The sequence below is a fragment of the Brachycentrus maculatus genome, unplaced genomic scaffold (assembly GCF_059751285.1).
Source record: "Brachycentrus maculatus isolate JH-2025_06_01 unplaced genomic scaffold, ASM5975128v1 h1tg000166l, whole genome shotgun sequence".
Classification (NCBI taxonomy): domain Eukaryota; kingdom Metazoa; phylum Arthropoda; class Insecta; order Trichoptera; family Brachycentridae; genus Brachycentrus; species Brachycentrus maculatus.
The window spans coordinates 204,565-261,189 of NW_028280919.1; the positions used below are offsets into that span (position 1 = coordinate 204,565).

A 56,625-nucleotide genomic window follows, 5' to 3' on the forward strand; every position below is an offset into this window, starting at 1 on the left:
CTTTTGACCATTCCCCCTTGAATTTATTTTCATTTCTGAAAATTCATAAGTAATTCAATATTATGCAGAGGAAAATCTCGCTGGGGTTTTTTTGTGAAAATATCATAATGGGGTCCGCAGAAAATCTGGCAACCCTAATCAAGAACCGTCATATTTTATTTTCCATAAAACTATATTAGATTTTGTGATTGAGATTTTTTTAAAATAAAATTTCCACAATAATTATAAAACTACTATAGATTCTGATTTTGTGTTGTTTATGGCATTTCTCTTCACAATTTAATACCCATTTCTTTATTCAATGATTTATGCAATATAATAAATATTATTTTTTTCAGAACACTATTACTAGATATTTTATACAATGTATCAATTAAAAATATTAAGTATTTTTTCAATTCATAGATTGATTTTCTCTCTTCTTGTTTTATATATTTTTGTGCCAAAATGATGTTTTACTGAAGTGTATTATCGATATTGTCCTTAAAAGACTTTAAAATGTGGAGAAAATTTTGTAAAATATGAAATGATAAATGTAATAAATTTGTATAATTTTACTTGTGTTTGCTTTTATTCCTTTGTTTGTTAAAATACTCAATGTATTTATTTACAAATGATATGTATGAATTCATAATTACCTAATAGTCACCTAATTAGGTGTCCTATTATAAAGCTATGTTGAATATTCTTTCTTATAGTTTCTGTTATATTTATATTGACAAGCAATATGTAATTTGTTAATTTTAAATTATGCAATATTAAATTAATTATATAAATATATTTTTTTAAATATATACTATACAGATGTTGAACTATATTCAGGAGAACAAAATATTGAATTTTAAGTACCTTTCTAGACTACATAGAAACAAAAGATTATATATATTTAAATATATATTTTTTATTGAAAACCTTGTTTTATTTTTACTTATTTTATTTAAAAACAATATTTCAGCATTGAAAAATATATTACGATAGTAGTCGAAATTGTTTCCACAATGACAATAATAATTACGTATGTATAAATAATTTTTCCCCAATACTGATAAGGTGCATTTACGAACTTGAATATACCATTAGAATAAAGAATAAACAATTTGGTTTTATTTGATCAAATTTTGACTCCGTTACATACCATCACTCAAAAATAAAACAAAACACATGTCACATATGAGTAGAGATGCCAGAAGCAATATTATTGTGAAGTGTGTGAAATGTACAGTATCAAGTATACTTGAACAAACACACGAACAAAATTTTTATATAAATTTAAAATAGGATTATCACTTCGAATGGTGAAAGTCATGGAATTCGGGATTCTGCGGGAATGACAAGTGGTATCCGGAGTGGTCTTCATATATCCCACAATTACCAGAGAAAACCACAGCCAAGCCGTGGTGACATGGCACATGAGTGATGAAGATTCCGACAACCAAGGAAAGTATATTGGAGACTGCATGCTGTATCGGGTGAGAGTATTCAGCAATCACCGCTAGTAGAGCAGTCCATTCATGATGCTTCTTGTAAATGTGCTTGTAGAAGTATCTGTGATAAAGAAGCCTAGAAGACAATATTTCCTGATATATTTATCTTATTACTAAGCATGTTTTATTGAAATGAATCGGGTTGTGGTCCTGTGGTTAGTGTCGTTGACTCTGAGTCAATGTGTTTTAGGTAGGTACCCAATTATAGAAAAAAAGGAATCCTTCGATACAGTAAGACTCCGTGTTGGAGATATGTATCGGCAGGTTCCAGCGCTTAACGAAACTACATCAAATGAGGTAATCTTAAAACAAATGTATCGTAGTCATACAGGAGAAAGTGACCAAGTGCATTTTTTACAAAAACGTGATTATTGACTATTTGATATCTTAATAGCTCAATATTGTCCTGTAAAAACCCCAAAGTGATTTCAAACTTGGAAGTACAATATATTCACTTGTTGAAAATGACTAACTGCGTCGATGTTTATTTTCTTGCCAAGCAAAGGTGACTTAAATGGCCCTCCTGAACATTTTATGTTTTGTTGGTCACTTTCTCCTGTATGACTACGATATATATATATATATATATATATATATATATATATATATATATATATATATATATATAATTATATATATAATTATATATATATATATATATATATATATATATATATATATATATATATATATATTATATATATATATATATATATATATATATATATATATATATATATATATATATATATATATATATTTCTTTATTCATATTTTAATGATATAAAATGAGCGCGAGACTACACGTGAGTTTCGAAGCAACAAAAATGTGCTTAAATCATTTTGGAGAAAACTAATACGGGTGCGAATTTGGGAAATCCCAACACTACCACTTAATATGGAAACAGTAATTACCAAAGTCTTACTGTATTTTATCCTTGCTAGAAACTTAATAAATTGTTGTTTTGTTATTTTTTATTTCGGCATTCACTTTATGGTAAGACATGATGAAATTATAAATAAAACATTTGATTTTTACCACTTAAGTGTTAAATAGTATTCTCAATATTATTAATATTTAAAGCATTTACTTTGTGGTTAGTCATTTTTACTTATTTATTTTTTTTACAAAAATGTTAACAAAATTAGTATATAACCACTCACCGAGATTTTTACGTCTACCGGTTTCGAGTTTCGGTTTAAATAATAAAGATAAAAATAATATCCTAGACAATTCTGGTATATACCAATTAACTTGTGATTCTTGTCCTTCGAAATATATTGGTAGAACGTCGCGTAATTTTAATACCAGAATAAAAGAACACATACGATGTCTAAACAATAATAACTTCTCCGAATTTGCCAATCACCTCATAGAATCAAATCACGTCTTCAAAAAAGACACGGGAGTAAAAATATTAAACACTAATAATAAAGGGTTAAAACTAAATAATATGGAGATTTTTTATATTAGGAAAGCACTTAAAAATAATATTCCTCTAATTAACAACCAAATAAATTTTACATATAGTCCATTGTTTGATTCGACATCGATTAAACACGATTCGTCAATATCCAATTCGAACCCCCCCCACTCCTCTCATCCTACAAGTATATAAATAGATTCGATTCCTAGTCTAATTCTAATATACGTTTAACCTCGGCTCGTAACGCATGTCTGTATTGAAAACTATAGTGCATGTTGGTCTTCGGGTCGACCAAAAATCGCATGTGTTAGACATTTTGTGTAGTTTTGAGTGTGTAAATGGTGCTATGGTGGTGAAGGGTAGTATTGTTTGCATGCTGTGTTAGTGATTGTCCTGACGAAGAGACGGGTACGTCTCGAAACCGGTAGACGTAAAAATCTCGGTGAGTGGTTATATACTAATTTTATTAACATTTTTGTAAAAAAATAAATAAGTGTTAAATAGTATTTTAATGACTAGTTTTGGAAGCTACAGATGTTTCTATCTACGGGTTTGAATATGAACGTTTTTTTGTTGTTGTAATATAAACTGAGCACTTAATCACACCCATATTAAAAACTGAGCAATAATCCACCTAAAGTTTCACAAGTAACAACAATTTTTTTGTTTCATAAAATAACCCCTTTTAACTTAAAATATACAGTTGTAAAATTCATAGGTTTAATGAAATAAATAGTATAATTTGTTTTTTTTAATCATTTATTTTATCAAAAATAAAATATACAAATATGAAGTTTGATTAAATAATATTGCTTATTATATTAACCCTTTTTGGTTTGGACTACTTATTATATAACTGTTCTACAGTTGCCCTCATACATAAGTTGATTTGGAAAAAAATGGTACATATTCATACACTAAACCATCCAAAAAACTGGTAGGAATGTATAACCCACCCAATCCCAACAATTTATGAGAATTTTAGTAGTCAATAACCAAGACTAGATAAGAAGTAATGAAACAAAATTATGTATCACAAGAATCGGGTTGTGGTCCCATGGGTAGACTCACTAATTGAGTTTTTAGGTTCTGGCTAACTCTACCACAACTTAATTGTAATTTTTGATAATGGGCTAGCTCGGCCTAGAAAAATATACATAAATTTGTATGTAATATAATAATTGCAAATAAAAAACATAGTAATATGAGAAAAAAGCATAATAATTGACCAATTCTCTCTGCAAAATCACAAATAATAAGTCCTATATTCGCAATCAATATAGTTATGATTTTCACTTTAATTTTTATTTCAAAAACAATAATGTATAAACAGAAACTAAATTTTCGTTTAATTCAGCTAATATTTTAGAAATATAATAGATTAACACATTTACCCGTGAAATCTACAAAAATTTTAAGCGCATTGATATTTCCGTCAATCACCCTTCACTGGTATTTGAACCATTGGACTGATCACTTTGATTAAGGGTTTATTGTTTACTCTGAGGTTCACACTATTCTAGCTTTTGGATGGAATAGAGCATATCAAATAACCTGTCATGTTTCATACAATATACCTATAACTAGTATCACAATCAACACTCAAATGACTATCACTCATAACATTTGTTTATATTTTTTCATTTACCCAACAAGAAACCATGGCGGCATAGTAAAATTATCATAAAAACATACATTTTTTTTACTAGGGATTGCAAACCTACGACATGAAAAAATTTTTTTATACCAATAATTTCTTAAATTATTTATTTTTGAATAATATGTAAAAGTGCAATTTGTTTTTCATTTAAGAAATAATGTGTATTATTTCCAATTTCCCTATTCAAAATTACTTAACAATACCATTTCCAATATGTTATAGCACTTACACATAAAAATCATTGCCACCAAATAATATGATATTGTCTTTAACCCGTTTTAAAATTATATATACAGGGATTTTTTATTTCATGTAATGCGGTGGTTCTTTGTTCCAGACAAGGTTACACTGCGTCGATGCGATGCTGTGCCTTATTCGCCGCTAGTTGCAGATGAGGTTACAAGAAAAATAATGTTATACTCAACCAAATTTCATTGTGTGGCATATAACAAGGCAAATTAGTCTCTAATATTTTTATAGTTTCCAGCCTTTGTTGATATTGTACCTTTATAATTATGTTTTTATAGTTAAAACAACATTGGCATTATGTGTTATGTCTCCACGAATTTATGATTTTTCTTCATCTGGGAAGATTTCCCTGGCCGAGGTTAATCCAACTAACCGGATGTTTCTATTAGAGGCTTTAGATCTGCGGAATAAATCATCCGTACTGTGTAGCCTGTCTAGGAATCCGAGAGTCCCGTAGCACTGAGTGAACCTAAAAAAAATAATGAGAATATTGGTACACTAAAAGCTTATCAATTCAAAAATAGTTTAAATTTTGCCATAGTTTTAAAAGTATTTTGAAATTCCAGTCCAATTTAAAAAAACAAACGCAAGAAAATTTGAATGCAAATTCTTCCAAAAATTTTAATAAATTTACCTTTTTATAATAAAAAAGTAAAAATACATGGAACATTTCTTAACCTGTCGAGGAGCGAGTTTTTTTTAAAATATTTTTTTTCTTTTTATAATTTATATCATAGTCGATGCTATGAGCAACATATTTTCTTGAATATGTTGCTTATAGAATCGACTTTAATAATAAAAAAAAAACATTTACACCAGTAAACATGATTTATCGCATCATTGGCAATTTTGATATAAATCATGTTTTGTATTGGTCGTATATATACGACCATACTCCTGGAAAGGTTAACAATGCCGATTACAGGTGCTGCTTTTTGTCAAATACTATGAAAACATTGTCGTGCATCAGTAGATATGGCCCATATGAAAAAACAGTATTTTTTTCAAATTATAAAGCTGGTCGTCTATTTCAATTAAACAAGCTTTTACCGTAGTAGTAACTATTTTTTCAGTGTATTTTGAGACAAGTGTGCTAGCACAAATGCTATCTATCAAAACTTCAAATCATAAAAAAAAAATTAATACAAAAATATTAGCTAAAATAACATTAGGCTAGGTGTAAAAAAAGTCCTAAAAAGGAAAAAAGTAAGGATATAATAAGAATAAACAATATGGCTTTATAATATCTGATTTTCATGTTTTATCTGACTTGCTTATGTTACATGTTATTTTTCCATGGATAAAGTCATATGTTATCAATAAGTAAATAAAAAGATAACTATCACATTGAGGTATGCAGTAAACATACTAGAGTTATTATTGTAATGTATTTACAACATTTTGAGTGTGTCCAAATACTTGTTCACAAATCTGAATTATCTCCAATTGTAGGAGTTATTTTTCATATTATAATATGAAAAATGACTCCTATAATTGGAGATAATCCAGATTTGTGAACACTCAAAATGTTGTAAATAAATTATCTGGTCAAATTATAAGCTTAAATAATAAAAGTGAAAATGATATTTTCTGGCGTTTCTTATGTGTGTGATTATAATCCAGGATTTGGACCTAACATACTAATAAAAGAGTTTCTGCTCGATACAAATCTTCTTTTCATCTCACCAATAGATGTCTCTAGTGAAGTTCTAGCGATTCAAGAACAATGTTTCAAAATTGGTTCATATATATATATATAACTTCCAAAAATTTGAGTAGTGTGGTTGTCAATAATGGGTAGAAATGGTGAATGTTACACGTATGTAAAGTGATCACTTAAACCAGCCTATGACGGTTGTCAGCCCCGTAAATGCCGAGACATCCATATTCTTCTTCATTTTTGATGAGGTGTCAAAAAATAAATTGTAATGTATCGTGTATTGGACCATGAACACGGCTGCTTTGCTTTTTTCATGAATTTTTTGCTAAAAATTTAAAATAGGATACTCACTTCAAATGGTGGAAGTCGTGGAATTCGGGGCTCTGCAGGAATGGCAAGTGGTATCCGGAGTGATCGTTAAGGGTTCCCACTATAACCATAGAAAACCACAGCCAAGCCGTGGTGACATGGCACTGGGTGATGTAGATTCCGGCAACCAAGGGAAGTATGTTGGAGACTGCATGCTCTATCGGGTGACAGTATTCGGCAATCACAGCTATTGGTGCGGTCCATTCGTGATGCTTCTTGTGAATGTGTTTGTAGAAGAATTTATGGTGAAGGAGCCTAGAAGAAAAAGATTTTAATATTTATAAAAATTCAAACAAATGATGCATCTTCAGTCATTTTCAAAATGACAGAATAATTAGAATCTTACAAAATGTTAGTTACATTAGTAAACAGTATGTATGTTAAGGTTTCGAGATCAGTACCATCTCTTCTGAAGCACAATCACTACACCATGATGCTTATATGGTGATGATATTTTTCACCACTTCTATAGCCCTATTCACACACTTAAAACAAACAAATATTCATCACATGAGGTATTGGTCATACATTTTTCATAGAAATTTCTTTTGACAAAAACTGTTTACATACAAATGATATATTCATAAAATAAGATCAGAAAAGTAGATTACCATAAAAAATATTATGTTGTTTTTTTTTCAATGTTATACAAATAAATATCTATATATATTTTTTAATTTCACTTACCGGTGTGAATAATAAAAGCCGGTTTCTTGACATAAAATCAAAATAACAAGATGAACGAGAACACGGGGGAATGAAGGGAGTGTTCGAGTTGGAGGGAATCCATCAAGTGTCATTCCATAATATGTCAACAAACTGAATCCAATCCCAACCACAAATTGATTATAAAGCACAACCTTTACAGCCTGAAAACAATCAATAATATAATAAACCGACTAATTTCATTATTTATTATGCATTACAAGACCATTTAAAGGCATTTCAAGTGGGTTTATTAGATATGAAACACAAAATTAGTAATTTTTGTCACAAAATACAAATAATATTACTACAGAGTTAAATATTGTACTACAAGTTTGATTATTTCATCTTCTTCTTCTTCAAACCCTTATCTGCACCCTAATGGTGCATAAGGCACTGCATCATATAAACGCAGTGTTATCTTAATCGTTAACACATTAAGGAAATGTGATCAGTCCTCCGCTTCAGTTACCAGTCCAGAGTAATATTGAATAAATATTAGAGTAAAAAAATCACTCATATCATAGTCGTACAGGAGAAAGTGACCAACTAACAAAACGTAAAATGTTCAGGAGGGCCATTTAAGTCGCTTTTGCTTTGCAAGTAAATAAACATCTATGCAGTTAGTCATTTTGAACAAGTCAATATATTATACTTCTTTGGGATTTTTTCAAGGCAATATTAAGCTAGTAAGATATCAAATAGTCAATGATCACATAAAAAAATGCAATTGGTCACTTTCTCCTGTATAACTACGATATTTATTTAACCCCCCCCCCCTGGGAATCCAATCTGGGACCTCCAGGCGGAGGCGGACAAGTAGGTTGATTAGATATAAAACACATACTTAGTATTTTTTGTCACAAAATACAAATAATATTACTGCAGAATTTCATATTGTAATAGAAGTTTGCTTATTTAGTAATGCAAATTTTGAATTCATACAATAGAAAAAGGTGCAACTTTACATTATAAAATTTGGCTCTCTCAAGTGGTTCATTCATTCCTGGTTGAATTTTGTACTTTCTCATGAAAACAGGTCTATTTTCTATATCCATATAGGCATAAAGTAACCCAAGTCCCCAGTATAGACCAATGGTAAGTGCGTTTGGAATAACGACCCATAACACCAATTTAGAATCCGCTAAAAAGAAAAAAAAGAAATTTAATACATAAGATAATATTTTTTATTTTATATTTGAAAGTACTTTAAGTATACATTCAAAATAAATTTACTCTACCAATTAAAAAGATACTTACTGATATTATCTAAGAAATAATCCCATTGCGATTGCCAGAAGTCACCTGATGCACCCCAAAATCTCTGAAGATGCCTGAAATTGATAAATTAAGTAATTTTTTTGTTATATAGATTATTAGGTACCTTTAAAAACACAGTTGTAAAACCTGTAAAAAATTACTTTGTATGAAGTCCATACGAAAAAATGAAAAGGCAAAACTGACTTCCTGTTTTCTACCCTTGCCTAATTAATATGCACATATATTGTTTCCCATCCCATATTCTTATGAAATCCACTTAAATGCACCCCGCTACGTTATGGTAAAAAAAGTTTTCAACAATAATAGGTAGAAATTTGTATATATCCATTATTTGTGTTCTTTCTCTATGCTTTCGTTCCTTCAAGAGACGTCGCTGGTTTTGTTATTAATGCATATCGTAGTCGTACAGGAGAAAGTGACCAACTACCAAAACGTAAAATGTTCAGGAGGGTCATTTAAGTCACTTTTGCTTGGCAAGGAAATAAACAAAAATGCAGTTAGTCATTTTTAACAAGTCAATATATTATACTTCTAAGTTTAAAATCCTTTGGGATTTTTTCAGGGCAATATTAAGCTAGTAAGATATCAAATAGTCAATGATTACGTTTTTGTAAACAAATGCACTTGGTCACTTTCTCCTGTATGACTACGATATAATTTTAATTTTTCGATTCCTGACCAATATTAGCTTAAAAGTATCGTTATACTTTCTGAGAATGTCAAACACACGCCATTCGTATGCTAAAAATTGCGAAAATTAATGGCATAATGATAGATCCGAGTTGAGTGACATAACACAGTTTTGTTTTTTTACAGTATTTTTTTATGATAAAATAATCGTTTACCACTTTCATAAAATAGCCCCAATATGCAATAAACAGTGTCTTTTTAAAGGTCCGTAAGGTAGAATTGTTATATTTTATTTATTGATGAATTGAATCGTAAAGGAAAATAAGAGATTCTACAGGTGGCGCAAAATCAATCACCCTATCGGAAGATGTTATAATTTTTGCAAATGGCGACGAACGTCAATTGTATTTGACACTTGTAAACAAGACAGCTGCAGTATACAAATAAATTAATAAAACGGTCACAAATGTGTATCAACACTGGCGGCGGCCACTTAACAGACGTCATCTTTTCCACATAACAGAAAAAATGTAAAGGTCCAAATAAATATTTCCACCACTCAAAATCTTTTTTCTATTATTTAAAAAGTTATTCAAAAACAAAATTAGATGATTAATTTTACCAACCCTAAATACATTTGTAAACTGCAGCTGTCTAGTTGATTGTATAATAAACATCAAATATGATTGACGTAGTTCTGACGAGAACTGCCGACGAATTGTCAGCATGGTCGTCCTGGGCGGCGCGAACCTGATGCCTTGTAAAAAAGGCAAGCTTGATTAAGGCTCTCAGGAGGCATGCGGAGTACATGGCCAAGCCAACTGAATCGCCTTTTCTTGACGACAGTTGTGACCAATATTTGCTGCGTCCTACGCCTCATCTCTTCATTCCTCACAAAGTCAAACCACCGCACGCCTAAAATTCTCCGCAAACACCTATTCTCAAAGCTTAGTACGCGGATCTGACTTGGGAGGATGCAAGGGAGCTGGCAGCCGACAGAAAAGCCTGGAGACAGTTTGTGGACTCCATATGCTCCACCTAGGGAGCGGATATGGTTTATTATTAATTTTTTATTATGATTGACGTAAAAATTATAACGTCTTCCGATAGGGTGATTAAGTTTGCGCCACTCTATAGCAACCATATTGCCTAATGTTAATCATAGTTGTGTATTTTTTTCCATCATAATTTTGTTTTTTTATAGATCCGATTTCTGAAAACAAAATTTGTGAATACAGATAATAGTGACGTTAATCAATATGTCAAATTTTAGAATTAATATCCGCAGATTATTTAACTATTTAAAGATAATTGTTATCGTGTGATTAATTTGATAAATTATGTGATTTAACATTGTTTTAGAACATAAACATATTTAACAATCAATCACAAATTTCAATAATTAAAATTTTCTTTGTTACCATGTATCATCTATCTTTTAATATTATATATTAGAATAAATATGTACATAATATAAGTAAAAAGTTGTAAGGTCATATAATTAAAAAAAACCTACTTATCGAATTTAATCAATACTATTCATTATTTCAGATGATCATTAATTCATAGCTTATTTTTGGGTTATTATGCCATATATCTATTGTGTCCACCTCCGTGGTATAATGGTTAGCGTGCTTAGCTACCATGCTGGAGGTCCCAGGTTCGATTTCCTGGGGGTGTGAAAATAAATATTAGTGATTTTACCCTGAACTGGTCCCTGAAACGCTGGAGTGATCATCTTGCCTTCATGTAATTAACGATCAAGATAACACTGCGTCAATATGATGCAGTGCCTTATGCACCATTGGATGCAGATACGGGTCGGAAGAAGAAGATAAGTATAAATATATTGTACTTTTGCAGACGTTTCTGCATTCTCGGGGGTCACAAAGAGTACAAGTCAGGAAATTAACCTAATTTCATATTAACCTGTTGTTATCACCTTGTGTGCATGATAAGCATGGTAAATAATAAATTCAACTTCCATCTAAAAAAAAACTTGTTTTCTGTGATAGGTAAAAGCATTATTTATTTCAAACAGATTTTTTATGATAATGGCTTCGCCATCTTTTAAACGTAACAGCAACGAGAGAAATACCAAACATTGCTCATGGCAGACATCGTGCTTCTTGACAGCTGCAATATTAGAAGCGCGCTGTCTGTCATGAGAAATGTTAAGTATTATGTGTGTTGATGCTACCTTCAACAGATGGCACTATCATTGTGGTAAAAAAATCATGTTACATTTTAATTTATTTATAGATAAAAACAAGCGCGTACTCAAATCCAACGTTGTTTAAAAAATTCAAAGCAATCGGTGAATAATTTTAGGAGTTTTAAGATTTTGAACGTACAAATATTAACATTTTTTTATAAAGAATCATTTACTTATATATTTGTGAAAACATGTTTTTATATATTTGTGATTTTTTTTAACTGTTACAGGTAAAAACATTGTCGTAGGAATTTTAAGATTTTTATCAAACGAACATTCTCATTTTTATTTATATAAAAATACACAGATAAAAATACGCGCGTTTTCGAATGTATATGAAAACAATTGAAAAACTTTATTTCCATAGATTGTTTTTTCAAATTTCGATTTCAGTTTAGTTTTTTTTATTGCCATAGATTTCAACAAATTACGAATAGGTAGGTACCTACCCGTTGAAAGTGATTGAACCTGTACTTGAACGTTTACTTCTAGGTCAACGGCCCACTGCATATTGAATAAAACAGTCGCAAGACGATATGGCTTAATATCAATGTAAAGCAAAGGCCTTCAATCCGTAAATTTACGATGCGGTGCGGCATGTATTGCGACTGGATCTTTGTCAGACGGGAGGAATATCTAATTTAACATACTCAACTTATAAAGAATTGTATTAGACTCGTTTTGTGTTTATAACAGCCGATATATTAATATTTTCACTCACCATTTTATTTTGTAAAATTCGCCATCGAAAAAACCTTATTTTCGTAAGTTGGCAATGAATGAGGTCACAGAAACGATGGAGTTATTTTAATATTGGTAACATTGCTAAATTATTGGCGGCTCTATTTGTTGATGTCTATGGTCCACCCTCCCACCCCCTCCCCTCATATTTGTATTACACAAATGGTAGTATAGTATAGTGGTAAACAAACAATCCACACTACATTGCAGCTCCTATTACAGCTATTACTACTATTACAGCTTTATAAACCATAGACAATAAACCATATGACGTCATTAAACGTTTCATGACGGAAATTTGATTACGTATGCGAACGCACGTTTTTCGTTTTATAAAAATATCTACAATTTAAACCTTCATATATCCCTTATTTCTCTACATATTTCAACAAGAATTCTACCTATAGATGATTTTTCAAATTAATTTATTAGCCAATAATCACACATCGTGATATTTATCCATTATCCGAACCTGTTCTAAACTACATATATAGAAGTATTACTTTTGAAGCAACTGCGATTAGACTAGGGCCTAATCACTATGTTAGGGTTGCCATAATAGTCGAGGTACTGACCGGGACATAAATTAAAACTCATGAAAAGTATGTTGTGTATAAAGAGTATGTTAGAAAAGAGAGTATTGAGTGAGAATGCTGTCCATAGTATTTGGTTGGTACCTAAGTACCTACCTACCTAAAAAGGAAAACATAAGTATAACAAACGAGTACTTTTTGTTGCCTTAGTTTTTTTTATTAATAATAATAAGACGTAGAACACGTGCTATACATATTGACAGGCGCCGTGGCGAAGTTGGGTAGACGCTCGACTACGAAACTGGCGTCGCCGGTTTGATTCCTGACAGTTACAAAATGAATTCAAGAAAGATTTATTTTCAATTGGTCTGGGTGTTTCTGATGTATTTTTCACATTAACCTTCCCTATCCTTACTATCCTACCTGCAGACAAGCATCTAAAATAGACGCTTTGCGGGTTATTCTTTTAATTGCCCTTCACATACGAACGTACGTGATACGCGTGGCTTTTCTCCACCATTCCGCGCTAATCCGTATGACATACGCGCACGAGAAAAGATATCTGTTGTAAATGCAAGGCCGTAATCACTGGGATGCTCAGACTTGCATCTTCTTTCATTAAACAGGAAAGAATGATACATGTTTCATATCGAGTTAAGACACCTTTAAAATTGACATCTTATTTGAAGGGCGAATAATCCAGTGTCCGATATAATAAATAATATTAATATTGAAAAAAAAACTTAACCTTTCTTATATTTTTCTGTCTGTTTGACCAGGTTTAGAAGCTCCGGTCTCCCCATAATATGTTTGTGAAATTCAGAACAAGCCATGTTGAAATTGATTACGATTTTTAAAAAATCCACCGCTCATTTGTTGAGCCAACCGGGGTGACAGGTATAGAGTTTCTAAGCCGGAGACATGTCCCAGTATACCGAGACGCATGGCAACCCTACACTAGGCGCTCGTTTAGGGGTCATCCATGCGTATATTTCCGCATAAGTTGAATACGTACATTAATTTTATATTAATAATTCCTAAACGAAGGTCAAAGTGATGTAAAAATGAATTTTGTCTTTAATATTTTTATGCTATTAAATAACTTCTTTATTTATATATTATATAATAAAAATTAAAATAATAATAACATTTTATTACGGCTTGAATAAGCGGTGGGTGTAATACTCAGTCAGGCATAATAGTCATAATTTTCTCTCTATATATGAAAATGGGTATGAATAATTTCAGGATTGATTTCACATTAATTTATGAATTTAATGTGATCCTTAAGCCGAGGAAGAGAAATAACGTTATAAAAAATTGGACTGATTCTGATATATTTAAAAACTGAAGGGGTTTTATCTTTTGCCCCAGTTACTCTAATTCTATGACTTCTTTATACTCTGTTTACAGAATATATAAATTGTTTTGATGTGTACCAAATACGTTAAAACATGTTTAATCTGAAAACAGCTTATCAAAATCCATAATAAAAAACGCTTTTTTTTTTCTTTCCATCCCTGATTTTAATATGTATACAGACATTGTTTGTTTTAAAATTGGCAGTTATTCAAATTTGTTCTCTTATTTTTTGCGCGTAACTTGTGAAAATAACATTGTTTGTGGTGTGTAATGCGTAATTTTGTTTTTTCAATAATTATGCATTGTTAGAAACATAATCAAATAGCGACATATCAATAGATTATAGGTTATTGAAATATAAAAATTACAATTGAATAATATACCACATTCGACCTGTCTTTTTAAACTTTTGATGAAAACATCTGAAGTTCTCGAAACTAGTCGTGTTTATATTAATAAAATCAAAAGTGGTTTTATACGGGTGTTTTATTTGTATACTTAAATGATCATGTTATTCCACATGCCAAATCAATTTATATTATAAGATCAGGGGTAGTACGAATAATATTGTGAATCCATAGACGTTTCATTATACATATATATAACATAGCACTCTAATACATTTTCTAATTCTTTATTATAAGGATAATAGTTTATAATTTTGTAGATATTATTTAAGAGAATTTTGCAAGAATAACTAAATGTTTTCTTATTATTTTTTGACATCCCATCAGAGATGAAGAAGAATATGGAAGTCTGGAGGGGCATTTACGGGGCTGACGACCGTCATAGGCTGGTTTAAGTGATCACTTTACACACGTGTAACATTCACCAATTCTAATCATTACCACAGTACTCAAATTCTTGGAAGTTTTATATATACTATGTCTATAGTGAAGTTCTAGTGATTCAAGAATAATGTTTCAAAATTGGTTCATATATATAGAACTTCCAAGAATTTGAGTAGTGTGGTTGTCAATAATGGGTAGAATTGGTGAATGTTACACGTGTGTAAAGTGATCACTTAAACCAGCCTATGACGGTTGTCAGCCCCGTAAATGCCCAGATTTTTATATTCTTCTTCATCTTTGATGAGATGTCAAAAATAAATAAATAAATATAATGAAAAACAATCAAATAAAATAAAAACCCTGTAATGTCACGCGATTTCAATTCTCCATTGTGCCAACAACATTCGCACATTAAGCATAGGAATGGCGTAGGTATATTTGACATTTTCAGTCAAGAAAACATTTTTTTTCTTCTAGTAAAGAATCATAAAAAGTCGAGTAAACACCAATTATTTGATCTAAAAACAAATCTATCACAAAGTAAAACCATAGAAAAAGTGCAGATATTATAGAGTTTTCTAAATTTGAACTTATTGGCGTTGGAAATTTCGTCCAACATAACGAAATTAGTTGCGTTTATATCACTTTTCAGTACTTGTAGTACAGAACGACAATAATTTTACGATTTAAAAAGAATGAGGCAAGAATCTGGTAAGTATATTTTTTTTTGTTGATTTTTCGTTTCAATATCAGCAAAAACTTTCAACAAAAACACTAAATACCGCCATTAAGCAAATAAATATATTTTTAAAAAATTATATTGAAAAAAAAACAAATCCATCATCAAGTGAAAGCATAGACATGCATACATAGCATGTGCAGTAATCAAAGAGTTTTCCAAAATTGAACTCTTTGTCGTTGGAAATTTCGATAAACAACGAAATAAGTTGCGTTTATATCACGTTTCGGCACATGAGTATAGAGCGATGATAATTTTCTGATTTTAAATGAAGTGAGGAGAATCAGAAACCAGATGGTTAGGATATTTTTGTGTTTATATTTTTTGTTTCAATATCAACTGTTCAACAAGAAGACTGAATACCGCCATTTTGCAGATAAGCATATTTTTAAAATTATCATATTGTGTTATTTTACTTATCTTGCGAAAAACAAAGAGCAAAGTCTTAAGAATTTGCTCTTTGTAACTTATAACCTTAAAAGGTTATCTTCTTTTACGCAAACTTAATGTAATCATAAATGTATGTGCTATAATTTTACGCTTTTTTATATATTTTAAATTATCATTCGATTTTAACTACGAGTGTAAGAGGAAACTCTCGCGTTTTGTTGTTATTGCCTTTTTTTGTTTACTTAGAATTTCCAATTACAGAGAGAATTTTATAGAAAACAAACGAACAAAAAATATGTATTATTTACCATAAAGTTATTGATTCACATTATTTTTTGACATCTCATCAAAGACGAAGAAGAATATGGAAGTTTACACACGTGTAACATTCACCGATTCTACCCATTATTGACAACCACACTACTTAAATTCTTGGATGTATGTATATGATCCAATTTCGAAACATTGTTCTTGAATCACTAGAACTTCACTAGAGACATCTATTGGTGAGATGAAAATAACTATTTAATTAAGCAGAAACTCTTTTATTAGTATGTGAGGTCCGAATCCAGGATTATAATCACATACATGAGAAACGCCAGAAAATATCTCATTTTCAGACTTCCATATTCTTCTTCATCTTTGATGAGATGTCAAAAAATAATATGAAAAATAAGTGCTATAATTGGAGATCATCCAGATTATTGAACAAGTTACATTACAATTTTTGTCTCTTAAGTTTGATCCCAAAATTAAGTTCTATTCGATGTCCATAAACTACTACTATTCAAATATCGCTATATTTTCCATGTACGATACTTGATCTTCTGACTATGTTACATGTTTTTGTAAATCAGGTTTGGCCGTAAATAAATAAATAATGACCAAAATAAAATACTGAACCCAGCATGTAGAATACGGTTCAATTGAAGCATAAATAAAAATCCTGAAAATTGACTAGTGTGGTCGTCAATCATGGGTAAAATAAAATAGTGAATGCAATACGCGTGTAAAGAGATATCAATAGAATTGAGAAATTCCAAACGTAATACTTTGATACTATGAAAATATAAATAATTTATAAATGGGGCCAAAGTATGAAAAAAATCTAGTCATAAAAATTCAAAATATAATTTTATACCAAACGTAATGGACCAAAAATGGAATAATCTTCGGTGACTGTTTTATCCAGTTGGGAATTTATTTAGCTTAACAACATATTTACATATATCTTCAAGTTGATAGTGAGCAATATAGCTCATCAACATTTTAATAACATAAATTAAAGAGGATAATTTTTTGACATAGTTAAAATTGGTCAAAAAAGCACTTTGAAACGGTTAGAGGTATTCGAAATGTGTTTACATCGTAAAATGCTACGGATTCCATGGACCGATATGGTTAGCAGCGCAAATGCGCTCCAATGAGCAAGAGTAGAAAGACAGTCGCTGACTGATATCGAAGTCCGGAAGGTGTCCTATCTGGGGCATGTGCTTAGACGAGGAAGATGAGCTATTGCGCCTAATAGAGGGTTGATGAGGTGTGGGCAGAAGGCAGATCTCCTGGCTCCGGAATATGCGAGATTGGACGGGGATCAGAACAGGCGCTGTTTACAGCTTCCCAAGACAGGGACACATACTCTAAAGTAACAGTCGACGTCGGGGGGACCTTTATAATTATACTGTTTTTGGGTATATTATTAGATTAAAACCAATATTTTTGGCTTTTCCACTTTATTTTTATTTGACCAGCGACCGGGTTTCGTCGTTACCGACATCATCAGACTGGTGTCGGTAACGACGAAACCCGGTCGCTGGTCAAATAAAAATAAAGTGGAAAACCTAAAAATATTGGTTTTAATCTAATAATATATTAAAAATGCAATTCCATCACGAAGTGTCAGTGGATAATATAAATCTGTTTTTGGGTAATTTCATTAGTTGTTATTTGGGGTTGCTGCGCGATGCGTAATAAAAATAACATTTAGGATTTTTTACGGAGTGTGTAGAAGTTTTTGGTAAGGGAATGTAATTAATTATGAGTATTTTAATGTTTTAGAATTTAATAAACCCTGATGATGACAAGGCTGTTGTCGAAACCGGTAGGTTAAAGTGTAGTAATAATAAAAAAGTGGTTGAAACAAAGTTGTTTACTTTTATAACCTTTATAATTCATCAACATTTTTTTTATCGAAACTTCTTTATATGTTTTTAATAAAAGGTACACGTCAGTACAAAAAAAACTTTGACGTAGGTTTAAGATTTATATTAAATTTATTAAAATGTATACAAGGTACCTTTTTTTGTTACTTTTGACGTGTGAATAAATAAATCCATTATTTTGCTGGCTATAATTTAGCTTGAATATTAATATAAGAATGTTATTTTCTCATTAAAATTGGTAACGAGCATTCAAAAAATGACTATTGTGATTATTTTAATCATTGCTGACGCAAATTAGTCATCAGTATCTCTACTATTTAATTATGCTGTTTTTTAATGATATTTTTGGAATTTTTTGTTGGAAAACTGAAATAAGTTATTTTCAGAGGAAAATGAGAAAAATGCATGGGTAAAGATTTTTAAAAATATAAATATGTTGTGAAAATTAGAAAACAACGATATAAGCTTTCTGGGGTTGACGATACGCTTGTAGAAAAGGGTCGGTTTCATAGTGACAATGCATTAAATTAAGTTGTTTGAACGGAGATAAACCGATAAATTGGAATAAATTCATAATTACGGTGTATTTTTCATATACAAAAATATATATTAAAAAATATTCACTACACTAGCAGTAATAATGCGTATGAATTATTTGTTAATTTTAATTTAGAATTTGTTTTTAAATATAACATCCTGATCTGAAATTTCAGAGTCTTGAATTAATTGTTAAGCACGCTAAGAAAGAATATTATATTTTATAATTACAGTGTTATATGAAAAAAATCTTGAACATGTAAAAAATGTTAAAAAAAATATGAAAAAAAACTTTTTATGACGCATTTTTAAAAAAATGCGTCATTTTAAAAATGCTCAAAAAGTTGAGATTTTTAAAAATATAATACTCTTTCTTAGCATGCGTAGCAATTAATTCAAGACTTGAGAATTTCAGATAAGGATGCTGTATTTAAAAACAAATTCTAAATGCAAATGAACATAATGCATATGTATTATTACTGCTAGTGTAGTGAATATATTTTAATACATATATATTTTTGTATGAGAAATTTAAAGAAAAATATAAGTGGTTTAAATCACTAACGAGTTGTTATTATGGCCATTAAATACAAAATTGTTTTGTGTTTTTAGCTTACCATGTGAGAGAATTCCTTGCTGCAGTAAATCCGATAACTGCAGAAGCTATTACTATCAACACGCTGTAGAGTGACGATATCCACGCAGATTGTGGCTTTCCCTTTTCATTAAACATTGCATCTAAAAAAATAAGAAAGTAAATTGTAAAACCAATTAAAAATATATATGTACATATATGAATTCACATGTAATATTAGCGCCTTTACTGCGTCGCATGTTTTACAATAATTATTTTTAGCCATTCGTTGCGTCGCAAAGTGTATCAATTGACAGAATAATAATAACAACCACAGTGCCGAGTTTCGCGTGATGAATTAATGTCTATTAAACTGACTAAGTTACTTGATTCAATTTATTGAAAATCTTGCCTGAAAACTGGGAGGACGCCGTCTTCTTTTTGCTCCGAACTCTGTCTGCTGTCATTATTTGTACGAATGTTTTATTCACTAATGTTCACATAAACCAATATCGCGTGCGAACGCACTGAACTGAACTGAACAGATGCGAATGCAATGCGGAACGACCCGTGCGAGGTTATGCCTCGAACTGGCTGTGTTTAGTACTCGCCTTTGCATATTATATGAAAGTATATCGCGGATACGATTAAAATCTACGTATCATTTCTTGATTACGCGAATAAAGGTACGATAAACACGCGCCTTGGAAATCATTACTAAAAAATGGAAAAAAATAAAATATATACTATTTAATGATTGATGTATTTTCGGCGTCATATAAGAGAATCTCCCGCTACTAATTTGCCAACTTGACCGAAATAAAATGCGAATAGGAATCCGACTGGAATCGCATTGGTTTTAAAAATAACTTTATAACTGTATTATGGGCGCTTGTAAGTATTGAAAATACATATGTATGTGCATAATATGCGCACAATAGACTGGAATAATCGGGATGTTTACAACTATTATTCATTCAGTAACAAATATATGCTTCAACGAATGATATTACATATATTGCTTCAACGAATGATACGTTTGATACACAATATGCTTCAACGAATGATATTAAAATAATTTAATTATTAATTTTACACAATCTACAAAAATATTTTCATTTATTGATTCGGCAGTAACTTTGTGGTAATATATTATGCCTTTGACTGAGTTTACCGTGCCGAGGGCACATTTTAAAATGCTTGTTTATAAAAATATAACAAAAGAAAATTGTTTATGACATCGTTCTTTAAAATATCTCATAAAATTGCTGTTTAAATAGGTCTAAATACGTGTTTAGTGCGATTGTTTATTTACTACTATTATTAACTTTTTATTTGATTCCTGACCAGAATTTTATGATAAAAAATATTTTATTCTCTCAATACATCCAAAATAGACTACCACCAAGTAAGAGATGGAAAAATACGGTTCACAACCGTTGTCATCAACTAACTATGCAGTGACAGTATAAGGTTTCGTTTTGTTATATCAGTTTGTAAACACCGTCCATAAATACAACTAATATTATTTGATGTTATTTAAAACAATGCTGTCTATCCAATGATTGCGTGGAAAAATTCTTTAAGCATTGTTAAAAGTTCAATTAAGATAAGATAATGTTTTATTTTTTAGTAAAATATTTCGCTTGTTACCATGCAAGTACGTTTTCTTTTAAATTATAATAGTATGGTATCTATGTACCTAAAATAAAAAAAAAAAATGTGATTCAAATATATGATGCGAAGTTGGAAATAGAAGCAAAGTAAGACGGAGGAAAACTTGGCATGATCAAGTATTTCAAATACTTGAAATTGGTCAAGTCAGGAGTCGCAATGATCGGCGGTATATGAAGAGATGCATGAATGTGGAAGAGGCGAAAAATGTTTAAAAATACTCGTCAAAAAAGAGATTATGCCAATCCCCGACCCTCTCCATTCTACTCTAATCCAGTTAACAGTAACACTGTTCTGTTTGTGTGTAGCATCCACGCGTGGATTATGTTTATACTCGCTTTGAGACAGGCGAGTATAAACATAAGTTGTAAAAGGTGTGTTGTGGCATTCTATTATCTTTGCCTATCCCTGCGGAAAAGCGGCGTAATAGTTAGTAAATTATGCAAGTGTATCTTTGTTTTTTTAAAAAAAGGGTTTTGTGGTTTTATGTGTGAAAATGAGTTTAAAATGATAATAGTATAATAATCTGATTTATAAAATTAATTTTATATCTCAAAGTATGAAAAGTTGTTATACGTAATAAAATATTTTTCGATTATTACGGATATCAAATAACATTATTTTTTAAACGAAAACAGAGAAAAGTAAATTTGGACATTATAAATATTTCTTATTTTTTGTCAAAATTGGCTGAATCTTCAATGTACTCGTGTATTTTTGTTTTTTTTTTCCTCGTACAAATTAGTATCGAGTGTCAAACATATGCGACTTGTGTACTAAATATTATTTGTTTAATAGGATTCCTTCAGTCACGTCATAATCTAATTAAGATTCTTATCAAGCCACATTACAATGACAGTGAAAGAACTATTCTACGTACGGAATAATATTATACTAGTACATGTACTTATAGAAGTTTCACCTGGCTACTAGGAGGTACACAGGCAAAACATATACAATATACAGGACCAACCTGCCTATGATTATGCCTGTAGGAAGAGCCACCGCTATGCTGAACAATATCTCGCCGGATATTGATCTGTTCCATGTGTCTGAGGGGGTATTCCGAAGCGGGATTCTTCTACATCTTTAGAGTCTTCTTGCTTACTTTCAATTCATGTTTTTAATGTATAAAATCTAGTAGTTTAAAAAAAAACTATATTGTAAACATTGTAATTATTTTGGCTCAACACAGGCTATGCCTAAAGAGCCATAATACATATAATGAATAAAATATATAAAAAATATAATTATAGAACATTCTTGGAAAAAAGGTACAAGATGCAAAATGCATATCACTCACTCCTTTCAAGAACGTCATTAATAAAAAAACGTCAATTTTCAGTTGTGCATATTTTCGGAATGCCCAGAAAATGTACTATATCCCAGAAAAAGAGGCATATTTTTAACTTAATATTTACCCGCTACAGGGCAGAAAGTGTTGTTTTTGCATTTTGAAGAAAAGGTATTGTTTAATTATTTTTTTAAATAAACTAAATATTTTTCAAATGGAGAAAAAACCTTCAGGTTTTACCTAAAAAGATATGTTGCACAGTAAAAATTTCAGTAAGTTGCTTGATATTTATTTTTAATACATTGTATTGTATTATATTTTCAAACTTTAAAAACGTTCTCCTAAAAAATCAAGTATTTTGATTTATGACGTTCTTGAAAGGAGTGAGCGATATGCCATAAATAAAAAACACGGTGACAACATAATAAAAACATTTTTAGTGTGTCAAAATACTTGTTCATAAATCTGAGTTTCATCACTTAGGAGTAATTTTTACTTTTTTGACATTTCAACATAGATGAAGAAGAATATGAAAGTCTGGGTATTTACAGGGCTTATGACCTGTCATAGAAAAGTGAATGTTTCACGTGTGTAAAGTGATCACTTAACTAGTCTATGATAGGTCATAAGACCTGTAAATACCCAGATCCCATATTCTTATTCATCATAAACATATCAAAATATAAAAAAAAAAACAATCCATTAAATGTTGTGAAAGGTGTCTTCACATAACAAAGATAATATTTTGAACACAAAGAAATTGTAACCTTTTAAATTTATTTATATATTTATATTTTTATCTAATATTAAAAAGTAACGATTTCCTGATTCGCAGTAATAACTTTTCCTTATTTTGTGTTCTTTTTGATCTGAAAAATCCGGATTAAGTAATGTGTAATAACGGAGCCTTGTACGTCACAAAAAAACGTGTCTTCATTTGATAAATGAGTCATTTAGGGAAATAAAACTGGTATGCAAAGAGGATTGTTTTAAAAACGTGTTTCGGGGAAATTTCGCTAACGATATTAAATAATAAATCAACCTGTTTTGTTGTTTATAGATTCACATGATGTAATAAATGGTGTTAATGGTCCTTTTTAGAATAATTTCCATAACGAATTATTAAGTCTATTTTGCTAAGTGACATAAACACACATCACACAGAAATTATATTTTATTCAGCATACTCGTCTCCTTCATACATTCGCTCCAATGCTCCTCTAATTTTTCGATGCTTTTTTGTAGAATGTTTTGTCTTGCTAACTCACAAATCAAATCAAATCAATAGATGTCTCTAGTGAAGTTCTAGTGATTCATGAATAATGTTTCAAAATTGGTACAAATGTATAGAACTTCCAAGAATTTGAGTAGTGTGGTTGTCAATCATGGGTAGAATTGGTGAATGTTAAACGTGTGTAAAGTGATCACTTAAACCAGCCTATGACGGTCGTCAGCCCCGTAAATGTCCAGGCTTACATATTTTTCTTCATCTTTGATGAAATGTCAAAAAATAATATGAAAAATAACTCCTGTAATTGGAGATAATCCAGATTTGTTAACAAGTATTTGGACACACTCAAAATGTTGCAAATCATATAAATGAAAAAAAAACTACGTTACTTCAATGCCAACTTATAATTATTGAATTGTTTTAATTCATTAAGTCGCATTCATTCAATACTTATTAACGGTGAAAAATATGCGTATGATTTATTGATTCGGCATGAACTTTGTGGAATGACATGTTGATTATTTAAAAACAAATTGAACAACTCAATATGTTTATTTTATTATACATGACTAGTTTCGAAAACTAACAAATATTTTCATCTACGGGTGAAAATTAAAACTATGATATGCGTATGATAGTAAACACATGCACGCCATGTTATAAGTTTTCATTTCTTAAATTCCGCAAACGTGTAAGTTAGGACAGTTAGTCAGTTGAGCGATGATATTATGCAAATACGTTATGTTTGTCACATTCCAATAAATGTGAAGGAACTATTTATTAATTTGTTTATTTTGGCGCAGTGTTGAATATATTAATAAATAAATACGTTTATTGATAAAAAAAAACATATTTTAGCAGTTTCGACTTTTGTATGTTTTGTGGGGCTTCCTTCTAAACAAAGATATAAATAAAATGAGCTTAAATAACATGAATTTACACTTTTAATATGATATGAATTTACACTTATCATGTAAAAATGTATTACATTATTTGCTCATAAAAATGTATTACATTTTGCATTGCAAGAAAGTAGTCAAAACAAGGGTATGTATGAAGAGATGCATGAATGTAGAAGAAGCAAAAATTTATTTATTGATTGGGCGTTTAATTTGTACAACTCCATTTTAATTTATGTTTTAATTTTTAAATCAAACACAGATTTTTTTAGTCTACCAAGTTGTATTTTATTAAAAAACACTTAAAAATTCATATTGTGACAATTGTTTCGTTTGAAAATGCCATTACTAGGCGAAACAATTGACACGATATTAATTTTTATGTGTTTTTTTTAAAAAATAAAATATAACTTAGTAGACTCAGCCAATCTATTTTTGATATAAAAATTAATACATAAAAGAAGCAAAAATTGTTTGCAAAGACAGATTGGTGTGTCGTTCTATTCTCTCTGCCTATCCCTTCGGGAAAGCGGTGTGATGCTTAGTTAGTTAAATCACTGTATTTTTAAGTGATTTGTACCTGTGGCCCACCAATGTATTTAGATATTTGGATTGCCCCTTATTCTGGATGGGTTTGGACAGCCCTTGTATATGTAGATATGTATTCGTTTTCTTCGTGAGTTCGTGTGTGAGTGTGTGAGACATAGGATGAATGTGTTAAGATTATTACTTAGATTATTGTTAAATACCAAACAAAAGTCTTAGTGAGATGCTGACTTGATCGAATGTAGAGTTCAAGGATCCTTTTTTTATAATTTCAATTCAATAGTCAATTTGCGAGTTTTGAAACCTTAACAAAGATGAAGAACAATATGAAAGTCTGGGCATTTTCGGGGCTTACGACCGTCATAGGCTGGTTTAGGTGATCACTTTGCACACGTGTAACATTCACCAATTCTTCCCACGATTGACAACTACACCATTCAAATTCTTGGAAGCTCTATATATATATATATATATATATATATATATATATATATATATATATATATATATATATATATATATATATATATATATATATATATATATATATATATATATTTTAACCGTTTGTATAAAAACATTTATTCGTAACATTTTTATGATCCTATTTTAAATGTGATTATTTATTACAATGATATCTGTATTCAAATCGTAATTAAAGACGTAGATAAACTATCACAGAAATTACTATAAATGTTATTATTTTGTGATAATTATTCAATATACTACGAAAAATATAAAATAGTCTGAAGTAGGTAGATACTTTAATCATAATCGTATTTCTTTTCAAATTGATAAAGGATTAATGTAAACAATTAGAAGTTGGGTACCTACCTGTGCTGATAATATTACACGCATGTCAAAAGTACTAGAATTATGTATTTCATCACTTTCATCCTCTTATTACCAGCGCCATTCTTCAAATACATACAAGTATGTACACGAAAAAACTCTGAAAAAATAAAGAATAAGAGAGATTTAGTTTATATATTTTTTTCATCTCATCAATAGATGTCTCTAGTGAAAATCTAGTGATTTAAGCACAATGTTTCGAAATTGGATCACATATGTAGAACTTGCAAGTAGTGTGGTTATTAATCATGGGTAGAATTAGTGAATGTTACACTGTGTAAAGTGATCACTTAAACCAGCCCCGTAAATGCCCAGATTTCCATTTTTGTCTTCATCAATGTTAAGTTGTCAAAAATAATATGAAAAATAACTCATATAATTGCAGATAATCCAGATTTGTGAATAAATATTTGAACACACTCAAAATGTTGAAAAAAAAATTTAATGTGAGAGACAGAGAAGGGAAGAGAGAAAGAGAGAATCTCAAAAGAAATACAACAATATAAAATATTTATAAAAAAATTATGTTTTTTTAATACTCTCATTGGTTGGCGCTTCAATTGGTAATACTGATATAATTGGTTTGAGATGATTAAAAATAACATTCATTTTCTTGATTCAATATTTTCAAGAAAACGAGAAAAAATTGCATCTATTGTGCTGCCAGATTTTGTTATTGATTAGTAGTTTTTGAAAACAAACATAAATATTACTTACGCAACGTGTGATACCTCACTGTTCATATATAGCGTCTGATGTATACATCTACAACGCGCTACTACTACTTTTGCTCCACTCACGTGTGAGGTCAGAATATAAAGCTCTCTTTCTCCTTCTCTCTACGTTATATCCTTCTTTCTCATGTAACGAAATGTGCCTTATAAACATGATGTGCCCGTGAAACTTCACTCTCTATTTTCGTCCCATTATCGATTATCTAATCGTCGTACATGAAGTTTCATTTCTTTTTTAAAATAAATTTTAATATTAATAATATTGAATGTTTTTATTTATCTTGTTGATATTTCAGTAAGAATAACTCCTAATTCGACAAACCCGGATTTGTAAACAAAGATTCGGATACATTAAAAATATTGTGATCTTGAAACATGGACCTACAAAACATGATGCCATTTTTCTACAGTTAAAACACTAGTAGTGAAAGGGTTATACGCGGCTTAATGTTTAATGTTCTTTCAAAATAGGTATAGTATTTTTGACAGAGTGCTCTTTTGAAAAGGCTTTATTATTATTTTGAATATTTACTTTTCCAAGGATTTTTGAACAATGTTTAACAGTATTTTATTAGGTGTGTGGAACCCACTTCAAACACAGATGCGTGACCCCAATATAAACTTTATATCTTGTACTTTATACCTTGTGCTTCATAAGTTATTCATTCAACTAACTCAATACCTCACCTCAGAGCTGTGGAAAAACTACAAAATGTCAATATGGAAAATGAGCCATAAAATAACGCGTACTGGAAATTTTTCTGTTTGGCTCCCTACTCTGGTTTGGAAACGTTAATGAAATTGATTGAGCTCCATTGATCGTGAAGATTTTGGCAGGTCATGGGAAACTCTATGAACGAGACTTTTAGAGCTACAACAGGATTGATGCAGTCCCCAATGTATACTTAATAGACAAGATCATCATAACCCCCTTGATAAGCAGACTTCTGCCTTCTGTCTTGGATGTGAATTTTGAAGAAAAAAAAATCATTCAAATATACACATAATATATATATATATATATATATATATATATATATATATATATATATATATATATATATATATATATATAAATATGTACATATATATATATATATATATATATATATATATATATATATATGTAATAAAATACCTAGGTACCTACCTATACATTTTATTAAGTACTTACAAAAAGTACCTACATAAAACAGTTCTACCACCAGATGCCGCATGCGTCGCTCAGAATAAAACAAAAGACTTCCGATAATATTATTAACTGTCAGAATCAGATAGATAGATAGATAGATAGATATAAAAATTATTATAAAGATAAATTAAGAATAAACTTTAATTACAAAGCAACACATTGTTTATTTTATTATTATACACCCACTTTACATATTATTTATACCCAATTTACAAAAGAAAAATATTACCACGTTATAAAACGACAATTATGTTAATTGGAAATGAATTATGAAACATTAGATGTATTAAAACAATTACTACAATATGTTCGGAGTGAGAGAGAAAAATTAGAAGATGATCAAAGAAAACGATTAGAAGATAATCAAAGAAGACGTGGAAATTTAAGAACTAGTGATAAACATAAAAATAAAAATCATGTGAAAAAAATTTCTACAAAATATAAAATAAAATATACTCCAGAAAAGAAGAATTTCAAAGCAGATTGTGTGAGCAGGAATCCAGTATTAGAATCGAAGGAAAATGCAAATGAACAATTAAAAGTTGTAAATTTGGTTAAATTAGAAGATATTTCAAAAGATAAGAATAAAAATGAAGACATACAAATAACACAGAAACAGTGCTTGAAAAATAAAAATAAAGTAGAAAAAACTTCTACGAAAGATAAAATAAAATATACTCCAGGAAAGAAGAATTTAGAAGTAGATTGTCTAAGCAGGAATCCAGTATTAAAATCGAATGAAAATGCAGATGAACAATTAAAAGTTGTAAATTTGGTTAAATTAGAAGATAATTTAAAAGATCAGAATAAAAATAAAGACATACAAATAACACAGAAACAGTGCTTGAAAAATGAAAATAAAAATAAAGTAGAAAAAACTTCTACGAAATATAAAATAAAATATTCTCCAGGAAAGAAGAATTTAGAAGTAGATTGTCTAAGTAGGAATCCAGTATTAAACTCGAATGAAAATGCAGATGAACAATTAAAAGTTGTAAATTTGGTTAGATTAGAATATACTTTAAGAAGTCAGAATAAAAATGAAGGAATTCAAAAGATAAAAACAAATGGATTGAAAAAAAACTGTGTCTACTTTAAAAGGGTCAAGAAGAAAAAAAAAAAAAAAAAAAGAAAGGAAAAAAAGAACGGAAAAAAAAGAAAGAAAAAAAAAACAAGAAAGAAAAAAAAAGAAAAAAAAAGAAGGAAAAAAGAAAGAAAGAAAAAAAAAAAAACTTTATCATATCACTAAGCTTATACCAGTCCCTTCACTACAAGAAGATGTTACGGAGGACGAATGAAAATTTTACTATGAATTTTCATCCCCAAGGGGGGAGATGTAATAAAATACCTAGGTACCTACCTATACATTTTATTAAGTACTTACAAAAAGTACCTACATAAAACAGTTCTACCACCAGATGCCGCATGCGTCGCTCAGAATAAAACAAAAGACTTCCGATAATATTATTAACTGTCAGAATCAGATAGATAGATAGATAGATAGATATAAAAATTATTATAAAGATAAATTAAGAATAAACTTTAATTACAAAGCAACACATTGTTTATTTTATTATTATACACCCACTTTACATATTATTTATACCCAATTTACAAAAGAAAAATATTACCACGTTATATATATATATATATATATATATATATATATATATATATATTTATATATATATATATATATATATATATATAAATATAAATATATATATATATATATATATATATATATATATATATATATATATATATATATATATATATATATATATATATATGTATATATATATACACATAAAAGAGATGGATCAACAGCTGGAAATCGACATCTCAGCAGGCTAATCCCTCTTAAAAACACAGTACAACGCCTACACCAAGATGAAGAAGAAGAAGAAGTGTGTAATCATTTTATTAATTGCCTTTCTCAGTTTGGAAGCGGCATGATGGGTAGTTAGCAAAAGTATGATGAGGGTAATGGTAAGTTTTTTAAAAATTCATTTAAATGTACACTGAATTTTTAATATCCAATTATGGAACTGCTCGTGAAATATTTTATTCTGTTATCAATGATGTTAATAACTTTTATTCACTTTTTCCGAAATAAATTTAAATTTAAATTAAATAAACCACTAGTTAATTAAACAGTGTCAAATCTTATGAAATACATGCGAATGAAAGTGATAAAAATTGTATAACTATTCAGATGAGAAAGGAAGAAAAAAATGTTTATTTCGCGGTTTGGGACACCCGGTTGCATAATGTATACTAAATAAGATTTTTTTATCTTCCGGAACCATCAAAAGAAATAGTTAAAATGCAGGGTTTTCAGATGACTAGGAATGAGAAACCGGACACCGGATTAATAATACATTACTTTATTTAGGATCAAAAAAAATGTCATAAATAAAAAAATATATATTTAATGACGGGTTTAATGCCAAAATTCTCGAAATGTCCAAAATACCATATCATGCCTAAGAAAATTTGGCATGATGGAGTATTTCAAATATGTACTTGATAGTGGTCAGGAGTCGGTATAATCGGCGGGTATGTCGCTCACTCCTTTCAAGAACGTCAATAAAATAAAATGAAATAAAAAATCGTCAATTTTCAGTTGTGCATGTTTTCGGAATGCCTAGAAAATGTACTACATCTCTACAGGGTAGAAAGTATTGTTTTTGCATTTTGAGAAAAAGGTATTGTTTAATTATTTTTTTAAATTTACTAAATATTTTTCAAATGCAGAAAAAACAGTAAAAAGTTCAATAAGTGGCTTGATATAGATTTTTAATACGTTATATATTTTTAATATATATATATATATATATATATATATATATATATATATATATATATATATATATATATATATATATATATATATATATATATATATATATATATATATATATATATATATATATATATATATATATATATATATATATATATATATATATATATATATATATATATATATATATATATATATATATAAATATATAGATATATAAATATATGTATATATATATATATATATATATATATATATATATATATATATATATATATATATATATATATATATGTATATATATATATATATATATATATATATATATATATATATATTTATAAATATATACATATATATATATATATATATATATATATATATATTTATATATATATATATATATATATATATATATATATATATATATATATATATATATACACATATATATATATAAATATATATGTAAAACAATTTTGAAACATTGTTCTTGAATTAAACTCGCAATAACTCCTATAATTGGATATAATCCTGATTTGTTGTATTTGGACACGCTCAAAATGTTGTTTTATACTTAGTTACTTTTTTAATAGCCTGTGAAAAAATCGTATGTAATCCTCAACACAATATGCGCAGCCCTGATGCAATGTGACGTCATCAAGAAGACCGTAAAAATAGGTTATTGGCTATTGACTCAACGCAAACAAGTTTCTGGTGAAATTTACATCAAATTTGGCTCCTTTATGACAACACGTTTCGCGAGGATTTTTCGCTTTGTCATTGCTCGTAAAATGAAAGTAACAAGTAACCGTTTGCTTACGCCCGCACACAACCTAGTTTAATAAAAAACTAATTTTATAAACCAATTTTTAAGTCGTTGACTTAACAATATGCAAATGACACTAATTTTAATAATCAATTCAAATTGATTCGTATTACGGCGCTATTTCGTTTTAACTGTTTTTACGAGTTCACCAGGCGCTTCCTATATCGAAAAATCATAATTTGGCCTTTATCTACAATATATAAATAAATAAAAAATATTCACAACATTTTGAGTGTGTCCAAATACTTGTTCACAAATCTGGATTATCTCTAATTAAAGGCGTTTTTTTCATATAATTTTTTGACATTTCGTCAAAGATGAAGAAGAATATGGTAGTATTGGCGTTACACGTGAGTAAAGTGATCACTTAAATCAGCCTATGACGGTCGTCAGCCCCGTAAATGCCCAATCTTCCATATTCTTCTTCTTCTTTGATGAGATGTCAAAAAAATATGAAAAAGATGTTCGTATGTATTTTTTTTTTAAATAAAAGAGATATATTTGTGTTTTTATTATTTACACAAATATTTCAATTTCATACTATTTCTGTGAGCCTAAGCTGCTCATTATTAGAAATAGGTATCAAATTGTGGTAAAGTGGGTTCGTACCGAGAAACTCTTACTTAAGAGTCCGCGACACTAACCACGGTACCACAACCCGGCACACAAGGTTTAAAATCTTAAATCTCGCAAAAGAATAACCAACTGCTTTGAAATTTTGACAACGTTGCAGTTGAATACGCACATATTTTTATATCTATGACAAGTTTTTTTTTTTTTAATCAGAATATTTTATTGCCTTTTAATGCCATCTGTTGAAAATAATAATAATAAAAAACACGCAATACAGTATTGCCAATACTTAACATTGCTAGTGGCGGACAGCGTGCTACTTGAGAGGTGCTGTCATTAAGCATTTCCAATGTTTTCGATTGCATTGTTGATTCATAGGTTTTGAAATATTTTCATTGCTTTACGAGCATGGTGAAATTAAACACGTGTGCTTTCTATTCTTTATTTAATTAAATAAGACTGAGCCATAGTACTTACGCAGGATTGGGTAGAGCATGTTTTAAAAAAAAAATTAAATATGGACATAAAATCACTTTAAACCCAATTTAAAAAAAAAAACGTAAAAGCTTAATTTTTAATTTATTATTTTATCAAGATGGTCTTCAAACTATTGGTTTCATATATCGAAGGCCCCTACGTAAAGTACCCTATCTGCAAATCTGTTACTTTACAGGAGAGAGCTTGGAAGATTTTTTCAACGTTATCTTTTTTTCTTAATTAACTGTTTCATCTGAAATTTTAATTAAGTATTATACATTTTAAAAAACACGAAAAAATAATGTATTAAATCGTTTTAAAACTTTATGCTTTGTCAAAATTAGGTAGAAAGCGTTTTAGGAGTTCAGTTCATTTCGAAAATTCGATGTAGATAGCGTTTTATACGCCTGAAAACTAAGCGTTTTTATTTTATATGTTTTTTTGTTTATTTATATTTGAAGGTCTGTTGATAACGTATACCAAATATCTCAAAATTGATAAAAATTAAGTTAGAATACTTTACGTAGGGCACGACGATATCTGCATCGTTCAACAGAAGGTCGTTTGAAGCTGTAAAGGTGATTCAAGCCCTGAAGCATTTTACATCAGATTGATAGGTCAGGACAGATCAGGTCATATTCTATTGGTACTAATTTGTGATATTTTATACGAAATCAGCTATGAAAATATAACCTTCAAACAGCGTCGTTAAAACTGTCGGTTTACTATTCAATAAATAACTAACTAACTAACCATCACGCCGCTTCCCCGCAGGGGTAGGCAGAGAGAATAGAGCGCCACACCACTCTGTCCTTGCAAACATTCTTCGCCTCTTCCACGTTCATGCATCTCCTCATACATACCCGCCGATTGTTACGACTCCTAACCTGACCACTTTCAAGTATTTGGCATACCTGATCGTGCCATGTTTTTCTCGGTCTTCCTCTGCTTCTTTTCCCGCTAACATTCGCCTCATAAATTTGTTTTACCGTTCTTTCCTCACCATTCGTTCTACATGTCCAAACCATCTCAACACACCTTTCTTAATTTTATCGATAATGCCTATCTCAGCTTTGCATTCCTTCCTTATTGCACTATTCGCAATAAATTACATCAAAAATAATTTTAACAATATATCGACCTTAGATAATGCCCAATGGAAATGTTGGATCAGCGGAAAAAACGCTAAAATCAGTTTTTTATTTATTTAAACATCATCAGATAGTACAGTTTACCTAATTAATTTATATAAACCAGTAGAAAATAACACAAGGTGGATTCAATTCAACATTCGAATTCAATAATGAGATAAATTTACAACATTTTGAGATTGTCCAAATACCTGTTCACAAAATCTGGATTATCTCCAATTACAGGAGTTGTTATCATTTTAAAAAAAAAGAACTCCTGTAATTGGAGATAATCCAGATTTTGTGAACAAGTATTTGGACACACTCAAAATGTTGTAAATGAATTATCTGGTCAAATTATAAGCTTAAATAATAAAAATGAAAATGGTATTTTCTGGCGTTTCTCATGTGTGTGATTATAATCCAGGATTCGAACCCCACATACTAATATAAGAGTTTAAGTAAAAAGCTTCTTTACATCTCACCGATAGATGTCTCTAGTGAAGTTCTAGTGATTCAAGAACAAGGTTTCTAAATTGGTTCATATATATAGAACTTCCAAGAATTTGAGTAGTGTGGTTGTCAATAATGGGTAGAATTGGTGAATGTTACACGTGTGTAAAGTGATCACTTAAACCAACCTATGACGGTCGTCAGCCCCGTAAATGCCCAGACTTCCATATTCTTCTTCATCTTTAATGAGATGTCAAAAAATAATATAATAATAACTAGTTGTTATTCAGACCTGCCAATGGAAGTTTAGCTTCCGAAACTAGTAGTCTATAATAAAACTCAAGTGGTATAAAAACAAGTGTTTCCTTAATCATTGTTAATTACTTATTCCGAGAATCTACAACAAAATAAATTTAACGCTGCGAAACACAATTGAGTCAATATGTATCAATTGTACTAGATAGTTTTTTTAACCCTTATCCGCACCCGATGGTGCATAGGGCACTGCATCATCGCAGTGTTATCTTGATCATTAATTAACACATGAAGGAAAGATGATTAGCCCTCCGCTTCAGGGGCTAGTCCAGGGTAATATTGAATAAATACTGTTGTGAAAAATCACTTGTATTTATTTGATCCCCCCCTGGGAATCGAACCCGGGACCTCCAGTACGGTAGCCCAGGGTACTGGCCATTACATTACGAAGGCGGACAAATAGATAGTACCAATTAGATTGTACCAATAAAATATTTTTAAAGAATAGCTGTAATATGATTATAACATTACGATATTAGCAGTTGTTATTTTTTATACGCAACATAATAGAAATACAATCAGGAAACCCAATCCATGTTATTTATTGATTCGGCATTAACTTTGTGGAATTGTTATTCCACAAAATTATTTAATTTAAATATAAAATTAAACACTTGTAAGAGACCACACTTGTTTATGTATTAATTTTGAATGTCTATTCGTTTGATAATGCCCTAACAAGGCGAAACAATTGTCACAATATAATTTTTATGTGTTTTTTGTTAATAAAATAAAACTTAGTAGACTCAAAAAATCTGTGTTTGATTTAAAATTAATACATAAATTAAAATGGAGTTCTAAAAATTAAAAGCCAAGTCAATAAATAAAAAAAAAATAAAAAAAATAGACCACACTTGTGTTTATTAATATAAACACGACAATATATTATTAGATTAAAACCAATATTTTTAGCTTTTCCACTTTATTTTTATTTGACCAGCGACCGGGTTTCGTCGTTACGGACATCATCAGACCGGTCTGAATAACCGAAAAGTATCAGTTACCAATTAGTCACAACTCTACTGCGTAGTATTTTTGAATTTTTTTTTTAAACCCTTACCCGCACCCCAATGGTGCATAGGGCACTGCGTCATATAAACGCAGTGTTATCTTGATCGTTTACACATGAAGGAAAGGTGATCAGCCCTCCGCTTCAAGTACCAGTCCAGGGTAATATTGAATAAATATTACAGTGAAAAAATCCCTCATATTTATTCTTACCCCCCCTGGGAATCGAACCCGGGTCCTCCAGAACGGTAGCCGAGCGTGCTGACCATTACACTACGGAGGCGGACATTGAAATACTACGAACAAACATTTTAGCTGGCGATCGGATATCGACGATTGGACAAAAATTGAGAGCGAAATTTCAAGGACGCGTCACGTTTATTAGACACATTTCGTTACGTGATAGAGATGAAAGATATAACCTAATCTAACCTAACCTCCTGCGCTCTACACCCACCTCTGAACCCAAAGTCCAAAGGAGGATATAAATTAGTCACTTTGATATACTAATTGTATAATAAAAATACAAAATTTTATGTATTTTTTTTCTGTTATCACTGAAATTCTTCGTTTTTTTGCCGATATACGTATCTTGTATACCGAAAAATAATTATTTAAATCATATTCACGTAATGTTTACCACCACTGATATAATCCGAACACAATGATCATCAATTTTTCATATTTTTTCATTGACAGTTCCATGATAAAAAATTCGAGGAAAATCATTTTTAAGATCTAAGATACGTACTCGCAAATGACAAGCAAAATTATTTATTTAGATAAATAAACCTGTTACTTATTTTTAATAATAATATTGTATTATATTATACTTATTATCTTATAAACTAAAAAAAATAAGATAAGGAAATAATACGAGGCTGAGATAAGCATTATCGATAAAATTAATATGGGTGTGTGTGGATGCTTCAGACATGTGAAAACAAATAAAGAAAGAACAGTAAAACAAATTAAAGCCAATGAAGTTGGAAATAGAAGCAGAGGAAATCTTGACAAAATTAAGTATATCAAATACTTGGGCGCACACAGCAGAGTCAAGAAATACGCTGTCCGCCATGAGAAATGTTTAATATCGCGTGGGTTGTTATTAGGTTCGACAGATGGCGCTGCCATTGCGGTAAAAAAGGCTGTCAAAAAATCATAATAATATATCTGACAGGTAAAACCCGTCATAGTAATATAATAATATTTACCCGCTACAGGGCAGAAAGTGTTGTTTTTGCATTTTGAAGAAAAGGTATTGTTTAATTGTTTTTTTCAAATATACTAAATATTTTTCAAATGGAGAGAAATACCCTCAGGTTTTACCTAAAAGATCTGTTGCACAGTAATAAGTTAGGTTAGTGGCTTGATGTTTATTTTTAATAAATTGTATTATGTTTTTAAACTTTAAAAACGTTCTCCTGAAAAATCTTTTTTTTTATTTATGACGTTCTTGAAAGGAGTGAGCGGTTTGCAAAAACACATTGGTTCGGCGTTCTACTCTCTCTGCCTGCCCCTGTGGGGAAGTGGCGTTATGGTTAGTAAGTTATGATTTTTTAGAAAATTTGCAAAAACGAACATTTTCACTTTTATTTACATAGAAATTTGTTTATGCCATCTTTGAAATGTAATCGGTTTGATGCACGCTCATTTAAAGGTCTTTTAGCATCAATATGCTAAAATAAAAATAAATAGATTTCATTGAGTGCTATATTTATTTGATTATGCAGATTATTTTAAATTAAAGTTGTCTAATGATCGTGGAATTATGTATTAGAACTAAGGAAATGCTAAAAACCGGTATATTTATTCGATCAATCGACCTTCCGAATTTTATTATGTACATATTTCAAAGTTCGTTAAAGAAATTAAGTGATAATCACGTGTAATAATGTGCCTATTATATCATATTAATATTTCCTAGTTTAAAAATCATCTTGGATCATGATCTTTTCCAAAAAACAATGACATTATCGTTATATTATTTATTTTTTAATTTCTTTAGTGTATTTTGCTGATACGTTGTGCCACATTTTTATTAATTTATAAAATAAAACTCAAACTTTGTTTTTAACCACATATATTTTTAGTTATTTTTTTCTAACCAGTTTTGAAAAGCATTTTGTCATCTTCAGAGATGAATACTATATCCATTCCAGACACAAAAATGTAAAGTATTATACATCTCGCCCACTCCTTTCAACAACGTCAAGGGCTTACGACCGTCATAGGCTGGTTTAAGTAATCGCTTTACACATCGCTTACTCCTTTCAACAACGTCATATATCAAAAAACTTGATTTTTCAGGAGATTGTTTTTAAAGTTTAAAAATACAATCAAATATATTAAAAATAAATATCAAGCCACTTATTGAACTTTTTACTGTGCAACATATCTTTTTAGGTAAAACCTGAATGTTTTTTCTCCATTTGAATAATATTTATTTTATTTAAAAAAAATAATTAAACAATACCTTTTCTTAAAAATGCAAAAACAACACTCTCTGCCCCGTAGGGGGAAAATATTAAGTTAAAAATATGCCGCTTTTGCTGGGATATGGTACATTTTCTGGGAATTCCGAAAACACGCACAACTAAAAATTGACAATTTTCATTTATGACGTTGTTGACATATGACATATGATATATGACATCATATAATGACAGAGTTAGAAACTCAGATATAAGAAAAATCTGCAATGTTGAAGATGTTGTGCGATGGGGAAGAGAAAGAAGACGTTTCTGGAAAGATCATGTGAGAAGAGCGAGTTCGGATCGAGTGGTGAGGATGGCAGCGGACAGCACCATAAGCGGGATCAGACCCCCAAGAAGACCACCTAAACGATGGAAGGATAGCTGGTCTTCCACCTCCCAGGAGCGACCCGAGAATGACAGGACCTAGTCCTAAAAGAAGAAGAAGAAGAAGACGTTGTTGAAAGGAGTAAGCGATATCTATTCATTTTTAATTTAGGTTTTACTTGGTAAATACCACTGTTTCTTCTCGAGTATTGACACGAATTTTGATGCATTTCGCGTCATTTTCAAATACCTCAACGGTGTACCGCGGTATTTGAAATTAACAGAATGCATCAAAACACATACCACAAAAGACTTAAAAAAGTGGTATTTACCAATTGAAACTTAGCTGGGCTATTTTTTAATAGGTAACTTTTTGTCAGGTTTATTTTTATCGATTACCTACCTGGTTAATAAAACATGTACATTTACATACTGACTTCTTTGCCTCTATGTGTCTGCGTTATTGACTTAGTGTGCTATTCAAATAAATAAACATGGTTAAATAATTGTTAAAAGTAATTCAGTGAGTTTTGAATTTTACTTTTAAATCGTACATCTTACGAAAAAGGTTCCGGCATATTGTCTCTCATTATTAACAGCTTGTGTTACAGAGACGTGCGAAATTCATCAAGAAAAAATACACACAAAAAAACGTGCCAAATTATGTAGTATTATTGTAGAAATAACACTTCTACTTGTCTAATGTCGTATATTGGTAAACATATAAATTTATTCAAATAATTTCAGGGTGATTTAATATTCAATAACCATAAATTTCCATTAAACTATTTTACGTCAAATATTTACTACAGTCGAACTCGGTTATTACGATCACAGATATAGCGAGATATCGGATATAACGAAGAAACATTCGTAGACAGTTTGAATTTTTCCATACATTTATTCACGGTTATAACGAGCTGCTTCTCGGCTATAACGAGCGAAAATATCATCGAAAAATTCCTGTTCACAAAAACACCATTCACGACCCTAAGCAATAAGATCCAACGGGGCAGTTAACTAAACCGATGATGCAATTGAAACTGGATAAATGTGACTACAAAGTGACTGCCGAATCAATCAATGAAAAGAGAAATGAAACGTCACTTCTTGAGGTTTACTTTAATTGAATTTGGTATTTTCACACTGATAGTCTATCCTATTTATTGTCAATAATTAATATGACCAAAAAAGAGAAACGTTCTTGTTTACTATCGAATATATATATATATATATATATATATATATATATATATATATATATATATATATATATATATATATATATATATATATATATATATATATATATATATATATATATATATATATATATATATATATATATATATATATATATATATATATATATATATATATATATATATATATATATATAATATTTATATTAACGAACAGATGTGATGTTAAAGTTATCTACACGTAGTTAACACTTTCATTTCTATATGGAATCGAGGAATCTATACTTAGGCGGTCGATAACAGTTCACAGTGTAGTAAAACGATATATTTTCTTTTAATATTGGTATACATTTTTTAAAAACAAAACCACTTGTCAAATAACAACAAAACGATTTTAGGATGAACAAAAGCATAGAGAAAGTCTAAAAAAATTCCCTAAATTTCTACTTATCTTTCTTCACTCATTCGATTCACACGCCTAAACCATCTCAACACACCTTTTTTAACTTTATCTTTAATGCTTATCTCGTTCAGCCTTGCATTCTTTCCTTATATCACCATTCGAACATCTACCATACATCGTTTTGACGCACATTCTACTTTTTCTCTTTTGAATTTCACCAAGCGTAATAAACTGGGCTGCGTTTACATGTAAGTTGATTGTAAGCACATGCGTTACAGAGCTACGGTGAATTTACGAACTTATTGATAGCTTTAATTGGATGACAGTGGAAAGCAGGGGAGGATTTTTTTTTAATTACCTAACGTCCAAGTGACTCTGAAATCAAGCTACGGCTTATGCAACACCGCTTATCATGACCCTACTAAGGCTTCAACTTTTTAAGTTTCATAGCCAATGCCTACTCGTGCGTGGATTTACTCTTTATGTTTGAAATTACTGTAATTTTATGTAATTCATGAGTGAAAATTCTAGGCAAGAACACTCGCAGCAGGGGAGGATAATTGGACTCTTATCTTTTATCCGGAGTTCTTGTTACAAGGTCAAATATTGAAAATATTTCTGGATATGAGTAAGTGTGTATTTTATCCGTGTTTAAAATGTAAGATATGTAGGTACTTGAGCATAAACTCTGGTTGCCTTTGTTCTGTAAACCTAATAATAATATAAGGTCAAGAAAACTTGTGAACTTAGGGTCCGTGTCGATATATATTCGATTGTTTTTTTTACCTTAACAATACCTTGTATTCTTGAGTATTTGTTCCGTCGAGTATGGTATATTTGCATACCCTTTTGTATTTTTAGAATTCAATATTTTCATATTTTAGTCTTTTAAAATATCATTGCGAACCACCTGAAAAATCACTGAACTGTGGAAACAAAAGTGTTTGTTAAGAGGTATACTAGTAGGTTTATGTATTTTGGGCAGGCTCGAATATAAGCTCTTAAGGGCCTTTGGTATAGAAGGGCATTCAAACGCTTAATTCGACGTTTAGGGCCAGTGACCTTTGTTTATTTGGCTACCATATATACATACACAAATATATATATGTACACACACATACACACACACACACACACACATATATATATATATATATATATATATATATATATATATATATATATATATATATATATATATATATATATATATATATAAATATATAATTGCATTAATGTAAGCATTAATATATGGTTATTAAAATAATAATTATTAATGCCTTTAAACCGCGCAAGATCACTAATGTCAAAGTAATTTGCTATGTTTAATTTTACTACCGAGTACCAAGGAATGTTATTTTTATCGGTGGCGCAATAAATAATAATTAATAATGGATTCAACTACTTTACATACGCATCTAACGATAAAACAACTATCTTATTATATTATCCTAACTTCATTTATTTTTTTTATTTTTCATTCTGTTTATTTTTTGAATGGAGAAAAGGATACACAAACTCGTGACAAAGTTAAAATTGTAATTAAGTGAACTATATTTTTCACATTCACTGTCGATTTTTTAGTGAATATTGCCGTCTTTCTTTTAATATTATTATTCATTGAATATGAGAATAGTTATCGTAAAGAAATTATCGTAACATTGCTTATTTAACAAATTACAAAATATTTTTCGATTATTTAAGTAGTTTTTATGTCACCTTTAATTGATTACCGATTAAAAAACTTAACAATGACCGAGATACCTTAATATACACATACGTTATTTTTATTGTTTTTCGTTACGTTAAAGAATATCGTCACACTGTAGAATAAACCCATATTTAATATTTTTAAAATAAATCAATCGCCAATTACTTAGCTGATTAGAATTTAAGTACCAAAAATAACAAAAACCATATTATTGTGGCTAACATCACTTCATAGTGTAGTGGTTAGCGTATTTAACTACTATGGTGGAGGTCCCGAGTTCGATTCCAAAGGGGGTCGAATATATATGCGTGTTTTTCACTCAAATATTTATTAAATTTATTAAATATTTCCCTGGACTGATATCTAAAGCGCAGGGCTGATCACTTTGTCTTCATAAAATAAACGATCAACTCAACATTGCATCAATTTGGTGCAGTGCCCTATGCACCACTGGGTGCGGATAAGGGTCATTCAACCCTTTGAACGCGTTAAGTTATTTTGAATAATGCAAATTTTCCATAAAAATAAGTATTCTATAAATTACCTTTTATTTTCCCTTATTTGTTAACTTAAGTCTATGGCTTTAACGATCCAATTACTATAGTTAATTTACGCGTCCGAAGGAGAGAAAAATTCGGGCGACTTTTTAAGTTATAAAAAAGATAAATAACTCGAATATATTATTAGATTAAAACCAATATTTTTAGCTTTTCCACTTTATTTTTATTTGACCAGCGACCGGGTTTCGTCGTTACCGACATCATCAGACTGGTGGGAGGCTATACAAATTGTTATGTTATATATAAAACAAGGCAGGGGTTGATAACCATGATTTGATATAATTTTGTTGAGAAATTAATTTAGTTTGAGTGAATTTAAGTATTGTATGATATTAATAATATTTTTTATAAAGGTTTTTTTGTATTGAGAGCACGATTTTATAATATAAATCTATTAAATAACTCGAAGTTTTGTGATATTCGATTCATAGCGCCATCTAGTGGAATCGTGTAAATACTATATCATAAGTAGAAATAAAACACAGATTGGCAGTTTAAGGTTGGGATATCGGTTTAAAAATTATGAAATATATAAAAAATTAATACCTTATTTAATAATTCGCTTTTATTTATTGTAAAAAATGCATTTAAAAAAAATAAGGATAACTTTTTTTATTATATGTATGTACAAACATACCTTTCTACCTTTTTATTAGACATTCAGGATTGATGAAACGAAACACCAAAATTTTCACACAGCTCAGAACACCTAAGAGATCTTCACCGGTTGAAATGTCCAGAAAGAATAACTTTCAATGCTTTGCTGGACAGTGTATGGGGAAATTCAGGGAATGGCGTGATATTTTAGAGCTTTGTTATCCTAAGACAGTGAACGGAAGACAGGCAACTCTTCGATCAGGAAGCACATCAGCTGTCGCCATACTATCGGAACCTTAATGTTGTTCCAATACAGTGCTGTCTAATCCGAACGCTCCGTTATCCGAAACGCGCTATAATCCGAATGATTTCGTGACTCAAAAAAATCCACCTTCTGAAGCCCCGAAAGCTTTAAACATAGCCATCAACTGGGCTGAAGAAGTCGTCCAGAACACTGAGGAAATTGTGGTTTTGAGACGAATGCGTAATTTAGCCTTTGAACACCAGTTAGGATTCTCTTTCTTTCTTTTTCTATTCAACCAATCTGAAAAAGAGGAACGCGTGGCTGGGTACTACTAGTATTTCTTCTAAATGTCGGGAGTAACATTAACAAAATTTAAGTTTTGTACTGACATTTCTTGGTGGAACTGTATTTTAAATAATAATAAAAAAAACATATTGTACATATTTGTTATTTTATTATTAATATTACCAGAATGGTAAACGTTACACAAGCGTATAAAAATGATCGATGCTCAGACCATCTTCTTTCATTTATAAAAAAAAAACAGTTTCATCTCAAATTGAGAGATATGTAATTAATACAAATAATGACTTAGTAATTGATATAACAGCTATCCGGGCAACGAGGTATTCGAAATATAGTATACACAAACACATTCACATTTTTATTCAGTTGGATTGTTTGAGTATTTAAAAAATGCATTGATCAAAACATTGTAATTAATATCTTATGAAAAATCAATCATCTGGGAAAAGCTCCCGAGCAGGAGTGAGTCCTAATAGGAGGATATTCCTTTCGGCAGCTTTAGAACGGAAGAAATTTTCAGCCGTTTTGTGTATTTTGTCAAAAATTCCCAAATTTCCGTACACTCCGGTGAATCTGAAATCAAACAGATCATTTTGAATATTTTTTTTCTTTATTTTAAATTCTTTTGCATTACATAAATTCAAAAACAAAAAATATTAATAAAAAATTAAAATGAATACAAAAAAAGATCCCACACAGGCATGGCCTGTGTGTGGGTATACAAAATAAATAGGCATAGTACAGGGTATAAGGGTATAGGTTTCTAAGTAGAATTAGTTTATACAAAATACAAAAAACTTAATATAAAATACAAAATTTAAAAAAATATTACCAACTGTCATCTTCTCAATAAAATCAATCAAAATTGATTCATTTTAATCAGCGCAAAAACCTACAATCTCCCTTTACTTCTTAATATTCTTTACAACCCCGATGGGCTTAAAAATCTTGCTGAAAACTTTATGAACGTTTTAAATCAGAAGTCGGCAACCTTTTTTTATTAATTCGATTTCGAAAATTTCATTTGATAAGTGGGTAAAATATGTTTAAAAAATTACAATTTTTCACTTCACGTTCAATGATAACAGTGTAAAAAATGACGTTTAGTTATTTACTAGTGATAAAAAAAATTATTACTTATTTGAAAAATATTATTACTTAAATATTATCTTATAGCATTTGGTGGGTAATTCAAAATGTCGTACTGGGTAATTTACGCCTACCACATTGGGATGGCCTGTTAAGTCACCGAGTGGCAGGCTTCCGGGAGAGGCTGATGAAGAGCTCCAACCTCATCATAAAGCGGCTTATGGAGCGCAGATGGGGGCTGGAAATGTGGCGGCACTGGAGCACAGTGCTGCGTTTGCCAGCGAGCTAATGTTCATCTACATCTCTCCAAATTTATTATTATTATTATATATTTTTTATTTCACTCTCTTATTTGTTTATTATTTTTAATTTCATTGTAAAAAAAAATGTTGTAAAACATATATGGCTGACTAAGTATTGCACCAACCACTCAGTCAAGCTGGTATAAAGAGTTATTATTATTATTATTATTATTAATTACCCACTTGTAGTAGGTTGCCGACCACTGGTATAGATCATGGTTGATTATTTCTCAGGAGAAACCACTTTACCGATTGTTGCGCGGTATGATCGGTAATCCAGAAATTATCCGGAACATCGGTTTGTATGTTCCCGATAGTTACCTAAGACAGCGTTGGCATAGATTGTTTCACATTCACAGGACCAACCTGCCGATGGTTATGCCTGTAGGAAGAGCTACCGCTATGTTGGATATTGATCTGTTCCATGTGTCTGAAGGAGTTTTCCGAAGCGGGATTCTTCTACACCTTTAGCAATAATTCTTGCATTGATTATTTTAATGTATTTTTAATGTATACGATTTAAATTGTTTTAAGTTTGTTATGTATATATTAATTTAAATAAATAAATTGAATGTAATTGAATTGAATTGAATTGAATTAAATTGAATTGAATTAAATTGAATTTACATTCCTTGTCATATTTCATCATTGCTGAAAAAATTATAGGTTTATAATATCGTAGTCGTACAGGAGAAAGTGACCAACTAACAAAACGTAAAATGTTCGGGAAGGCCATTTAAGTCACTTTTGCTTGGCAACAAAATAAACATCAATGCAGTTAGTCATTTTTGACAAGTCAATATATTATACATATAAGTTTAAAATCCTTAAGATTTTTTTCAGGGCAATATTAGGCTAGTAAGATATCAAATAGTCAACGATCACATTTTTGTAAGAAATGCACTGGTCACTTTCTCCTGTATGACTACGATATAATGTCTTACTTCAAATGGTGAAAGTCATGATACTCTGGGCTCCGCATGAAAGGAATATGGTATCCGCAGTGATCTGTTACGGCTACAAACATCGACACGGTGTGGAAGATCCAAACTGTGACGGGATGAGAGTTGAGCAGGGTGTAACCCGCAGTGAGTGGAATCAGATTGGCGAAAAGGTGCTCTACGGGGTGGGAATACATAGTAACAATGGCTATCGGAGCAGTCCACTCGTGATGCTTCTTGTGAATATATTTATATATGCTCTTGTGATGCATCGTCCTGAAAAAAACATACATGTGAAGATCTTAATGTTGTGGATTGGTTTGCAGGAACAAATGACACCTACTTTGCTAAACCCTCTTCAGATACCACCCACTATGAGGATAAAATGCATATAATTAACTAATTTTAAAAAATCTATATTTTGTATATTAAAAGCATTTTTAACTTTGTGCTATGGTAATACAACACTCCTTATCATTCATCTTCTCTTTGTATAATACCATTTTCATAAAAGGGGTATTACAAAAAGTGAACGTTGAATGATAAGGAGACTTGAATGTTTTTCGCAGATACTTTGTGGCACATTTTATAAACTTTATAATATAAAACAACTTTGTTTAACCACTTTTTAATCTAATCTATACCTTAACTATAAGTATTTCAATGTTTAAGAATTAGTACATAAACCCTGAAGATGACAAGGTTCTTGCCGAAACCGGTTGGAAAAAGTGTACCAATAAAAAGTGGTTAAAACAACGTTGTTTTATTTTATAAGTTGATAAGGAGAGTGTTAAAAAGCTAACAGTTATCGTTTTGTGGAATTTATCATTCTTCTTCAGAAAAAGAATCTTATCCGGTGTCCCGACTTTAGATGAAAGTCTATCATTTCTTATATAATTCGGAATGAATCTCACCTATGTTCTATAATGGAGCAAGCTTTATGCCTAGGCCTAGGTGAATTATTACATAATTTTGTTACCATTGATATTTTTAAAGTATTTTTTTCAATGAAATATGAATACAATAATACATTTTATTATCATGGATTAAACGTGGAAGTACGTTATAAATAATTTATTTAGAAGTAATTTATCGAAAATTCTACCCACATATGAAAGAAATCTAAGAATATTGCACATATACACGTTCTAAAAATTAATGTAATATCGATGTTCGATAATGCCAGAATGGTAAACGTTACACAAGTGTATAAAGTGATGCTTAAGCCAGCCAAATGCCAGGTCGTAAGCTCTGAGATGCTCAGGATATTTATATAGAACAATAGATATTTCATCTCAAGCTGAGACACCTATAATTTAAAAAAAATCTTAGCTAAAACTTATTTCTCTTGAATAAGAAAAGCTATTTTTAAAATTTGATAAATTTGATATAGTTTTATCCGCCACCGTAGTGGTCAGCACGCTCGGCTACCGTTCTGGAGGTCCCGGGTTCGATTCCCAAGGGGGGTAAAATAAATATAAGTGATTTTTTCACTGTAATATTTATTCAATATCACCCTGAACTGGTACCTGAAGCGGGGGGCTGATCACCTTTCCTTCATGTGTTAACGATATAGATAACACTGTGTTTATATGACGCAGTGCCCTATGCACCATTGGGGTGCGGATACGGGTTTTATTATTTATTATTATTATCAATAGTGAAGGTTTTATAATGCCGATTTTCGTGCGTTTTAATTATTGTTAAAAATCAATAAATTACATAAATACCTGTGAACGTAATAAAATAACATCTCATGGATGTTGACACTTATAAAAATGTGAAAGATTAATGTTTGAAACGTTGGTAAAGTCCGTGTATCTGGATAAACTGTACGGTAGATATATAAGACAATTGTGTAGCCGATGGATACAACTTGGTTCAAAAGAATTGCTTTGACCGCCTAAAAATGAAACATCCAAATATATTAGTCTTAAATTTTGTATACAACATTTTGAGTGTGTCCAAATACTTGTTCACAAAATCTGAATTATCTCCAATTACAGGAGTTATTTTCATATTATTTTTTGACATCTCATTAAAGATGAAGAAGAATATGGAAGTCTGTGCATTTACGGGGCTTACGACCAAGTATTTGTGAACAAGTATTGTGAACCAAGTATTTGTGACCAAGCTTTGTGAACAAGTATTTGGACACACTCAAAATGTTGTAAATAAATTATCTGGTCAAATTATAAGCTTAATAATAAAAATGAAAATGGTATTTTCTGGCGTTTCTCATGTGTGTGATTATAATCCAGGATTCGGATCTCACATACTAATATAAGAGTTTCTGCTTAATAAAAAAGCTTCTTTACATCTCACCAATAGATGTCTCTAGTGAAGTTCTAGTGATTCATGAACAAGGTTTCTAAATTAGTTCATATATATACATAGAACTTCCAAGAATTTGAGTAGTGTGGTTGTCAATAATGGGTAGAATTGGTGAATGTTACACGTGTGTAAAGTGATCACTTAAACCAGCCTATGACGGTCGTCAGCCCCGTAAATGCTCAGACTTCCATATTCTTCTTCATCTTTGATGAGATGTCAAAAAATAATATATAAAGCAACATGTTACTTTTCTTCAAAATTTTAAATCTTCTAAAGTAATTCACCGATTGCCTTGAAATTTTGACACAATGTCGCATTCGAATACACGCAAGTTTTTATATATCTATCAAAAAATAATAAAGGTCATATGGACTTATTTCAATAAAAGCGTAAATTATTATCTGAATCCTGCCTCTACTATGTTGAAAAGCTCATTGTGCTTACATTACATCAATGTATTATAAGCTTATTTTATTTTCATTACATCAATGTAAAATAACTTAATTTTGCACATGCACATTACATTATACAATAAAGACTGGTCTGATGATGTCGGTTACTGCAAAACCCAGTTACTGGTCAAATAAAATTCATGTGGAAAAAACTATAACATTTTGAGTGTGTCCAAGTACTTGTTCACAAATCTGGATTATCTCCAATTATAGGAGTATTTTTCATATTATTTTTTGACGTCTTATCAAAGATGAAGAAGAATATGGAGGTTTGGGTATTCACAGGGCTGACGACCGTCATTTCGCTCATTTTGCTAACATTAATTACATCGATTTAAATTGCGCAAATGAAAATTATTCTATAAGTTGATTGAATTATTTAACAAATAAGTACCTGTATAAATTTTGAGTAATCTGGTGGCTCGTTGTGATTCGGCTGTATTTTATATTTCCTTAAGAAAGAAGGTTTGTTTGTAAAATCAATTAAAACGAATATACCAGCCATGACCCAGAATGAAACGAACATAATCACATTTGATGCAATCAAAATTAAATCGACAGGGCTGTCACCTGAAATCAAATTAAAATATACTCTTGAAAATCCATAGATTGAAGAGGCACTTAAAAAATGGACCTTTGACATTTGATCAAGATCAGCAACTTTTTTGGGATCGTTAGTTTTCATTATGATAACTGCATTTCGCAAGTGTATCCTTGTATTATACAAAATTCATCTTCATGAAGCGTTGTGAAATGTAAAGAAGTCGTAAATAAATAGTTTTGAACATATCGCTCACTCCTTTCATCAACGCCATATATCAAAAATCGTCAATTTTCAGTTGTGCATGTTTTCGAATGCCCAGAAAATGGACTATATCTCTGCAAAAGAGGCATATTTTTAACTTAATATTTACCCGCTACATGGCAGAAAGTGTTGTTTTTGTATTTTGAAGAACAGGTATTGTTTTTTTTTATTTAAATTTACTTAATATTTTTCAAATGCAGAAGAAACATTCAGGTTTTATCTAGAAAGATCTGTTGCACAGTAAAAAGTTCAATATGTGGCTTGATATTTGTTTTAATACGTTTCATTATATTTTTAAACTTTAAAAACGATCTCCTGAAAATCGAGTTTTTTTATATATGACGTTGTTGAAAGGAGTGAGCGATATGGCGAGTTTAAAAAAAAAAATACGATGTTATTTTCAAGAAAAGGACAAACCACAAATTGAATTTAGATTTTTAAACTCTTTTTGTCTTATTTTGTTTACGTCTGGTGTATTTAAAATATACTTATTTGTTTTTTAATTTCATATTTTGACAATATTATCTCCAAGTAAAGAATATGTCACAAGTTTTTCTAACTTTAACCAATTTTAAAATTTACCAATTGTATCCAACAATTTATCCCATTGTCTTTGAAAAAAGTCATCAGTTATACCCCAAGATCTCGAAAGATACCTGAAAAAAATTGAGTGCAAAATTAAATGCATTTTTTAATATATGTAATTTTTTTCTCTCACTTTATGTTAGTTTCCGATAAGGACATAATTTATTTCATTTTATTTTCTTAATTTCTTCCTTCATTTATATTTTTGCTAACAGTAATATAAACTAATTCTTACCACATAAATACAATTTTAGCTGCCACAAAACAAAAAAAAACTAAAGCAGTATTGAATGCATAATTGAATACTATGCTGCTAATTGTCACCTCTGTTTTTAATACGTCATTCTGCTTATTTCCTGAAAAAGAAACATTTAATGAATTATGTAGATATGATTTATATGATCAAGAAATTCAATATTTATAAAACAAATAAATTCTCCTATATTTGTAAAACTTTATAACTATATTTTTATTTTTACGGTAGCTTGTCTTATTCAAGTAATATAAGTTTTATGATGAACCTGTGAACCCATATTTCCATCTTCTTCTTCATCTATGTTGATTTATCAAAAAAATAATGATTTCAAATCTGCTTATTGTTTAACTTAATAAACGTAAATTATAATTTCTGCTTAAAATACAGTTTGCAAATTATCGTCCCTCCCTAAATACGAATATTTCACTCTATTAGAGAGGTAACTAGTCATTACAATATTGTATTACTCAATATATTTACAACATGACTCATTACGACCTATTAGAAATATTTTTTAATTAATTTAAGTTTTTCTGTGTAAATACCATTATTTCGTTAAGTCCATTGTCACACGTAAAGTAAAAATTTAATTAAAAATTGTTAGATATTATTATAAAGTGACTGCCGAATCATTTAAATAAAATGAAACTATTCTAATAATAAAAGTTAGTAAACCTGACGAAAATTTTAATAAAATATTGGTATAAATGAAGTTAATAAATTAAATAAGTTTTTTTTAAATATTATTTTACAATTTCATTAATTGATTCGGCAGTCACTTTGTGGTAAAATCTATCCATTTATAAATAAAGTTTTACTTAGTTAATACCACTATTTATTAAAATCTACTGAGACACGTGTTTCGATGCATTCCGCATCATCGGTGTTTGAAAATGACGCGGAATGCATCGAAACACGCGTCACAGTAGATTTTAAGAAATAGTGGTATTCCTATCTAAAACTTTAATTAAAAATTTATTATTTTACAATATTTAAAAAAAAAAATTTTTTTTACATACCTCCGGACTTCTTTGTATTACACTGAAATTCACTCACAGTCATTATATGTATATATTTAAAAATAATCTATTTAAATGTATTTAAGATAATAAATATTTAAATGAAAATGCAACCGACAGATCTATCCGATCTTTAAAACTGAGGATTACTGGATAAAGAAAATCAGCGACAAAAAATCCCTGGGCCGAAGTATTCGATCTAATCGTTAAACGTAAATTACACCATGGTTGAAAACTCATGGTCAAAATCTTTTTTAAAAAAAGGTACATTTTTTATGTACCTTATTTTAAACGCTTTTGTGTTTAATTTTTACCCCAAATTGAAACGCTCAGGAACTACGCTTGGATGGCTTAACTCTGGCTAATGTCTGTACCCTACGGATTCTCTAGTTCTTTGGGCACGTTGCGCGTGGCAACGAGGATAGCCTGGAATGACTAGTTATGATCGGTAGTCTGGAGGAAAAGAGAGGGAGAGGAAGTGCCCCACACGATGGACCGATCAAATTAAGGCAGCAGCAAGCACCTCAGTGGGAGCGCTACGTGGAGCACAGTCAAGGGATAACTGGAGAAGAGTCATTGCTTCCACAAGGGTCACAACCCTCAGTAATGAGGAATAAGACGGAGAAGAAAAATTGATACGCTCAAACAAAGTTAACATTTTATTTATTTATTTATACGAGAAATATTAACCTTCTCTCACGCCGCTTCATATGCAGAGAGAATATAACGGCACACCGATCTGTCTTTGCAAACAATCTTTGCCTCTTCCACATACATGCAGCTCCTCATACATACACGCGAATTATTCTTATCTTGACCTGACCATTTTCAAGTATTTCAAATAGTTGATCTCGCTAAGAATACCTTGGTCTTCCTCTGCTTCTATTACCAACCACATTCGCCTCAGAAGCTTGCTTTACTATCCTTTCGTATATAAATATATCAAAAAAATAAGTTAAAACATTTTGACGTCTTAATATACATGAGGAAGAATACGGAGGTCTCAGTATTTACAGATATTATGACCTGTCATAGGGTGGTTAAGTGATCACTTTATACATGTGTAAAATTCACCATTCTAACCCTAATCGACAACTACACTACTATTTTTTTTGGAACTCACACACATATATCGTAAATCACATAACGCTTTATGTTTAAGTTCACCGGAGTCATCTATGGCTGGTTTGAAAATATATTATTTAACTGACACCTTTTTATTTAGATGTTTGCAAGATCCTTACCGGATTATTTTACGTACGAGGAAACGCCATGAGATTCTATACACCGTGCACACACACACATGTATAAAAACAAAATTAGTTTTTTTACACATATAGGAGAATGTGTAAATGCTATTAAACCCAAATTACATGTTCAAAGTCCTTACTTATAATTAATCAATATTTTATTATGTACCTACGAGATGTCATATTAATTTTTGACTTAGTATAATTTTAACATTTGTATTAATTTATGTATGGTCAAGCTAAATATTTTGCATACTGGCATCCTGTATATAGTATTTATTTCAACATCTCGAATGTCATTTCGTCGTGTTGGGGAAACAAGGTTCTATCTAACAAATTACAACAAAAACCCAAATCAATCGTCAGAAATTCAAAAGGAAACAAAGTTCTATCTGTTATTATGAAATATCATTCAGAGAAACAAGGTTCTATCTCGACTAATTTCATATTATATAGTACTTAAGATGGCGGAATAGCTGAGTTTTGAGAACCGCCAAACTCGAGTTTCGTATGATATAACTGGTGAATTTATAATTATTCCCGAAAAAATGATACAGAAAGGTAGTGTAAACATAAATTATTCACGTTTTGAAATAAAATTCAGTAGTTTTCGCGATAATCTGTGGAATTTACACTGTTGAATTTATCATTATTTACCAGAGGCAAACTGGTTGCTGCTAAAAAAGTACTCAACAAGAAAATTTGCTTGCAAAAATGCAAATTTAAGTGCGGGGCACTGGATTCCAGAAGATGTAAGAAACATCATTCATAAAAAGCATTATGAACGGCCACAAAATGAAAATTATGATTAAAATATAATAAATGCAAAAAAATATAGAATTAAGTTTGTATTTTTTGCATTTATTATATTTTAATCATAGTTTTTTTCTGTTAAATTGTTTCCTATAATATAAAAAACATCAACCTTATTTATGATAATCAATAAATGTTATGTTTTGTTAGTTTTTCCTAATGTTATTGATATTAAAATATTAAAAAAAATATTTTTATTCCACCAACTTTGGCAGTAAAAACAAATAAAAATAAATATTTTGGTCATCTAAGTGACTGCAACAAGGTTCTATTTGAGATAGAACGTTGTTGCATTGTATTATTTGAATAATTTTGAAAAATCTCAAGGTTACAAAGTTCTATCTGAACTTATTGTACTTAAAAATTATTTTTTATTCCAACTTTCTTTTAAAATGTTGCATTAAATTTGCTTTTCGGTTTGATTTCATCATATTGTTAAAATAATAAATAAGTATTTAAATAGAGTATTAGAGAAAACATTATCTAAATTTTCAACCTCTCATACATATATCAAAACTATAATGAATCCACATAGAACCTTGTTTCCCCAACCCGACGATTTCTTTAAAAATATATTTTCAAATTAAAAAGATAAATATTTATGTTTTTCTTATTTACAAAATTACTTTCATTTCATGCTATTTCTGTGAGCCTTAGCGGCTCATTATTAGAAATAGGTATCAAATTGTGGTAGAGTGGGTTCGAACCGAGAAACTCTGACTCAAGAGTCCGCAACACTAACTACGGGACCACAACCATATTGCATCTTTCCTATCCTTACTATCCTACCTGTAGACAAGCCTTTAAAAGTAGAGGCTTTGCGGGTTATTTACTTTTAAAAAATCACTGTATTGATGCCACTGTAAATAGGAAAATTATTTCTAATATACAATATATTAGATCCACCCAATATACGATAAATTGCATCTTAATTTTTTCTTAGTCCAGGTTATATTTAAAATAATATTTTTTTGTTGCTTACAACACCGTTTCTGTATTGAAAAAATTACTTTTTTTTCGAAATAAATACATAGTTTAAAAAAAAAAAGATTTTAAAAGGGAATGAGTTTTTAAAAAATGCTTAAAATATTTTTTAATATATTTTCAAAAAAAATCAAATTAAAACAAAATGTGGGTGGAGACACATCTGGCGTCTAACGCGGTCTCGTTCTGAATTTGTACGTTTGAGAAATCAGGCGTAATGGGAGGTATGAAATTGTTTTTTATATTTTTCACCAACTGTCGCGACGGCGCCCTAGGGCTCTGCGGATCACGCTTTGAGAACCGCTGGTATAAATAATAAAAACAAGTCAATACGGTAAAGTAATATACGTATTAAAAGTAATTTAAGAGATTTCAAAATTGTTTGTCCTACGTATGCACATATCACGAGTTGTGAGGTTTAAATGTGAGGTTTATTATTATAAAAATATTTAATACACACACATTTAATAAAAATAAGGTCTATTTATTTAAATCGGCTTTTAAATAATATTTGGTTTTTACGATTTTTTTTTCGGCATTAATAAATTTTACTTTAATTTTCCGAAAAATATAACTTTATCCTCAATCAACTCGTACATATTGCTATGTCCATTTTACTCGAAATTTTATGAGTATGCGACTCTGAGTGCCTCAGTCATTAATGATATTCTCCATTCATTGCATACTATTCCTTTTGCATTGCATTCTTTCAGCTCTTTCCTTTATAAAGCTAACGTTCAATCTAACACTGTGTTAATCGAATGCTTTGCCCCAGTATTAGAAAATTGTTATCAAAGTATGTTTTTTATTAATTTGAGAACAATATGATAAATATCTCAACAAATGTTTTGTTGAGTATAGAATTTAATAGAAGCAATACTTAACTATGATTTTAAAGCTTTTAAATATTTAACATGACAACGAACAAAGGCCGTGCGAGTTCTTACCGCCATCTGTTGAGATTTTAATGAAGATATATTAATATTTTTTTATTCCAGCTTGACTAAGCTGTGCTGCAATGCTTAGTAAGTCATATTATAAAGCTAAAATTTTTATTGATTTAAATTTTATTTATGCTTCAATACTTTACAAAAAATTCAATATGGCGTTAGGATGTCGCAATTGCTTTTTTTATTATCTAGTAAATAAATAGACGTTTCGAAATTATTTAAAATAGTGAATGGAATTTTAATATCAGGGGCAAATTGGTAAATGCTTCTGTGTAAAAAGTGATTAAGCCAGTCAATAACCGAAATGCTTGTGGTATAAGTTCCAGGACTTCGTATTCCACTCCCAAAAATAAAACTTCCTCGTATCTGTTGAGACCTTAATACTATCGTGGATAAAAATATGAATTACATTAATTGGAAAATGGATTTTCTCACATCAACTCCTTGGGGTAGGTGCCCAGTTTTGGAAGAAATTAATTTCAGAAATATTGCTGAAATATTTTACAATGGGATTGATTGTTGAATACATATTTATATATAAAACTTCCTGTAAATAATAAATATACAAGGCGGGCTTATTGTCAAGAAGCAATAACTTACAACCAACTAAAGACAGTTTGGTGGCACGGGGCAAAATTTAAACCTTATACAGATGCATAATTTTTATTTTATTTAAACTTCATGTACAGAAAATAAATAAGTACATTGGCGGGCTTATTGCTAAAAAGCAATATTTTCCAACCAACCAAAAACAGACAAGTGATATTGGTTAAAACGTTTGATACAATAATAAATAATAAAACCCTTATCCGCACCCCAATAGTGCATAGGGCACTGCTTCATATGAACACAATGTTATCTTGATCGTTTACACACGAAGGAAAGGTGATCAGCCCTCCGCTTCAGGTACCAGTCCAGGGTAATATTGAATAAATATTACAGTGAAAAAATCACTTATATTTATTTGACCCCCCTGGGAATCGAACCCGGGACCTCCAGAACGTGCTGACCATTACACTACAGAGGCGGATACCTTATATCGCTCACTCCTTTCAAGAACGTCATAAATCAAAAAACTTGATTTTTCAGTAGAACGTTTTCAAAAAAAACTTGATTTTTCAGTAGAACGTTTTCAAGTGTAAAAATATAATACAATATATTAAAAATAAATATCAAGTCACTTATTGAACTTTTTACTGTGCAACACATCTTTTTAGGTGAAACCTGAAGGTTCTTTCTCCATTTGAAAAATATCAAGTATATTTAAAAATTTAATTAAACAATACATTTTCTTCAAAATGCAAAAACAACACTTTCTGCCCTGTAGCGGGTAAATATTAAGTTAAAAATATGCCGCTTTTGCTGGGATATAGTACATTTTCTGGGCATTCCGAAAACATGCACAACTGAAATTTGACGATTTTTGATTTATGACGTTCTTGAAAGGAGTGAGCGATATAGTTGTTTGCAATCAGAGGCTAGATAGTACTTGAACA

General features: G+C 30.1%; 2 protein-coding genes across 2 annotated transcripts; both read right to left on the minus strand.

Annotated features, from left to right (window-relative positions):
- Nucleotides 1–3,652: 3,652 nt before the first annotated feature.
- Nucleotides 3,653–20,101, minus strand: LOC148308397 (fatty acid hydroxylase domain-containing protein 2-like). Its single transcript, XM_088261739.1, has 7 exons — nucleotides 19,922–20,101; nucleotides 19,553–19,673; nucleotides 8,815–8,888; nucleotides 8,523–8,698; nucleotides 7,537–7,718; nucleotides 6,832–7,104; nucleotides 3,653–5,289 (listed from the first exon to the last, which is right to left on the minus strand). The coding sequence occupies exons 1-7, from the start codon at nucleotides 19,974–19,976 to the stop codon at nucleotides 5,139–5,141; spliced, it is 1,032 nt and encodes a 343-aa protein (XP_088117865.1). The 5' UTR covers nucleotides 19,977–20,101; the 3' UTR covers nucleotides 3,653–5,138.
- Nucleotides 20,102–43,694: 23,593 nt separating this feature from the next.
- On the minus strand, nucleotides 43,695–51,351 carry LOC148308398 (fatty acid hydroxylase domain-containing protein 2-like). The gene is made up of 7 exons (XM_088261722.1): nucleotides 51,133–51,351; nucleotides 50,093–50,213; nucleotides 49,855–49,928; nucleotides 48,862–49,037; nucleotides 47,412–47,584; nucleotides 45,685–45,957; nucleotides 43,695–43,922 (listed from the first exon to the last, which is right to left on the minus strand). Exons 1-7 carry the CDS (start codon nucleotides 51,173–51,175, stop codon nucleotides 43,781–43,783), a joined length of 1,002 nt encoding a protein of 333 aa, XP_088117848.1. The 5' UTR covers nucleotides 51,176–51,351; the 3' UTR covers nucleotides 43,695–43,780.
- Nucleotides 51,352–56,625: the final 5,274 nt, after the last annotated feature.

Excerpts from the sequence above, each read along its gene's own strand:
- LOC148308398 (XM_088261722.1), bottom strand. The coding sequence starts at position 51,175 with ATGACTGTGAGTGAATTTCAGTGTAATACAAAGAAGTCCGGAG. Across the intron at positions 50,214-51,132 it reads TAATACAAAGAAGTCCGGAG|GAAATAAGCAGAATGACGTA; the intron begins GTATGTAAAAAA and ends TTTCTTTTTCAG. Across the intron at positions 47,585-48,861 it reads ATTACTCAAAATTTATACAG|GCGGTCAAAGCAATTCTTTT; the intron begins GTACTTATTTGT and ends TTTCATTTTTAG.
- LOC148308397 (XM_088261739.1), bottom strand. The coding sequence starts at position 19,976 with ATGACAGCAGACAGAGTTCGGAGCAAAAAGAAGACGGCGTCCTCCCAG. Across the intron at positions 8,889-19,552 it reads GCAAGGAATTCTCTCACATG|GCATCTTCAGAGATTTTGGG; the intron begins GTAAGCTAAAAA and ends TATCAATTTCAG. Across the intron at positions 8,699-8,814 it reads TTATTTCTTAGATAATATCA|CGGATTCTAAATTGGTGTTA; the intron begins GTAAGTATCTTT and ends TTTTCTTTTTAG.